At 35.2% G+C, this 72,089-nt stretch overlaps 3 pseudogenes; 1 reads left to right on the top strand and 2 right to left on the bottom strand.

Moving 5' to 3' along the window:
- Positions 1-19,461: 19,461 nt before the first annotated feature.
- LOC120216914 lies at positions 19,462-22,274 on the bottom strand (annotated as a pseudogene).
- A 21,068-nt stretch (positions 22,275-43,342) lies between these two features.
- On the top strand, positions 43,343-46,020 carry LOC120216912 (annotated as a pseudogene).
- Positions 46,021-46,866: 846 nt separating this feature from the next.
- On the bottom strand, positions 46,867-63,041 carry LOC120217006 (annotated as a pseudogene).
- Positions 63,042-72,089: the final 9,048 nt, after the last annotated feature.

The following is a 72,089-nucleotide window of genomic DNA, read 5'->3' as shown; positions in this document are numbered from 1 at the left end:
TGCTTCTTTCTTCTCTTGATTTTTTGTTCATAGAACAAATCTATCTCTTGTCTCGACAAGATTGACATAAGAGGGGAAAAAAAGAAAATTTTAAAGGCTTCAGGTTTTATAATGTGGTAAAAACAAAGAAAATGGTAAATGCACAAAGCTAGTTTACTGGTGGGTATAAATGGGTAGGAAATTAATCATAAGTTCTAGAATGTCGAAATCAATTCAACACACTCAATCAAACAAATGAGCAAGAATGAAAAAGTATGCTCGTTTAGACTCAAATCTCACAAAAAGGTGTATTGTGTATTGAATCAAGAAACATATCAACCAATGGATTTATGAAACATCAAGTAAAAATTTTAAGGAAAAATACTAATCATGTTGTTTTTACTATCATGCACCCTAAATTCGATAAAAGTGTGATCATGAACTTATAAGGTAATTAATGAAACAAAGCAAGATTCAAGATAATAACAAGAGAATTCAACAAATCAACCAAGGTAACTCAATTTCAAGCATGTAAATAAGCGAGCGATAATTCAATGCAAGTGTTCTCTAAGTTCTCTACCCTTCACTTAAAGCATATTGTCTCATTATGTAAAATTAAAGCATAGGATAAGGAATAGAGATACTCCTCGTGCTTAGTGACGACAGCGACGATGACCTCGGCGAGAGGTAGTTGGGCGAAGGTAGGATAAAATCTCGACAGAAGTGGACTCGAGGGAGTTGAGACGATCATTCATATCATTAGGTTGATATTGTATGCTCAGCTACGGATCATCTGTCTACGCCGATGGTGGTGTATGTCTTCGAAGAAAAACACGCTCGTTGCGAGGTATCGTAGTGCCAAGAGGTATAATGAAAAATGCATTGGATATGCCGACAAGTAATTCCATTGTGTCCAAGCATCGAAAATCTAAATTTTTCATAGAAAAAGCATAAGTAAATTGTTCAACGTTAAAAGATAATGGGAAAAGTCTAGATTCGAGATGAGTGCTATAAGGGTCGAGAATCGGTGGTTGGTTAGAGCGCACAGTGTGCTCTAAAACTCGTGCAAATAAAAATTGTAGGTTAACTTTGGTGTCGGTAAGCATGTACTAAAGGAATAACAGTTTGAATTTGCTTAAGCTAGATGTATTGTCGTTATGCCCTGAATAGTTGAATGCAAGGAACCAATGAATGTGTCAAAAAATGCGGGATTGTAGATGTGACATCCTTTCGTTGTTTGTGCATTAAAGATTTGTCCTGGTAAACCAGTCAATACAGAGTAGGCGTAGTAGGTGTTGAAATCCTGTGGAATCTCAAGCAAAGATGTCAAATAACTTTGGTTTGTGACATCTGTCATGAACCCCATGTTAAAATTAAATTTAGAAATTGACATCCTAAAGTAATGTCCAAGCAAGCGGAAAGAAATAACATCTAGGGAATTCACGCTAACAATTCGATGCTGCAAAAAGTTAAATGTGGTATAAAATCCAAGAACCAATTCATAGTACGTTCCACATTTAATTTCTAGCCAATAACATTCAAGTAGTGTGTAACGGATTCTCTCAAGTGCAAAGTATCTAAAGTACATGTAAGAATGTACTTACAAACTTGAAAGTTTCGACGTCGGATATTGTTGAATCAGATTTGTTCATCGTCGTTGAATTTCGAGTACCCTTGCAATTCTTCTTTGGATGGTAAGGTAAGGTAATGTGATGATGATAACAATGTCGATGAGGGTTGATGTTCTTGTGAATATGAAGGATCGACATCGTTGTGTGGCTCTCGGTTCAAGATTGAATTTCGGAGCAACGAATTTTTGACTTATTGTTTTCACCATCTTGAATTTTTTTGCAGCAAAGAATTAAGATGAAAAGAAGAAAGAAAGATGGTGAACTACTAACCGATATCATGAGTGGTGATCGACGATCAGCGATGATGATGGTATCGAGTTTAGTAATCGATGATGGAGGGTTAGTGTAAAAGAGAAAAGAAATCAAGAAAAAAGTTTTGAAGGTTTAAAGAAAATAATTGATGTGTGGGATTAAAAGGAGAAGAGTTTAAGTTTAATTAATTTAAGGGAATTAAAAGAAAAGAAAGGGTTTTGGTTGGTTAAGGATTTTGAAAAGAAAAGAAAGGAATTAAAATAAATAATAATAATAAGAAAATTTTAAAAATTTTAAAAAAATGATTGGATTGTTTTGGCTATAAAGGTGGAAAAATATGTTAAAATTTGTGGTAATCAGGGGGTGGGAGGCAAAAGGGTAATAGTGTGGTAGGGTTTTGCTAACCTACACCATGGGTACTAACGTACGTCACGATGGTGCTTCGTGTGAGATATAGTGAAATTCTTCAAATTTGCTTCAACTTTTAGCTTGATCAAGATATTCGAGGTACCTAAAAAATTCAAACAAAAATAAATAAAATTGAAACAAATAAAATTGAAAATAAATTTAAAGAAAATAAAAAAATTAAATTAAATAGAATTAAATAAAATGTGTTGCCTCCCATTAAACGTTTTATTTAACGTCGTTTCGCTCGATGACATGGTTTAGACTACAAGTTCTTCTAAAATAATCTCATCGATCTCACATGCTTGATTATTCTTGTAGTACGATTTTAATCATTAACCATTTACTTTGAAACAAGCTCTCAAATCATCTTGAATTTCAACTGTGCCATGGGAAAATACTTGAGTCACGATATAAGGTACTGACCACTTAGTTCGTAATTTTCCTACAAATATTTTCAATTTAGAATTAAATAGCAAGACTTTCTGACCAATATTAAAATTCATAAATGAAATTCGACGGTCATGAAAATCCTTAATTTTATCCTTATAAAGCTGAGCATTGTCGTAAACATTGCGACATATTTCTTCAAGTTCTTGAATGTGTAATTTTCATGCTTCTCCAATTGCATCCATCTCCATTTTTCATTCTTTAACTGTCCAGCATGCTTAATGTTCCAATTCAAGTGGTAAGTGGCATGGTTTACCATAGACTATGTGATATGAAGACATGCCAATGAGACCTTTGTAAGTAGTGCAATATGCCCACAATGTATCGTTAAGTTTCAAAGTCCAATCTTTTCTATTTGGTTTCACAAGCTTCTCAAGAAATGATTTAATTTCTCGATTTGAAACTTTTGCTTGTCCATTAGTTTGAGGATGATAGGCCATGGCGATTCGTTAAGTGACTCTATATTTCTTCATTAATGCCTCGATGATCCGATTGACAAAATGTGTCCCTCGATAACTAATTATCGACCTTGGAGTTTTGAACCACGAGAAAATAAAATTCTTTAGAAACTGAGCAGTAGTTTTAGCATTGTTATTGTGATTGTTTTTAGCTTTTACCCATTTCGAGACGTAGTCAACAACTAGAATTATGTAACAATTTCCAAAAGATGAAACGAACGAAACCATGTAGTTAATGCCCCTATACATAAAATATTTCACAAACATGTACCGGATTAAGAGGCATCTCTTTACGACGACTTAAATTACCAGTGAGTTATCATTTTTCACAAGATTTACAGAACACATATGTATCACGAAAAATGTTAGGCCAGTAAAATCCAAATTCAAGAATTTTATGTGCAGGTTTTTTGTCAAAAGTGACCTCTACAAGAATAACCATGACAAAAATTAAGGATAGAATTTACCTCGCTTTTGGGAACACAACGACGAATTACCTGGTTTGAGTAATGTTTCCAAAGATATGGATCTTCCAAAATATAAAATCTAGATTCTCGTTTTATATGGTTGACCTCAGAACGGTTTAGATCAGATGAAAGTACTCTTGTGGCTAAATAATTAACCATATCAACATACCATGGTATACTTGTTTGAACCAAAAATAGGTGCTCCTCAGGGAATTCTTCACTAGATTTTCACAGCCTTTCTTATATTTAATCTGAAGATTAAACTTTTGTAAGAGTAAAATCCATCAGATTAAGCGCAATTTTGCCTCCTTTTTATTCAATAAATATTTCAAAGTTACATGATTATAATAAACAATTATGTTAGTACCAAGGAGATAAGAATAAAATTTATTTAAATAACAAATAATGTTAAAGAGTTCTTTTTCAATAGTTAAATAATTTCATTGACTTACGTCTAGGTAATAACATGGGACTCTTTTTCGATTTTCTGTCCAATCACGACTCCTACGGTCAAGTCGCTTCCGTCACACATGATCTTAAAGGGATAATCCCAATTGAGCGGATGCACTATAGGTACTGAAATAAGTTCTCTCTTTAGGATGTTGAAATCTTTTTTGCATTCATTGTCGAACTTAAAAGGTGTATCCTTTTGTAAAATCTTGCAAAGCGGTTGTGCTATATTGGAAAATTTCTTTATAAACATGCGATAAAAACTTGCATGTCCAAGAAAAGAACAAACTTCTCTCATATTCGTGGGGTATGGGAGTGAGAGGATAATATCAATTTTGTCCTTATCAACCAAAATTACATTAGCATAAACAACATGACCAAGAATTAAACCTTTATCGATCATAAAGTGATATTTTTCATAATTAAGTACAAGGTTATATTCAAGGCATCATTTTAAGACATTGATTAAGTTCAAGAGACACTTATCAAAGGAATTATCGTATACTGTAAAGTCGTCCATGAAAAATTCAATTCATTTCTCTACATAATCAGAAAATATGCTAAGCATGCATCTCTGGAATGTAGCTGGGGCGTTACATAGTCCAAATGGCATTCGTCGATAAGTGAAGGTACATGTAAACATCATTTTCTCTTGATCTTTTAGTGCGTATGGAATCTGAAAGAAACTTGAAAAACCATTTAGTAAAAAATAGTGAGATTAACCAGCTAATTGTTCAATCATCTTATAAATAAAAGGAAGTGGAAAGTGGTCTTTTTGAGTAAGTGAATTCAACTTCATGTAATCGATACAAACTCTCCATCCATTTTGAACTCGAGTATGAACTAGTTCGCCTTCAGAATTTTCAACTACCATCACTTCAGTTTTCTTAGGAACCACATGGACTGAACTTACCCAATTATTGTCGGATATCAGATAGATGATGTCAACGTCTAAAAGTTTTTTAATTTCTTTTTTCACCATCTCCATCATGGGAGAATTTAAATGTCTTTATCCTTCTCAGGATGGTTTTGCACCTTCGTCAATTTTAATCTTATACATGCATGTCGATAGACTAAGCCCTTTGATGTCGGCTATAGTCCAACCTATTGCTTCATTGTGTGCGTGTAAAACCGTCACTAAGTTCTCTTCTTCTTCTTTTGAAAGTTTATTTGAAATAATAACTGGGAGGGTGACGTTTTCTCCTAAAATGCATATTTGAGATGATTTGGTAACTGTTTGAGTTCAATGTATGGTGCCTGCAAAATAGAAGATAAAAGTTTAGATTTAGATAGAGTTAGACACATATCGGATTGAATAGAAAATATATTTTCTAACTCCCTTTTCATTGTAATTTTCTAATTCTTTAGACAAATCATTAGACAAGTCAGTCTCAATACAATCATCCACCAAAGGTTCAATAATATCAACAAAATTAATGCTTCCTACATTATTTGGATACTTCATTGTTTTATAAACATCAAATTTTACAACCTCACCATCGAATTCCATAGTAAGAATTTCACTATGAATATCAGTTTTGGTATGAGTAGTGCTTAAGAATGGGTGGGCAAGAAAGATTTCAAAAGAGGTGTGGTTCGATCATTTTCCATGTCGATGACATAGAAATCAGCTGAAAAAATTAACTTATTTACCTTCACAAGAACGTTTTCAAGAAGACGTTCAGGATAAATGACGTATCTATCAGCGAGCTAAATTGTTACCCTAGTTTCCTTCAAAGGCTTAACTGAAAGTGAGTTGTAAAAAAATAAAGCATAACATTAATTGAAGCACCAAGATCGAACTTAGCATGTTTAATATCTACCTTGCTGATTTTGCAGGGTATAACAAACATACATTAGTCTTTTAATTTCAGTGGAAGCCTACGTTGAAAAACAGTTGAGACATTTTCACCTAAATTCACCTTTTTAATGTCTGTAAGACTCATTTTGTTCGTGCAAAGCTCTTTAAAAAATTTGGCATATTTCAACACTTTTCGGATTACTTCAATAAGCGATATTAATTTCCACCTTTTGGAAAACATCAAGAATATTCTTTTTTCTCCGCTTGTTTATCACGTTTTACTAATCTAGAGGAAAAGAGATGTGGTGTGGTATAAGGAGATATTATAGAAGGAGTTGGCGTTGAATCTTTCTTTTTCCTCTGGGGTTGTGCGTTTACTTCCTCATTTTATTCTTGGGTTTTTTTTCTTTCTTTTTCTTTCTCCTCTTCGTGAACCTCTTCTTGATTCCTCATGGATTTTGGCTATTCTTTTTCTATCTTTATTGGAATCTATAGGAACTTCTTTAGGAATTGACGTGATCACTGTGCCACTCCGAAATGTGATGGCACTAACGTTTTCTCATGGGTTCACCTTGGTTTGAGATGGTAACTTTCCATACGATTCTATGCGTCCCATGTTTTGATCCAGTTGACTCATTTGTTTATCCAAGTCTTGAAGATGTACTTCGATTCTTTTTGAAACTTTTCTTGAGAAAGTACCAACCTCTCAATAATGGATTCCAGAGAAGGTTCTGACGATTGGTATTACTGTTGTTGAAGTGGCATCGGTTGATATATTTGTTGTTGAGGACCCCTTTGGTTATGTGCATAACTGAAATTCGGATGGTTCCTCTACCCTAGATTATAGGTATTTGTGTTAGGATTGTATGATCTCTGGAGAGGTGCCGAAAAATTTTCCATCTGAGTTGACTTGAACGACAAAGTCCTCTTGTAACATCAGACAATAATCCGTGGGATGGTCCGACATTGTGCATATTTCGTAAAGTATAGATGTAGTCATTTTACCTAAAACAAGATATTGAACAATATCAACTAATATATCAATTTTATTCTCCAATGAAATTGTACTTATCTAGTGAACCCATCGAGTGGGTTCACTCATAGAGCCAAATTGTTGAGAGTTAGTAGCCATAGTTGAGATCAAAATTTTGGTTGCGTTCAGAATCATTTTAACAAGTGCATCTTCTCTAGCTGCATTTATCGTCTTTATCTTCAAGGAAAGTAGTCATTCGTAAAAGTATTGAAGAAGTGTTTGCTCCGATATTCCATATCGTGGGCAGCTTACGTAGAGTTTCTTGAATCGTTCCTATTAGTCATATAAGGATTCTCCAATTGCTTGTTGTACTCCTAAGAATTTCCTTCTTAATTCACTCGCTTTTGTTGTAGGGAAGAACCTGTCAAGAAAAAGACAAGTCATATCAGCCTATGTATGAACAGAATTATGATGTAAATAAAATAACCAATCCTTAGCCGAATCAGCTAAAGAAAAAGAAAAGACAGGAAGTTTAATTTGATCATCAAATACTCTATATGGTTTCATGGTAGAGCAAACCAAATGAAACTTAGTAAGATGTTTATGAGGACTTTCGCTGAGCAGTCTATGGTAAGTAGGTAACAGATGAATCAAACCCGTTTTTAGCTCAAACAATGTTTCATCATGAAAGAATGCGATTCATAATGGTTTTTGTTCGGTAGGTATAACATCTAATTCTCGGATTGTTTGTTGATTCATTAGAATCGGTTCTTTAAAGTCTTCTTCGGTGTTAGAAAAGGTCTCGACGTTAGAAGATGTTTCTGATTTAGGTTCTAGATTTGATTTTTTTTGTTCTTCTTCTTGTTGTCTCATTTCTCGTAGTGTATGTGCGCGTATTTTTTGAGCTAATGATTCGATATTAGGTATCCAATCTACTAGTTCGTTTGGATTTTTCCTGGTCATAAATCAAAACAAATTTTAATTAGTAATTTTTTCCTGAATCCCCGATAACGATGCTAATTTGACAAGCGTCGTAATTGCCTAATAATTAATCTTTTTTTCTTAGATAATTATGCTTTAAACGTAATAGAGGGAAGAAAGGTGTCGGTCCACAATGATTCAAAAATTTCTAATTATGATTTGATTTGATCTTAAACCAATAAATTTGTAAAATAAAAGGATGAAAAAGATTGGGGGTTTAGAATAATCAAGTAAACTAAATAAAATAAAATTAAAACAACGAAAGCATGAAAAGTAAATTGTAGAAAAATTAATTATGATGAGAGATAACCTCTAGCTTCATTTTCCTTCAATCCGTCTCGAGCACTGAAATAGATTTTACTTTAGATATTTGTCGGTTACAGTCTACAAGGTCTAACTCTTGTAAATTTCTCTTCTCTATGGTGAAATAATTTTCCAAGGTTAATCCTTGGAATCTAGCCCTTGTTTGGATTAACAACACCTATCGATGTTAACGCCAATGTTGGTTTAGGAACTGGAAAAGCCCCTGCTTTGATTATGGTGTCTCAATGAGAATCGAACTTGATCTTGATTTCTCTTAACGGACAACCGTTAAGTTTATTATTAGAGAATTGAATTTGCTACAAGCCGACTCTCCTCCTCAACTATAGATCATAACGTCGATCAAGCCAATGTGCACTCTTTTGGATTGAAGCTATTGAGATGTTTAAAGAAAAGACTGATTGCCTCTAATTTTTTTTTACCGAAAATCAAGAAATAATATGAAGTTATGAAGCGCTTCTGCAATTCTCACGAGATCGGTTTGAGTCGTAGATTAGCTATAGACTAAGTAAAATTTTAGCCAAGTATGATAGAATTAATACTTGGCGTGTGGAAGAGAGAAAAGGTGAAGAAGAAAATAATTTTATTGAACGAAAAATCTAAAACAAAATAAAAACCAAAATCAGTTCTATATTGAATTATGAACATGTCTTCTCAAGCATCCTAGAGGGTATTTATAGCTTTGAGATAATCATAATGAGAATAAAATACTAACTCTCAAGAAAATTAAAACACTTAATTCTTAATCAATAGTGAACTAAAAATCCTAATAATAAATAATTAAAATCCTAGTAATCTAGAATCATATTTAATTAAATAATAAAATCTAAAATGTCTGAATTTAATTACAACTTTTTTAATTCCTAACGAATTGTGGTTCATCTTGTTTTTCTCATTTGGTCTTGTTGAATGGATTATTTAATTAGACTTGCGCCTAGATTGTTCTTTTAATTAAAGTTGGCGTTGACTACTCCTAAAAAATAGGATAAATCTACTTAAATTCACTCTTTAATTGTTGTTTTCTAAAAAGTAGAGTCTTGCACCGAATCCAACATAAATAGCCCAAATTAATACTATAAAAAGGGTTAATAAAATATTAACCAAATAAAACACTCATCACTCAACCATCGCCGCATGTAGTTACTCTTGAATCTGAGTGTAAGTATATTGTCATGGGGTTGAATGGGTTATCGATTGAGTATCGTCCATTTGTGACGGTCATTACCACCAGCCGTGAATTTGTTTCCCTGGAAGGTGTTGTCTCCATTCTGATTGATACGGAGCTACAACAGAAGAGTTTCAAGTAATTTGATAGGTTGTCCATCAGTGCCAATCTTGTTTACTCTAAGGATACAATTGGTTCATCCTCTCAACGATCCTTGCACTCTGGTGGTTCTCGTGGTGGTCGATCTCAAGGTACTCAAGGTGGTCTTGGTAGGGGTCGCGCTAGTGTGTAGTATCAACTATGTGTCAAGAACGGGCATTTCGTGGATCGTTGCTGGTATCACTTTGACAAATCCTTTCCCGGTGTAACTGCAAGCGGGAACACTTCATCTTACGGCAATCCTCCAGCTCATGTTTGTTCATATAACACTAATGTTATTGCTCCTGATTGTGCTTGTGCTCCTCAAGGGCACTAACATATTGCTGCTACCTGTGTTGTTGCTGGGTCTAAGCCTGGCTCTTGTGGTGTATAGGATGAATCTAGACAATGGTACATTGAATCTGGTGCTATGCATCACTTAGCTACTGAGGCGTCAAATGTTGGTGATGGAATTTATTATCATGGGGTTGGTATGGCCACTGTTGGTGATGACAATGGTTTCCAATAACAAAAGTTGGCCAGTCATCGTTACTTACTAGTTCTCATTTTTTGAATCTTAACAATATGCTTATTGTTCCTAATATGGATAAGAATCTTATCTCGGTTTCGAAGCTTACTAAGGATAATCAAGTCTATATTGAATTTCATACTCAAATTGTGTCATTCGTGATGAGAAGTTCGGTGCAGTGTTGTTGGGCAGAGAAGATGGAGGTCTTTACACTTTTGGTCATCAACCTTTGTCGAATAAAACGAGGCTCATACAGTGACTGGTCCTGCTGACTATACCTTGTGGCATGATCGACTGGGTCACCCAGCACATGATGTTTTACTTCATGTTTGTAGGGATGTAATGTCACTTTTTCAAGTAATTTGAATAAAAAGGAGTTGCACTTGAGTATGGCTTGCCAAATGGGAAAAAGTCACTGTTTACCTTTCTTCAAATCCACTTCTGTGTATTCTCATCCTTTTGACTTGGTATTGTTTTTTAATTTTTGGGACCTGCTCAGTGTGCTTCTAATGGCAATTGATAACTCTAAAAAAGAGTTATCATTTAGATGTCTTTTTACCTAGGTTTAGCTTGAACTCTAGCATTATTAAAAGTATATTACGATTATTTTTTACCTTTTTTATATCATTTCATGATGAGACTAAGTTGGTGATTGTTGGCTTAATTTTTATGTTTTGTGCTGGAATTGGGTACATTGATGACGGGGACATTGATTAAAGTTGTAGGTGATGTTGTGTTGCAATATTGTGCTAGAATGATGAGCAGTTTTACAACATCTGGTGACTCATCAGGTGAAGAATGGGGAACCTTTTAGAATGTATAGCTGGAAGAGGGTTGCTGTCAAGGTTCTAGAATCACCTTAATTGTGGAAGAAAATCATTGGTTGAGGGTCCACTCTCTCAACTTATAAATAGGAGCGCTCCTTTCACCATTTGATCATCAAATCTTTCATCTCCTATATTTTCTCACCTCTTTTAGCCACGATGGCATCCTAGTCCATTCACTGGGGAGTGCAATAGCAGCAACAGAGCATCCATGTAGCAACGATGATCGATTGGGGTTTAACTTTACTGTCATATTTCGAACTTGAGAAAGGGAGAAACGTTATTGTAATGTTGAATGATTATTTTACTGTTTTATTGGGTATCAAACATAAAGTGTTCAATTAAATGTTTCGAAGATGATTTTTGTTTTTTTGAACTATGTTTATGAGTTGCGTTCTTTTATATGATGTTTATTAGAGATAATAGCATCGTATGCATGTTGTTTTGATTATTTTTAGAGATGAAATTAATTGAGATTGAATGCTAACTTTGTTACAGTATTATTGATTAGGAGAGTAACAAATTCTTATAGAGATATAGGATGCCACTATTATGCTTTGTTAATTATGAACCTAAGAAGTTTTAATGAGAGTTAGAAATTAATAGGTTAATTAATCATTGCACGACTCATGAATTATAGTACTACAACATAATCATCTTACTAGCAGCCTAGTATAACATCATCTTAGGTTCATGGGTATGAATGCTCCTTTGTTTGTCATAGCATTCTCCTTCTTCTATAATATTGCTATTCTTCTTTTTACTCTGTTTGTTAATCACCAAATCCATCTTTTCTATACATTTGAACTCTACTGTAATCAATTTTTCTCCCTGTAGGATTTGATATATGTAACAATTTTGTTACTACTTTATTACTTATTTAACAGTTTATGCTTGCACTTTGATGTAGCATTTAGGCAACACCAACTATCGATACTATGTATCGTTTATGGATGCCCATTCCCGTCATATGTGGCTTTATTTAGTCAAATCCAAGGATAAAGCAATCGCTGCTTTCAAATGATTTCAACAACTGATTCGAACCCAGTTTACCTAAGATATCAAGGTGTTACAAACTAACTGTGCGGTGAGTATCAGAGTCTCTCTTCGCTCTTATCTCAGGTGGGTGTTCAGCATCGTTTAACCTGCCCTTACACGACCTAGTAGAATGGGATGGCCGAACGAAAGCATCGCCATTTCATAGAGGTTGTTTTAATGTTGTTAGCTTGTGCTTCGCTGCCAATGCGATTATGGTTTTATGTTGTGGAAATGGCTGCACATCTAATCAACATATTACCCACTCAAGTGCTATGTGGGACGTCACCATTTGAACAACTCTATGTTGCTAAGCCTGACTTGAGTCATTTGTGAGTGTTTGGGTGCAGATGTTTCTTGCATCTCAGACCCGTTCATGCAAAGAAACTCAAATCTTGTTATCAACCGTGTGTTGGGAAATAAATGAGAACGAGTAATTTTCTTATAATCAGATTAGTGAGAATGCGAAATAAAAGCGGAAAAATAATATCCGAAATTGATAACGGAGTTCAGCCAATTTTGCCTACGTCTCCAGACTGCTACAGATATTTTATTAAAGATAGAAAATTTACAAGTGTTTACAAAACACTCATAACTCACAAGAAAGCTCTCTAATATAGGGAGAAAGAAATATGATTTGGGATGATTTTGAAGCTAAATGAGCTAGGGTATTTATAGTTGAAGCTTAAGGACTTAATCTTGTAAATACCCTAAAGTCTAGGGATTAATTATGAGATTTTACCATTTTATTTTCAACAATTTTTGCCCATTTTTTGTGCACCCTAAATTTGACAAATCCATTTGCAATTTTCGGTGGAAACTATCAACAATTGTTGGCTGAATTCTGACTTGATTTTCAACCCCCAATTTTGACTTTTACTTCCAACAATTTTCCACTTGAAGATTGATTTTAATCTTTCTTCACACCTCGATTGATGCAGTAGCATTTATGCTCTTGTTACTATATCATGCCAACTGAAGCTGAACACAACTTCAGTTTGTCCGTAGTCACTGTCATGTAAACCCACTTGTTATTGGGCAGTTTCTCCGTGGTTTCCTTGTCCCTCAACGTCTTGGCTCTCTTCGACTCTTGTCCACTAATCTTTGAAGGATTGTTCCTCAGTTGAACATCCTCGGCAAGCCCCTGCTTCGACCTTTATCTTAAGATGGTATCTGAAGCCATGTTCTCTACACGAACATGATCGACAATCTCCTTGGACACAGGCAACTCTTCTTGCACTTGGCTTCTACTCGCTTTGGCAGAAATGAACCTTATTGAGCCAAGTCTCAATGCCTCTTCGATCCTGGGTTCGTCCTCTTCTCTGGACAACTCGATCCTGGACTTATCCATCACCTTGGATGACTCGACTCCCCTCGGGTAGTCTCGAAACACTTATGTCATATTAAGTCTGTGCACCCTCGTTTGCTCGACTCTTACCCTCGGCTTAGCATCTTTGGAACTTGAACTTGTGCCAAGACTGCACATATCTTCACCAGGTCCACCATCTGGTTCATCATTGAGTGGACTTTCTCTGCCACTCGAGGAACAACCTTCCTCATCTTCTGACTGGCCTTCATTGCGAAATCTCTTGCCGCTACCCTCGACTTTTGGCTTTGCTTTGGAAGTCTTGTTCTCCTTGACTCCAAATTCCTTGATGGACTCGGCGGTTGTGAAGGATTTAGAAAATTCTTGACTTCCCTTCGCTCCAACAATTTCTTTGCCCACGGCTTCAATCCGAACATGAAGGTGAAAAATCCATCTTCTTCAGTCAGACTTGGGACTTTGAGGATAAGTCTTATGAATCTGCTCACATACTCCTTAAGTGTCACTTTATGCCTGAGACGCCTAAACTTGGACCATGCCTCCATCCTGGCATACTATTAGCGAACTTGCTCACTTTGCACCCTCGGCTTGATGGCTTTATCATTCGTTATCACACCGAGTCCTTTTCTGTGCTCGACTGCTTTGACACCTGCAGTCTCGCCACACCTCGCTCTTGGATTGACTACTTGAGAACTTGTAGTCGTACCATCCTTTCCCATCGATTTGGCTACTTTGGAACATGTAGCCTCATCAAGGCTTGCCCCTAACTTGATTGCTTGAACACCCACAATCGTATCGGGCTTCCTTCTGGGTTCGACGCCTCAACATCAACAGCCCTGCCTTGTCTCGATCTTTGCTTGGCCGCATTGATCCCCTCAATCGAACCAAGTCTTTTTCCTGGCTTGGCAGCTTTAACACTTATGGTCGTGCCAATTTTCGCTACCTCTTATTCTCTCATCCTCTTTATGAGGGTTGTAAGGCGACGTTTCTCGGGACATCCTCTAATCAAATGAGGACCATCACAGAAGTAGCACTTAAGCTTTTCCTTGCTCGCCTTCTTCTTTGCACCGGTCTTAGCCTTGTCATTCTTTCCCGATGGCATTCATTGGCTACGAACAGTCGATGGCTCGCCTTGGCCACTCGAAGAGCTTTCTCTACCATCTCCCCGCTGCACCTTTCCTCGATCTCCCCCACCATTGCCACTATACCTGGACATGGGCATAGACGATACATCATTGCTTGGCTTGATATCTGCACGCTCAGTCAGCTTTCTGACTATAGCTATAGCTTCCGAAAGTCTCTAGGCATCACCTTGCTCTCCCCCGAGCATCGCCCCTGGTCTAAGTCCTTCCAAGAAGGTCTTGAACGCATCCTATTCACTCATTTCTGCCTTGCATATAAGCAACTCTCTCTTGAGCTCATCAACTTCGTTTCTCAAAGCCATCGCTCCCACTCGAATATGGCTTCATTTGGATTATTTCTGACAATTTTCGTGAACCACCGTGTATTAGAACACCTCCGTCGACAAACTCGTATCACCGACAAAATTTCACTATTTATGTGAATAGTAACCTCGCATAAAAATTGACAAAATTCACAACGAAAAGCTCATGATACAAATTGTTGGGAAATAAACGAGAACGAGTAATTTCCCTATAACCAGATTAGTGAGAATGCGAAATAAAAGCGGAAAAATAATACCCGAAATTGATAACGGAGTTAAGCTAATTTTGCCTATGTCTCCGGACTACTGCAGATCTTTTACTAAAGAGAGAAAATTTACAAGTGTTTACAAAACACTCATAACTCACAAGAAAGCTCTCTAATATAGGGATAAAGAAATATGATTTGGGATGATTTTGAAGCTAAATGAGCTAGGGTATTTATAGTTGAAGCTTAAGGACTTAATCTTGTAAATATCCTAAACTCCAGGGATTAATTATGAGATTTTACCCTTTCATTTTTAACAATTTCTGCCCATTTTCGATGCCCCTAAATTAGACAAATCCACTTGCAATTTTCGATGGAAACTATCAACAATTGTTGGCTGAATTTTGACTTGATTTCCAACCCCCAATTTTGACTTTTACTTCCAACACCGTGTGTGTTTTTAGGGTACAACATGCAACATCGAGGGTATACATGCATGGCCCCGAATGGTATGGTTTTTGTTTCTCGTCACGTTGTGTTCGATGAGCGTGTTTTTCAGTTTGGAAGCGTTCCTGCCACTTCAGTCCCTAGCGATGGTGTGTCTACTACTAAGTCGTCTAATCTAGTTATTGTTCCCGATGCTGCTCAATTGTGTGGAACTTCCATTTAGACTGCTTTTCCTTGGTTACATGATGATCGTAATTCATGTTCCTCATCTTTTATTCCTTCTAACTCTAACGGTGCACCTATGAACACAACTCCATTGGTTTCTCATGAGTCTCCAGCTCCAATACTTGTGCCTGAAGCGACACCTCTCATAGGGTCTGCATCAAGTGTTCCCTCGGGCTTGGTCATATATTAACATGAGTCACCCTCAATTCCAGTAGCTGTTCAAAATCAACATCTCAAGCTTACTAGAAGTAAACATGAAACCTTTGAGCCAAAAGCGTTAACCATCGATGTGTCTGGTGAAGCTGATGTCGACGTTCCAGTCTCTGTTTCTCAAGCCCTTGAGCAACTGCAGTGGAAAGATGTTGTACTAGCTGAATATCATGCCCTTGTTGAGAACAACACATGGTCATTAGAGTCTCTTCCAGCTGGATGTATGGTACTGGGTTGTAAATGGCTCTTCAAGATAAAACACAATACGGATGGCATGGTGGCTAGGCATAAAGCCCGTTTGGTGACTAAGGGTTTTTCTCAGATAATTAGTCCCCATTTTTGCGATACATTCAGCCCCATAGTCAAAGCAGCTACTGTGAACGTTGTAATCTTGTTAACAGTCTCTAATGGTTGGTCTCTTCGCCAAATTGATATAAAAAATGCCATTTTAAACAGAGAATTGCACGAGGAGGTTTTCATGCATCAATCACCTGGTTTCGTGCAGCATGCAGCTGACGGATCTCCTCTTATGTGTCGTCTTCACAAATCGTTGTATGGTCTTCGCCAAGTACCACGAATGTGGTATTCTAAGTTGTGTTAGTTTCTTCTAAGTGTGGGGTTCAAGCACACATCTATTGATGCCTCGTTGTTTATACAAAACAACGATGATAGGTTGACGTATGTATTGATTTACATCGATGTTATTATTGCCACTGGCCACTCAATTCAAGCAGTCGAGAAAGTGGTTCAAGCTCTCGAGACAAAATTTTGCTCAAGGATTTAGGGAAGCTCGCTTATTTCCTTGGTATTGAGGTGAGGCGGTCACCGGGCAAACTGGTGCTCAATCAACGTAAGTTCATGACTGAGTTACTTGAAAGAACTAGTATGAGCCATGCCAAGCCAGTTCCAACGCCAATGATAGTCGCACCCAAGCTGGTCCAAGATGTTGGTGCTCCGTTGGATGATGCCCAGTTGTATAGAAGTGTGGATCGGGCTCTCATTTACCTCAGTCACACCAGGCCAGATATCGTCTTCAGCATTGGACGAGTAACTCGGTACATGCATTGTCCCTGTCAACTTCACTGGATGGCAGTTAAACGCATATTGTGTTACTTGAAAGAGACGTTAGACTTTGGTATTTCGATCTTCTAGTCAACCACTCAACATAGTAGCCTTTGCTGATGTTGACTGGGCAGGAAATCCTGATGATAGATGCTTGATCTCCGGGTCGTGTGTGTTTTTCGGTGATAATCCAGTCTCATGATGGTCTCGGAAACAGAAATCCATCTCCAGTTCCACCATAGAGGTCGAGTATGGTAGCATTGTTGATACGGTTTTGGAGTTTGTTTGGTTAAAAGTGTGTTGTTAGACATCTATTTCTCAAAATAAACTTGCAGTAGTCTAGAGTGACAACACTAGCGTTGTCTCCATGAGTATTAATCATGTCTTCCATGCACGATTGAAGCATGTTGAGTTTGATGTCCATTTTGTTAGAAAAAAGGTCGCTGATAATACCTTGAAAGGCAATTATGTTCCATCTCATTCTCAAACTGTTGATGGTCTCACAAAGCCGTTGGCTAAATCGAGATTTCCAATCTTTCACCAAAAATTTCAGGTTGTCGAAGAGAAGAACAATTCAAGGAGTAAAGAGCATGTTGACATATATGGTGATTAGTGGTGAGCTGGATGCTGATGTCACCTGATTTCACCTTCCGTAAGATTGTTAGTAGTGAACATTCCATAATCGAATATTTGTTAGGTTTGTATTTCATCATTTCCTCGTGTAAAAAGCAATATTTTTAAAACTGGACTGGACATTGAACCAGTGAAAGTACTGGTTCACTGGTTCAACCGCGGTTGAACTGGATTTTATATAAAATAATTTTTTTTTAATTTTACATAATATTCAAAGCAATATTAATATATATGTAATACTTTTTTTAAGTTTACAATATTAAAATGTATAAAAATATCACAAGTCATAACATATATAAATTAAAAACCATAAAATCAAGTGAAACAAAATAATTCAAATCAACTACAACATAATATTTAAGGTAAAACATATTAAATAATAAATATAATTATATAACTATAACCAAAAAAATAAATTTGGGGCTTAAAAAATCATAACAAATGATGTCATTTGATTTAATTTAAAAAAAATCACACATGGCTAAGAAACATAGAAGAGCATCCCAAAAGTTTAAAGAGAAAAAATATGAGAACAAAACAATCCCACATGGCTAAGAAACATAGAAGAGCATCCCAACTTACTTCTATAAATAATAGAGGTAATTTGACATTCAAAATCATAGAGCCTTTTGGTGAGCACAGAGTGAACTATTCTTTCGCTTCAATTGAGCTTAAATTTTAGGCTTCAATTGAACTTCTAAATTTTTTTTGAGTTCAAACCTTTTCGAGTTCAATTTTTAATATTATATTTCAAGTTCGAGTTGAACTTGATAATTTTTAGCTCGTGAGTTTTTGAGTCGAATTGAGCTTACTTTTAAAGTTTTCGAGTTCGAGCCGAGCTCAGCAATACTCGAATTTGACTTGGCTTGTTGAACAAACGACGTCGTTTGGTTTAATTTTTTTTTTAAAGAAAAAAAGTGAACTGGCGGTTCAAACCGGTTTTGCCGGTTCACCCCGGTTTTACCGATTTTCAGCCGGTTCATTGCCTGCCTGGTTTTGTGAGGTAACCGGACCGGACAGGCTACCTGTTCATGGTTCAACCGGTTGAACCGGCCGGTCCGGTCCGGTTTTGATAACCATGGTAAAAAGCCCCTATAAAAGCATTCCATCGTCATCAGTGAAATACATTGAAGTTCAATGTTTTAAACCCTATTTTATTCAATCTTTAAAATCTCATTGTCTAACAATTTGCAGCCGCCTCCATATGATTTCCAGCTTCGTTGCCATCAAGCACGCGGGACAAACGAGTATTATAGCCATTTGAAATCATTTCTAGTTGATTGGCAGCCTCCTCCATCGACCCTATCTCCCATTCCCAACAATGAAAACCATATTTTATCTTGCAACGGAGCAGGAGGATACAACCTTGACACTGAAGAGCAGACCGCCGAGGTTTTGTGCATGTTTTTCTCCCCTTTTTATGCCCATCAGAAAATGTAAGAGAACACAATCTATTAAGTCATTTTAAAGGAGAGTCCCTGTTTGATGCTGCCCTTCCATTTTTCTTCTGAACATCGAATGCTTAGTTTTATTGTTAAGAGGAACCATTGGAACAATTCTTACGAGGAAATGATTCTTTAGTAAAATTCAAACTCCACAAATGAATTTCATTCATGGTATCAATCTCTCACCATTTGCAAACAATTAAGATACCAGGTTGCTCGAGACCTAATGTAGCTACAGGTAATCAAAAACTGTCTGTCGAGATCATTATCTCTAGCGAGAATTATGTTAATGGTTACATTTTCCTCTTTCTTTGGGTAACTTTATGGTTACATTTTTCATTTCACAATTAGGTTAAAAAAAGCCAAGGATTTTATAACCTACAAAGTGCATTAATGCCAAAATATTGATGCTTGAGATTAAACATTGATCCATGCCATTAATTTTGCGAAAGGTTCAAGCACAAAATAAGACCCTTCTACTCAATCCCCTGGTTCAGAAAACTTCTCAAACGAATTGGAAATTTATGTTTATGATCAAATCCAAGTACTAAACTAAAGAATGAAAAACTGTAGTGTGCATCATTAGGAAATATAAGGAAAACATGCTAAGACAACAAAAAAATTGAACACAAGAAAATAGGTCATAAGACTAACATAACAGATTCAATTATACTTTAAACAGAAGAGAACATAGAATAACAGTTGTCTGAAAACATCTTATGAACAAATTGACCATGCCATAGGTCACAAATCTTGGTGCTACTACCATGAGTTGAAAGCAGGTCACTCTAGCAGCAACCAGCAAGCCTTTCCTACCTCGCAAGTCCAATCTTAAAAGAATACTCTTTCATCCAATCAACTCTACTAAGATATCGAACAAGAAAAAAAATTATTTGTCAAAAGCAAAATAGAAACATGAAGAAAGCAATTAAGATATGCACCACCATAGACATCTAATATGCTAGAGATAGAAATAGGCAGTTTATCAAAGATCAGTCCAACTTAAAAATTTCTCAAAATTCAACATTTTCTTACCTCTGCCTGAGGATCATCTGCTTTTGATTGCTCACCTGGAATATCAAATAACAAATTTGCAAAAAGGAGGTTATCATATGCGAGAGACAAATAGAAATTACTAGTATAATCAAGAAGGTAATTAGTATTTTAGTAGGAGATCATGCTCCTTGAAACCAACCATAAATACATAAATCCAGTCGGACAAAAAGTAAATCATATCAATAAGAATGTTGTCATACATATATATTCACTTATTAAACAGATACACACACAAAGAATTTACCTCCTTCCTCTGGAAGATCTGAGGTCCATAAGATGAGACTGTCCCTGAGAAGCTTGCATAATAAGGGTGCTATCCTTGTAAGATTCTTCGTTAAGGCTATCAAGCTCTGCAATAGCCTCGTCAAATGCTTGATTAGCCAGATGACAAGTCCTGTTCAGATATTGTATCACATTAGAATGACACTAGCTGCTAAAGTGGAACTCATATCATAGCTTCATGCTTCATCTATAATTACTAAATTAGTAAACGACAAATATAACCAAGGAAATTATTTCTGAAACTACCACAAAATGAAAGGAAATATTAACATTGTTATCATTCTCCTCTCAAATGAAAACAAATTTCAAGTAATCTACTTGTAGGTGTGCATAACTGCATTATGAGAGAGAGACACACATTCTAATTTCTAACCTCTCAGGAGAATTAAATTTCTCATAGTACAAAATGGAGAAGTTCAAAGCCAAGCCAAGTCTAATGTGGTGGGTTGGACGCAAATCTTAACTTGCAGTGGAGGTGGCAGCCTACAATATAAATAACAATAAATACTGCCCAACTTCTGGTACAAAATCAAAATAGAATACGAGGGTTGATGAATGAAAAATAAAAAACAGAGTAAAATATTATTTTTTGGGGGAGGGGTGGTTGTTTCACACACCTCAAAAGCCTTAAGTGACTGATCAGAAGCTTCTTTACTATCATTTCCTGCCTTAAATTTTGTCAAATAACGAAAATAATCTCCTTTCTTGTAAAAGAAAGGGCAAAAAATAAGGATATATTCATACTTACACCTCCTATAAAACATAAAGGTAAGATGATCCTCACATCTTATAGTAGAAAACAGTTGATTACCCTGTCGATGAAGATGGAATGAGGCGCTTATCAATGACAGAGTGTATATCATTGCATATCTTTGCAAGTTCATCTTCAACCCTCTGTCTGTACTCCTTTATCCTCTTCACATTTTGTTCATTACCCTTGGCCTCCTCTTTCTGTTCAATTGAAGACAATATCCGTCAAGATGCCCTTCTTGCTCCGATCACATTCTTATATCTCACATATAACAGATTCCTCTCCTCCAGAGTAAGCTTAACATCCAACCTAGCAACACTCTTCATTGCCTCAATCATCTCTGAAATAGTAAGTTGTTTTACAGTTCAAAAGGATTCCAAATGCGCTGAAGTTACGACAAATTAGAAAAGGAGCCCTACAATTTTTTTTTCTTTATAAAAGGCAAAGCTTCAACATCTCTTCACGGAGAATGTTTATATAAATATATGCGTATGCTAATTTGTCTTTTGTTTCTTCAAAAATTGTTATAATGCACAAGTTAATAACAAAGAAAACCCCGTTTTCATTAAAATATGAGCAATAACTTAGAAAACAAAAACAATTCAAACATAATAATTTCGCATGAAATTAAAAATCAAGCATTTCAATTCTCAATAGTTTTTTTAACTTTAATTAGTGAAAAATACTAGCAACTGCACTACCAAATCGGACTTCTTTATGCATAGATAAGCTAGTATTCATCTACTGCTACATTTTTTTTCTTTTAAATTGTAACTAAAGAAAATACAAACACTTTACTTTCCCTCTCAAGTCTCAACTTCATCACCCATTTTCAGTATATTATCATCGAATCAGAATCAAAGCCTTAACTATACTCTAAACTACAGATCAAGCAAGAAACCAAGTAACAAAGACAAAACGAAACAAAACAAAACAAGACAATCAATCAAATCAGAGATAAATAAAGGATAAATAAAGTCACAAATAAATAGAGAGATCCACCAAAATATTTACCGTCATATCTTTCAGCTTGCTCGGTGAGTGTTTCCAAATAAACTTGTTGCTCTCTTTCCTTCTCCATCGCGTCGCTTCTTTGCTTCTGAGTCTTCGATCTTTTAGATTTTGCGGCTTGAAAAAGATTGAGGAAATGAAGGGAAACTGGCTTTTAAGGAATGTCGTACTTTGTTATCTGGCTGTTGGGTGTGGTTTGATGGGGAAGGGTGAATCGACGGTCTAGATTGAGTTCTCTGAGAGGGAACTGTTGAAAAAAAGGTCAACGAAAAACCCTTGGAAAGCTGAAAAATGTTTGGTGCGGGAGAGAGTTCAATCAATGCGGTGCATGTTAGGGATTTAGGAGAAGTTTTGATCGTTGGGTTGTTAAGGTTGTGGATCAAGTCCACATTTCATAATTCGGAGGTCTTTAAGTTGTTTTTAATTTGGTGTTGAGGGCAGTCTACTATCTTATCTCTCCTTGTCCCATTACATATGGGAATAAGGAACAACCACTAAGGGACCACCATTAATTGTGAATCCGACGACTTTTTCAGATTCTTTGGATTACCACCATTTAGTTAGGAGTGGCAACGGGACGGATACGAGACGGATTCGGGACAGGTTTTGCTCCCTCGTTTCCGTCCCCGAAATGAATCACCATTCTTGTTCTTGTCCCGTTTCTCGTCGGACTTTTATCGGGATGTCACTTCGGGGATTTTTTTATCCCGTCCCCGAACCCAACCCGAAATATTGTACCTGAACCCGACCCGATTCCGAGAAAAATCGAGTCGCCATAGTTTTCATAAAAAATAGAAAAAAAATATCACAAAAAACTGAAAAATTAGTATACACGATTTACAATTCAAACTACAGTCACAAATTTAAACACAGTTCTAAATAATTGTCTAAACTCCAAAATAAAACGCATACATAATTAAATACAAACATGTTCCGATATTCAAATTATACAACGAATAATCGAAGACTGAAGCAGTGAAGCTTACCTGTCTACGGCTACGTAGGAATAGCAAATACAAAGGGGAAAGTGGGAACTGAAAACCTAGGTTAAATGTTTTGTTTGTATTATATATAATTAATATAAAACTATAAAATATTATATATATATATATAATCGGGGCGGGACGGGACGGGAATACCTTACCCCGAACCCGAATCCGAAAAAATCTCTGAATTTTACCTCGATACCCGACCCAATCCGATATTATTTAAACCCGACCCGACCCGAATTTAGACGGATCTCGGGTTTTCCCGTCGGATTTGGATGGTTCTGTCATTTCTGCATTTAGTCCTTTCCACAAATTTTACTCTTTATTATTTTTTTTGGCTAAGCGACACATTTAATTATTAATTAATTTATTTAAAATGATTTTTGACAATTTGATTTGCATGAATACGGATGCTGCTGCTGGTTTTCTCATGCTCATTTAGATCAAAGAAAAAAGATGTACAATGATATGCAAAACGATATCGTATCGGAACAGTAAGCTCTGTCTGACCCATGCAAGTACAGGTTAAGAATAATGCGATAAAGAGGGATAAGGATAAATCTCATTAATAATATATCTAATAAAAAAATAATGTTTTAGGTAATACTTTATCATATATATTATCAAGTTCGAAATAATAATAAAGCACTCAATAATAAAACTGTTAGAAATAATAATATTTTAGTTCATTTTTTATCAATTTTATTAAAAAAATAATAACAAAACCAATAACATCTTTCTTTAACCGTATATTAATGATATCCTACTATAAATCTTCTGGTAACACAAAAAGCGCAATGAATACAATAATGCATATGGAAAGCATACACCAATAAATAGTGAGAGTGCCAATCATTCTCTCGTGACTTCTGAAAACTAAACCGATGGGTACACCAAGTTGCCAACGTTGATAAACCTGCAATATTCGAATCCAAACCTGGTCGGTTTTAACTCAGGCTACCTCATTTGTAACAAAATCTCTTTTCGTCGGCTCAATCATGGGTTTTAGTTAAATATCGTGGGTTCAATTGTATGAACCAAATATTTTCTATGAAAAAATTATTGTTATTCTTTGAGGACATGGATTCGAACATCATAGATGTTTGGGGTGTGAGTATTCAATATTAAAAGGTTAGAGTTTTTTTTATCAGATATTACTTATACTTATCCCAAATTAAACAAAAATTAAAAAATATATATTCAAACTAAAGAAAGGAAACCCTAGGATTTATATGCTTAATGCATATAACTTTTAATTTTTTTTATAAAATATAACTTTTTAAATATAAATTGAAATAAATGATGTTTGTATTGTTCTAATAAGACATAGTCCCCATAAATCATTCGAATCAGGAAAAATCATTCGTTCACTTATTTTTTTACTGAGTTTGTAAATATTAAAAGTGTGAGTTTCAATCTCAGTATTTCATATTCAAATTTTATTTTGGGTAAATTATATTTTAAGTTAATTGATTAATTGAATTAGTTTGAGTTGGGTTACTAATCATTGATTTATTGCTTATAAAGTTTCTTTTTATCTATTGGAACAAATTTAATGATTATTTCTTAGTGTACTGTATGTACAAATCAGTCCAAGATGACCACGAGTTTTAAAGTTATTTTATTTCTAGATTTAAGATTGTAGTTGAGATACCTAGCCGCTTTATCTTTTTTTTTTCTTTACAACTTAAATTTCTATAGATCAAATTAATTTTTTCTTCTTTGATTTTGTATTGCTAACGATAGTACTGATTTTGATACTAATTGTCGACCGTTAGTTGTTTTTTCTCTTTGTTTTTTTTTAGTTTTTTAGTAAGAATAATTATGTCATTGTGACATGTTTATCTATGCTTTTATGACATATTTTTCTCTATTTTTTGGTATTTTTTTTATTTTTTATCGTTGTTTTTGTTTATCTTTTTCTCAGGATTGGATTTGACATCACTACGACTAATCAAGTTGGTGCTTATTTGTTATCATGTTGATATTCTCTGCTTTTGACCATTAGATTAATTTAGATACGCGTTTTGTGCTCGTGGATAGTTTTCTCATGTCTCTTGACATTTACGGTTATGCTTGTAAATTTTCATTGTAATTCTAAATATTTTATATTTTTAATAAAACTAGCGGATTTCTATTAAAAAAATTATTTTATTTCTTGGGTGGGTTATAGAATGTTAGACTTGCAATTAAGTTTAATATGTGGCTTCTTTGGCCCAATAGAGCCATTGGAATAATAATTTAGGATTTTATCCATCATCTAATATTATTTAGGGATTTACGACATTTGCTATAGTGTCAGACGAACTCCTCATCTCGAGATGACGAGTTCCACGTAATGTTATTTTTTAATGGATTTGAATGATTGGGTACCATGTGAGCCAATAATTTATTGTTTTTATTGGGATTTATCACGTTGAGACGACGAGTCAGTTAAAAAATAACTTTTTATTATTGAAAAAAATAAAAATATATTTTTTTTTAAAAAAAAGAGGGTAACTCATCACCTCAAGGTGTCGAGTTCCTTCAAATTCAAAAAAGTAATCATTGGTCAATGGGCAGTTGTGCAACTTCACTTTGAAGGTGACGAGTTCCGTCGAATGTTTTTATTATAGTCGTTGGAATTGGGCTATAAATAGATGTTTTGGGTTTTGATTTTTCATCGAACCCTAAATCTAAAAAAATATAAAAAATCTTACTTTCTGTGAAAATCTCGAAAAATGGCTTCCAAGCAGAAATGTTGCGCCTCAACAACGTTCATATTTCATCGATCGAACTTAGGCCGGAAGAAGAACATAGTATTCGTCATCACGGGATGACTGTGAGAGATTCGCATCTGCGAATGTTGATATATATTCAGCAATCTGATCTTTTCCAACCATATTTGTATGTGGCTTCAAGGTGTACCCGGCATTGATTCAGGCTCTGATCGAACGTTGGTGGCCGAGACGCACATCTTCTATTTTTTGAGTGGTGAAGCGACGATTACTTTGGAAGACGTAGCTTACGAACTCAGTGTTCATGTGAATTGAGCCCCCTTGTGAGGCAGAACAATTACGAGCCCAAGACGTTGGTCTGTGAAGTTTTGGGAAAGGTGCCACCATCCGAGTGCATCGATGGCTATCAGGTACGGATGGCATGGTTGGAGTTCGAATTCCAAGTGACCAACGATTCTATCGAGGAAAAGGTTATTTTTTTGTCCCGAACATATCTTCTCCAACTGATCAGAGGGATATTATTACTGGATAAATATGTTAATTTGGCACAAACTCTGTATCTTCGAATATTAAATGACTTCGCTGAGTGTTGAAATACCAATTGGGCTCGAGGATTTTAGCCTTTCTATACTGGGAGCTTTGCAATGTTGCAATTGTCGAGTGAGGTCGAAAAGCCGATGTAACAGACTATCTAATATTGCTACAATCGTGGGCATGGTATCGGTTCTCATTTTTTATGCTGATTAGAACAACCCCAGTCGATTTTCCTCTTGCAGGAAGGTAATTTTTTAACTTTGTTTTTAAATTTGAATTAAATTTTATTTGTTTTTAATCTTTTTCTATTTTTAAATATTTTAGATGATGCCATAGAATAATGAGAAGGAGTTTTTGGGTGCTACTGCAAAAGATATACGGATAAGGATCGACATCGTCAATTGATATGAGGTATACATTTGTTCTTTTATTATTTTTTCGGGTCCATTTTTAAATTTTATATATATTAACTTTGATATTTAATATTTATAGTTTTCTTGGCTTTTGTATGCTGACGATGAGATCAGGGGTCTAATTTATGGTGTGTCGTGACGCTGTTATTACATTTTGTGATTGTTAAGTGGTACACCGATGATAGAGTACTGCGACAGTATGTGTCGCATTAGCCAATTCCTATGAAAATCGTTGAGATGGACGTGCTCTATAGAATTGATATGTGTGGGAAACATACCAAAATTTGGCCCGCGAAGCATGCTTACTTCATCGAGCTATGGAATCGACGACACATGTCGCTCCCCCCGTGGTACTATATTACACCAATGGACCTAGATTTCGATCATTCTCCTTATCTCCGAAATTACGAAGCAAATGGGAAACCATATCTCATGACACCACAAGATAGGGGAGAATGGGAACAACATCAAGCCAGATTCCCTAAGTCCAAGAAGAAATCATCATTGTCTTATTCTTCTGCTTTAATATATGCAGCTGAAGATTACTATAACGCATCTCAGGCTAGTTTCGATTTCTATCCTGCATATCATACTTCAACCGAGACTCAGTCGATTTGAGTTGGAGGTTCATTGTATGAAATGCAACACACTCAAACATCTTCGACAGAACATGTGGCTGAGGGTGAATGGATCATATCGTATATGATCATCAACATAGTCGCCAAGTCAATTCAGTAACTGCAATGATGGTGTCAAATACCATAAGCCCATCATCGTATTTCGAAGGTGGATCTTAAAGTGTGTTAAGTAAACATCCTCTATAAGATGAAGACGACGATGACGATTAAGGTCGATGACCCCGACGTACTCGACGAGCGTTGCGCCATTATCATTTGATCACTCCTCGACATCGTCAAGAACTTAGAAAATATAAATAAAAAATTTATTAGTTTGTAAAAAATGTTATTTCAATAAAAATATTATTATTTTTTAATTCATTTATTTTTTAAATTAATCGAGCGAACTCGTCACTTCGACATGACGAGTTCCATTCTGACCGTTGCACAACTGCCCGTTGACCAATAGTTATTTTTTTGAATTCAAAGTAACTCATCACCTCCCTCTCTTTTTTAATTTCTATTTATTAAAAGAATTCAATAATAAAAATTATTTTTTAACCGGACTCGTTGTCTCGACATGAAGAGTTCTAATAAAATTAATAAATTATTGACTCACATGAGACCCACTCATCTGGGCCCATTAAAAAATATTTTTTGGAACTCGTCACCTCGGTGACCAGTTCACCCGACATTGTAATGAATGCAGTAGATCCTTAAATAATATTGGATGATGGGTAAAACCCTAAATTAATTTTCCAATGGCCCTATTAAACCCTTTAATGTGTAGACGTTAATTTTTTTCGGAATCCAAGCCCAAAACCACCACGGGCCAGTCCAGTCCAATTCACACTAACTCTCACAAGATACGGTTCAACCCCCGAAACACTAATATATTAATAGGTTGTAATTGGATATAGATTATGAATTTAAGGTGCTTGATTTGATTTCAGGTTCTGAGTCTATTGGGTTGGTTCGGATGAGATTAGCTGATGACAGGATATATAAAATAAAAAAATTTACAACTCGATGAGTAACTATAAATACCATTAACGATGTACATCATTAATTTAATTTATAAAAAAAGTTTAAAAATTTAAGAGACTCAACGTATAATTATAAATTAGTTAAAAATTTAAAAGTAAATTATTTAAAATTAAAGGTAAACTATACTAGTGACAACCTAATTATTGCCCCTTTTCATTTTGACCATTATTTTGAAATTTTGTCATCAAGTCACTAAACTATTTAAATGTATTCAATTAAGCCACTTGTCGTTAATATTTAACGAAGAAGCTGATGTGACAGTTAAAATATTTGGTATAATTACACATTTGGTCATTATTACTTATATATTCTATCAATTTAGTCCTAATTTTTATAAATTAAAATAAATTTAACTATCAAATCAAATGGTGTCATGTGTCACTGGTGCCAAGTGTAAAAAAGTAAGGCTCAATCATTGAGTCAAACTTAACTGCATATATTATATATGTTGTATATTAGTGTAAACTTAAATTCTTAATATTTTATGTATCTTAACTTAAATTCACATATTGAATTAATTTTACATCTTAATATTAAAAATATTTTTATCTTAACTTATTAATTATATTTTATTCTTTTGATAATCGAAAAATATATTTTATTTTTATTTTATTTTAAAATATATATTTTAATCTTATTTTAAATTAAAAAATATAATTATTCTTATCTTAACTTAAATATTTATATTTCATTATGATAATATTTTAAATTTAAGATAAAAATATAATATGTTTTTTGTAGTTAAGATAAAAATAAAATATATTTCTGTAGTTAAAATAAAAATATTTTTTTAAGTTAAGATAAGAATAAAAGATGTGTTTTAAGTTAAAATAAGAATTAATTATGTTTAATAATTTAAGGTAAGAATATAATATATTTAATAATATAAGTTAAGAATATAACTTATGTAATAAATTAAGATAAGAATAAAATATATTTTTTGAAAAGTTCTACAAGGCTTAACGAGCACCGATGATCATCACTAACGATAAGTACTATTAATTTAATTTATAAAACTTTAAAATAATAAAGTACTTAACGAATAATTATAAATTAGTTAAGATTCTAAAAGTAAATTATTTAAAATAAAATATTAATTATATTATTTTTATAATCTTATTTTAAATAATAATTAAATCAAATATTAACCCCTAAATTATTTTTTCTTTCTTTGAAGTCGTGTCACCGTTTAAAAATAAAATATTAATTATATTATTTTATAATCTTATTTTAAATAACAATTAGATCAAATATTAATCCCTAAATTAAAAACCCTAAATTCTTTTCCTTGCTATGAAGCCGTGGTCGTTGTTGTCGTTGTTTTTGTCATCGTTTGTATCTTTTGGCCAACGTTAACCATGTAAACATGCATGAGCTTGGCTTAATAGTTTAAAATTAAATTATAATCGATCGATACAATACATAAATAAAAACGTGTTACAAATATAATTTGTAAAGACAAATATCATGTACGGCAATAGCGATGACGGTGACAGTGGCGGCGGTAGTGACTCCATAGCAAGAAAAAAGAATTTAGGGTTTTTAGTTTATGGGTTAATATTTTATCTAATTATTATTTAAAATAAGATTATAAAAATAATGTAATTAATAGTTCATTTTACATAATTTACATTTAGATTTTTAAATAATTTATAATTATACGTTGAGTAATTTATAATTTTAAAGTTTTATAAATTAAATTAATAGTGCTCATCGCTAATTGGTGTTTATTAGTGCTCGTCGAGCGTGGCAAACTCATTCATGTTTTTTAAGCTAAGGTAAAGACTAAAATATATTTTTAAGTTAAAATAAGAATAAAATATATTTTTAGGTTAAGACAAGAATAAAATATATTTGATTAGTTAATATAAAAATAAAATATATTTTTAATGTTAATATGTAAAATTAATTTAATATGTGAATTTAAGTTAAGATATATAAAATACTAAGAATTTAAGTCACTAATATACAACAAAATAATATACGTAGTCAAATTTAAACCAAGTAACTACTTTGGTTCTATGGTTGAGCCTTGTTTCTTCAACCCAGGAACTCCATGTTCAATTCCCTAGGGTATTTCTTTAAGTGTCCAAAATTTTCTTTCCTTTAGAGTGTGACATGTGTCATCTTCTAATTGGTGAGAAAAATATATTAAATTAAAAATAGATTAAAATAAATTTAATCGTCTAATATGATGGTAACACTTGCCATTACACTTGACACTAGTGACACATGGCACCATTTAATTTAAGGATTAAGTTTATTTTAATTTATTAAAATTAGGACCAAGTTGATAGAATATATAAGTAATAGTGACCAAATGTGTTATTATACCAAATATGTTAACTGCCACATAAAATTTCCGTTAAATATTAATAACAAGTGACTTAATTAATTTATTTAAATAGTTGAGTGATCTGATTGACAAAATTTTAAAAATGGCGGCCAAAATGAAAAGAGACAATAGTTAGGTGGTTACTTTTATAGTTTACCCTTTATTTTAAATAATTTACCTTTTAAATCTTTAATTAATTTATAACTATACATCGAATTATTTAGAATTTTAAATTTTTATAAATTAAACTAATGATGTTCATCATTAATGATGATGCTCATTAATACTCTTCAAGTGTGACATACTCATCTTATATAAATATTACAACTTCAAGATTACTTGGTTGAGTACTTCTAATGGTTGATTTTAATGTATATCGATTATAATTGTATATTATAACTGAAACTTGTCAAATAAATTTTTTAAAGAATACTTGTTTATTAACACTTAAGATTAAATGATATATTAACTCATAAATGATGGATTATAGCTATAGATTAGATGAATGTAAAGTTTGTAAACTACGAAAATCCTAATCTAATTCTGATAAAGTAAGGTATCGGCGTGTTATATTTAGCTAGTGTGACAAAATACTTTCCGATCATTGTAATTTGACTATAAATGTACACTTTGAGAGTATCAAAGGTTCAAATGGAAAAGAAAAAAAAACCTCATTAACATCCGATTCATTTTGCACCTAACTCGATTAATTTATATCTTTCTTTTTCCTAGAAAATACTGGAGATCGATATATATTGTTCAAACTGTTCTGGTGGGGGGATGTAAGGGAGTAGCTAAGAAGTAAGATCCATATCATATAGCATGTGCATGTCATAGTCGTGCATTCAAAACTCTCACTTTCCTGACGACAGGTATTTTTGGATACTTTTTTATTTTTAAATAATGTTTTTTTATTATGTTTTGTTGGTTTTACGAGGGATTGAGAAGAATCGTGGTTGATTGCGTGAAATGAGCAGTCGTGCCAAACGCAATGATGATTGAATTATTGATATTCCTTTATGCTGATTTTGCGGTTCACAAAATTTAGGGTAATTTTTTAGATATCACACAAGAGAATATGAAAATAATAAATATTCCAGCATTTTTATCGAAAAATCACCATAATATTAAAATATTACCTATCTAACATTCGTTGACCAAAAATACTCGAACTAACATCCAAATATTAAAAACCCACCTAAGGTGTGTCGGGTGCACCACGACTTAGGGTAAGGTGCATTTGGTGCACCGCGCCTCCCATAAGGCGCATTTGGTGCACCACACCTCCCATAAGGCGCGTTTGGTGCACCGCCTTCGATTGCCATCGTATCCCATCCATCTCTATCCCCTACCACCCCTACCTCAATTAATTGTCTAAAAAATCAGAAGTTCTCATTGTAGGGGAAGTGATTTCCCCCTTTTTAAGAGAATATCTGCTATGTCATAGTGTCTCATCCCATCAAATATATAGCGTTTATGGGAACAGTTCCCCAATTGCTGACATATAAAAATCTCAATTTACATAATTGTCTGAGAGGCTCGTTCAAAGGGAAGTGTTTTCCCTTTTTCCATAGAGTCTCTGCCATGTCATTGTTTCATCCCATCAAACATAATTAATGAAAATAATTTCCTGAACTCTCAAACTCTCTTAAATTCTCAAGCTCGCAAACTTTCAAAATGGCTTCTATTTCAGCTGTTGTTTATTATGATGGAGAAATTCGAGAAGATGAATTCAGAGTTGTTTTCCAATAAGATCATTATATCCTCACTACCTTCAAGGAAACATCACTATTGAGGAATTAGTAACAAAAATATCAAGAAAGGCTCGTGTTGGAAATACTAGAAGATTGTTTGAACTTCAGTATAGATTTTCGACTGAAATTTTCCTTTAACATATACAACATTCGACCTCTCCACTGATGAAGATGTTGATATGATGGTTGATACTTCCAATCAAAATCCAAACTCTATTACAGAAATGTATGACATGTTTGTTGAAGTTCATGCAGTTTGTGGTATGTCATTATTCTCCCACTATGGGTTACCTCAACCAGTTCATCAAGTTGACAGTCAAACTTAAATAATTTGTAATGATTTCACATCATTAATGAAAAATCCACCTCCTTCTACCATTCCATCAAGTTCAATAGGGTGACATTCATCTGCCAACTTCTTTGATGTCAATATAGATATGTCTTCCAGTTCCAATGGGAGACATTCATCTGCCAACTTCTTCAACCTCAATATGGATATCCTTCCAGTTTCAGGGGGAGATATTCATCTGTCAACTTTTAAAACCTCAATATAGAGATGCATTCAACACAACACTCAGTTCATAACCCATATGGTGATATCCCTTCAAGTTCCACAGTAAGACATTCATTTGCAAACTTGTTCGACCTAAACATCGAAATAATATAGGAACCATCATCTCCATCAGAAGAACCTCTTCGTGAGTCAAGAGTGTATGATGTTGTGACTGGATTATTCGTTGAACTTGAATCATCGTAATTCAACATGGACTATGATAATGATAAGGATGAAGTTCCCATAAATACGTTTCAATATGAACCTTCAGTACACATGTCTGAAGCTGACTATGACGCTATGTACGGGCCAGAAATTTTGAACATGCCTAATGTTGGAGAATATGATAGGCATTTACTAGTCAAATATGGTGATTTATATCGTGGAATGGAGTTCACATATAAAGATGAAGTAATTATGGAAATAAAGAATTACAATATTCGTAATTCAATTCACTCTAGAGTCGATAGATCTACAATCGAAAAGAATGTATGTTATTGTATTGAACGTGATAACGGTTGTAACTGGATGGTTCGTGTTTCAAAGAGAAAGAGAAAGAATGACATATGAGAACTAACAAAATACAAAGATCCTCATACATGTTGTGCACGAGGGATCAACCAGGACAATCGAAACTTGGACTCCAACGTGATTTTCTAAGCCATCATGCGCATGGTCAAAACAAGATCTCACATAGTTATTGCAGTGTGTTGATTTCTACAATACAATCTCAATATGGGGTACATTGTCTCATACAAAAAACATGAAAGGCAAAATAGAATGCCATTATAAAACTACACGACGAGTGGGATGCATGTTACAACGAACTACCCAGCTGGTTTAACCTGTTGTGAGGACTGAATCCTGGGACAATAGTTGAGTTTGAAACTTGTCATCCCTACGAGAATGATCGAGTTCTTCGAGATCAATATCGATTCTACCATGTTTTATGGACTTACCCACAATGCATTAATACTGTGAAATACTGAAACTCGTAGTCCAAATTGATGGTATATTCTTGTATGAAAAATACAAGAAAGTTTTATTTTTGGAAGTAGTCTAAGATAGTAATTGTGACATTCTTCATGTTTCCTTTTCCCTTGTTGAAGGATAAGATACAAAGTCTTGGGTTTTTTCTGAGAAATACACGGTTACATGTTGTCACGAGGGAACATATTTGTGTCATTTCATACTGAGGAGTTAGGATCAAAGCAACAATGGACTCTTTGGGTCCGATATGGAAACCTCCATACGTATAACATCGTCTCTGTATCTGACATATTGCTGAAAACTACCACGAAAAATACAAGAATAATTATGAACGCCAATTAATTATAAACATGTGTATGTTACTTTTTCCAATTTTGGTTCTCAGTCATTTTCATCTAATCTATTTCTACATCACACTAACTAGTACATATGGTGGCTTAGGTTACGAACTCTTACCTAGAAGGTCCAAGGATATGCTTCAAGAATTACGAGGAAAAAATGAGTATGGATACAATTACATCAGTGAAATCAATAAAGAAAAGTAGACAAATGCATACTATGGTGGATATCGATATGGACATATAATAACCAACTTTGCCAAGGCTATTGATTCAACCTTAAAGGGGGCGCGTCATTTACCAGTAATTGTTTTGGCTAAAATGACGTATTTTTGTTTGGGTCAGCTTTTTGAGAACCTCGGGGGTCAAGCTCTTACATGGATGAAAAAATGATCATGTTTATCACCCGATTAATAGCAAATCTATAGCAAAAAGTTGCAGCATTAAACAAAATGTCAGTGATAAACTTTTTTTGCACCTAGAAATTATTTCTTGTCACATAATTGTCACGACCTCTTTAAGGGATTGAATAGAGCTCTTTGAGAGTTAATCTACGAGAGATGTGGTGTGACTATGAGTTTTTTCAAGCTCTGAAGTATCCATGCTATCATGTCATAGTAGCTTGCTCATATTCGCATCAAGATTATAAGCATTACATGGATCCTGTATACAGACTTTCAGAAGTATTCAAGGTATATGAATATGGGTTTCCCCTCATAGGTAATGAAAAATTCTCAAATGAGGTTCAGACTTGGTTTCCAATTGTTCCAGATCCAAATTTATTAAGGGATTCAGGTCATCCAAAATCCACTCGAATTCATTGTGATATGGATATTCGAGAGACATTAAAAGAACACAAAAGATATGGACATTGTAGAAACTTAGGCCATAATAGGAAAAATGTCTATCTCTTTTATCATCACGTAATCGATGAACACTACTAATGTACTTCTATTTTCTAATGTTTCAAATTATGTTATTTCATTTTCTTTCAGTACCAATTAATTTGATTTGAGCTTATTTATACCAGAAGATACCCCTTAACGTAAACATTACACATAATAAAAAGCTTACTTATTATAAAGACAAAATATATGAAAATATTATAATAAATGAAAATATCATCAACATTATCTATCGATGCCTCCTTGAATGTGTTTCGTATGGTGGTGGTTGTTTACTTCGATGAAGGTTTATTCTAGGATACTGTTCTTCCTTTTCACTCTCATCATCGTCGTCGTCATCTTGATCATCATCATCTTGATCGTCATCGTCATCATCATTGTTATCGTCATCATCATCATTACTCTCAGCTACATTTTCTTGATAAGCAATGGACGACTATGCAGGACTCTGTAGAATAAGGATCCTGGAGGAGTATGACTAACCATCCCACCACTCGTTGAGAATTGCAAAAACTGTAAAAAAAAACCAGAAATTGATGTATGCGATCCATACTGCAATTCAAACTGTGAAGTAAATGTTGGATCCATAGGCATAGTCGTATAATATCCGCTAGGGATGTTATAAAACCTTGTGGGCTCTTTACGTAGCCATGCGATGGAGGCATCAAAATCGGCGGATATGACATCTGAACCAGCTGCAGTGGCATCTAAAAGTGGGGCGGTGACATCTGAACCGGCGGGCTAGGAATATAAGAAAGTGTCGATAGTTACTTCTGTGATGGTTCTGGTGGCATAGTTGAGGACGACCCGGATGCGTCTGCTCTTAATCCATAAGTGGGGGACAATGATGTTGTGACAGTGGATGTTTTTCTCGATGACAATGAATTATCCCCTTATGCTCCTCTAAAAGTAAGAATGACTTCTCATTTGCATTAAACCATTCAATATAACCATTTGAAACCATGATACCAATTTCTAATATATACTCTTGAGGGGGCAAGCGTTGATGTTCGTTCTTCCACATCACTAACCAATCTCTATACTTCACTAACCAATTAACATCTTTTTTGCCCCGTTTATCGATGTTATGCATATTGTTGAGATTTATTGGTGCTTCAGGAATATATTGTGTGCAACCAAACTGATAAAGCACAGAGTCAGTTGGATGCCACTCAACAATAACATAACAAATAAGAGGCACAACCGCCATCCATACATTCAATTTCCCACTTAAGTCAAATGGGATGCAAGCCCTCATTTCGTCGTTCAAATAAGGTAACCATTTGAACTAAAAGAAAAATATATATTTCTTATCAAAATTTAAATGAAATTCAAATTATATAAAGATAATTAAATTAAAAAAAATTAAAATTAAAAAACGTACCTCTACACCAACTTTATGTTAATGAGTAATCGGATATCTTCTAATTCTTGTTGGATATTACGGTGATCTTTTCTATTTGATGACCACATATTTAATATAAAAAATATATATATCATTCTATAATAATAAAAAATAATATTTAAAAATAAATTTAGCATTGAAAATTACCTTGATAGTAACAGAAAGACAATTGACTCATTCATGATCAAAACCAAAAAAAAGCATGCGATACAATACCCACGATTGGAGAAGCATGAGACAAACACCAATAACAATTTTACTATATTTTGTAAATCAACACGTTTCTCTAAATAAAAATGCCAACACTGCAGAGCCCCAACTCAATGTGTCAACTATTTGAAAATCTATGAAATGCCGCAATCACATACAATGGACCTGGTTATGAAACTTGTCGGGCGTCAATATCCCTCCAATAATTTGTAATACGTATGCTCAAGAAAATGTTTTTGTCTCATCATCAGAACAATTTTCATGCAACTTTTAAAATTTCTTTGCAACCTTGCTAACGTTATTCGACCACCGTTGAAAGTCGTCGGGTCATCACTAAGATACTCTTTGCACATATTCTCCCAGTCATTATCTAGCTCCATCTACCGATAGCCTCAACTTCATTGAAACATCCTCCAGGGTAATGGTGCACTTCCCACATGGCATATGGAACGTATATGTCTCTAGCCTCCACCTCTCAATTAGTGCAGAAATAAGGGTGAGTTCAAGTTTACAACCTCCTTCAATTTTTTCTATGTAACCAAATCCAGCCATAGATAAATACTACCAGATACGCCTCGGTGTATTCATCTTGTTATTATAGATAAAAAGTTCTAATATTCATTCAATTTTCTAATAAATAAATTCTAACCATTAAAATTTGAACTAATATTTCAAAAATTATTTAAATAAAACTATAATAAATGAATTCTAACAATTTAAATAATATATGATCAATTTCCTAATATTTAAAAATTTAAAAAGAATATAGTTTCATATTCTGACTGTATCGACAAAATGACTCGAAATATGATCATCATCTAATCACAACATCCCACCTTCCATTTCTTTTAACTGCAGATAATAAATATAAATTAAACAAGTTTACAATTAAATTATAAATTAATAAAAAAATATGTAATAAATTAATAATAAATTTATTAAATAAAAAATAACAATATACCTTATTGGCTAAAACTTAATGGGAAGATGATATAATTTTGGGTGTGATTTGTATGAGACAAAGGGGTGGTTTATATAGGGGATGAGACGATGGGAAATGGTCGAGCAGGAACTGGGGGGAGGTGTGCCACGTCAGATGCGCCTTTGGGGGGGAGACACGCTACGTAGGACTCACCTTTATGGGGTGCAGGGGAGGCACGCCACGTAGTACGCGTCTTAGGTGGGTTTTTTAAATGAATTTTTTAAAATGAGTGTTAGTTTGGACATATTTTTTATTGGGTGATAATTCGAAAATATTTTAATATTAAAGTGATTTTTAGATAAAAAAGCCAAATATTAAAAAAGAATAAACTAGAGTTAAGGAAAGTAATGCTGGGGGTGTTTTGCATCAGAAATTTAGTGATTGGAATTCTTGTTGCAATTACAGTTATTCAATTAATGGTTGTATTGGTTGCTTTGGCATAGTAGTTTGAGTTGCACAATACTTTCTGTATTTGATCAGAGTATCTCTATGAAAGGTACTTTCGGGGGGTGATTTTATTATCTCTGTAATTTATGGTTCTAATGATGGCTGCACTCGGAGGCAACTTTGGCATCAATTGAGCTTTGTGGGATGTACAATAAGGAATCTTCCTTGGCTAATTAAAGGAGACTTCAATATCATTATAAATGCTGAGGAAAGCTCGACTGCTGTAAGCATGGCAACTAGCGCAGACCTCTGATTTTTAGAATTATGTGGAGGATTTGGGAGTATTTGATCACCCCTTTTCTGGCCCTTTTTTCACTTGGTCAAATAAGCAACATGACACTTATTTGGCACGAAAACTGGACCGTGTGCTAGTAAACTCAACTGGCTTGAAGATTTTTCTGAATAAGAGGTTGAATTCCAAGCTCCTGGGGAGTCCTCAGACCATTGTTCAGCTCTGGTTTGGCTTCACAAGGAAGCACCTACAACAAAGCCTAAGCCATTCAAATTTTTTTAACTTTTGGACAAAGCATTTAGAGTTCATATCTATTGTGGAGAAATCATGGCAGGCTTCGGCAGTGGGAAATCCAGCTCAAATTCTCTTCCACAAACTCAAAAGACTAAAGGGCTGGCTTAGAGAACTTAACAGAGAGTGTTTCAATGACATCTCTAACTGTGTAAGGCAGAAGAGAGAGTAATTGATTAACATCCAGCTAGCAAACCTAAGTTCTGTTCATACTGACAATAACATCATTTCTGAACTGGAAGTTGGCAAGGAACTGCAAATCCTTGAAGAAGTTGAATTGCTTTTCTACAAGCAAAAAGCCAAAGTGAATTGGATCAATGAGGGGGATCAGGGGGTCTCATTTCTTTCACTCTATGGTGGCATGCAAGAGAAAAAAATAACACAACAACTCCTTCATACTTCCTGCTTTTAACACTACAGTCGTTGTCCTTGTGCCAAAAGTCCCTAACCTCAATATGGTCAAAGACTTTAGGCCTATTTTCTGCTGCACTGTGATCTATAAGATAGTCACAAGGATTTTAGTTAGGCGTCTTTCTGCTGTATTCCCTAGTATGATTTAAAAAAATCAAACTGCTTTTGTACAAGGGAAAAACATTGTAGATTAACACACTATTTGCTTAAGAGCTTGTTAGGGGCTATAATAGAAAGAACATATCCCCTAGGTGTTCCATGAAAATCAATCTCCAAAAGGCTTTTGACTCATTGAATTGGGAATTTATTGTTGTAGCGTTGTATGTTTTAGGCTTGCCTGAAAATTTGTTGGTTGGATTTGGGCATGCTTCACTAAGCCTAGTTATTCTATTGTGCTGAATGGTTGCTTAGTTGGATTCTTCAAGGGTGCTAGGGGAGTAAGGCAATGTGACCCCCTATCTCTATACCTTTTCGTCCTTGTCATGAATGTCTTGTCTAGCTTGTTGAATGTGGCAGCTCAAAAAGGGATTTTCAATTTTCACCCCAAGTGTAGGAAAATTGGCCTAACCCATCTCTGCTTTGCTGACGATTTACTTATTTTTTGTAAGAGATTTATTGAATCCATTATTGGTGTTCAATCTATTTTGGATATATTCTACTCTCTTTCGGGTTTGAAACTGAATGCTAGCAAATGTGAGTTATATGTAGCTAGCTGGGATGTCTAATACATTATGTGATGATATAATAGAAATCACTGGCAGAGAAGGTTGTCAATGCCTCATTGAAAATAGAAGGGCCAAGCTGAATCTGTGGGTTAATAGACACCTGAGCTTTGCTGGCAGGTTACAATTGGTACGCGTTGTATTATTTAGCATCACAAACTATTGGTGCAGGCAGGTCATGCTGCCTCTAGTGGTGATAAAAAAATCGAGCAACTTTGCTCTCGTTTCTTCTGGAAAGGAACTGACGTGTCTGCAAAGGGAGCCTGAGTTAGTTTAAGGCAAATTTATCTGTTAAAATATGAAGGAGGCCTGGGTGTATTTGATTTAGGTGGTTGGAATAAGGCATGCTTTGCGAAGCTGATCAGAAGCTTATTGGCAGAGGATGGATCTCTATGGGTGGCTTGAATCCATTCTTATGTGATAAAGGGTTCTGATTTCTGGCAGATGAGCACCCCTACGAATGCTAGCTGGAGTTTTAAATGCTTACTAAAAATGAGGTATGCTATCTCTCACTTAGTAGCTGGTCCAAGCAGAGAAGAACTTAACACGAGGCAAATCTGGGAAGACATGCATATCACGACTTCGAGGGTCTTGTGGCACCAGTTGGTGTGGTTCCCTGGACGCATTCCAAAACACAACATTATCTTATGGATGGTTGTCTTGGATAGGCTCCTTACTCGTGTTAGACTTATACGGATGGGATTAGCCATAGAGAACGATAAATGCTTACTCTGTAATATTGAATGTGACTCGAAACCATATTTTCTTCGAGTGTGGGTTGGCCAATGCTTTATGGGGGGCTATTATTTCTCTATGTGGTATAAATCGCAGTGTGAGCAGCTGGAACGGTAAGTTGGCATGGGCTATCTATTGTTTTAAAGGTAAATCACTCATTGTGCGAGTGTTAAAGCTTGCTTTGGCCGAATATGCGTATAGCATCTGGAAAGAAAGGAATAACAGGCTGTTTGGAGGAAAAGCTAGATCGATGAGCGATATTCTGGAGGATATTAGAGATTCCATCCAGATTTGGTTGAGTGGATGGTCCTTCGACAGAGTGGACTAGAGGAATGCTACCCTTTGTGTAAGCTGGGGCATACCGTGCATATAACTGTTCCTTTTTCCTGCTTTTATGGTATGTGATAATATAACTGTGGCTAATCCGATGTTAATGTATTAAACTGGTTCCTTGTAGCAGTCTTCTACTTTATTGAGTAATGAAATGGATTATAAAAAGGACATGGAAATAATAATATTAAAAAGGGGTAAAAACGTCATTGAAGACCTAAGCAAGATAAAGACGGATAAAAGATGCATCCACGTGGGCTGAAATTGCACGGTAACGCTGAAGTCTATGATAAACCAATTTTGCTGTCTTCATCATCATCTATCTGGAAGAGAAATTGTTTCGTACTCTGAGAAGGGCAGCTCTGTCGGTAAAAACTGTCAGATATCCTCTCGAAAGAAGTTGTCTAAAAACTGAAGAAAACCCAATCCAATCAGATTTTGCATGAAATTGCGAGTAAAAACCTAACAAAACTTCCACAAAGTTTGTTTTAATCGTCGTAGTGACGAAGTGGATCATGATACTCTTATTTAGTACGAGAGATCTATGTTAGCTTCTTTTAGTTAAAGACACCGATGACCTAACCAAGTCTGCAACGCACAAAGCACAGGCAGGGACTCCCTTCAACCGTTTGTATGTAACATCAATTTCGTACGAAAGTACTGTTAAATCTGTTATCATTATATTTCTTTTCAGATTATGTTCCCACATGAAATATGCGAACAACCAATCCGATGATTGACATAATTTCGATAAATGTTATTTTAGTAAAAAAAAAAAGAAAGATCGTGCGTACACCACAGTAAAAAGAAATTAGCTAAAAGTAGAGGATAAACTACACTGGTAGTTGATGAAGTTTTAGGATGATACTTTACTTTTGGTCACTCAACTTTTAAAAATTGTGCTATAATCACTAAAGTTTTAATTTACTTTCATTACCGTCATTGTTGTTAAAAATATATCGACACATTGAGTTGTTCTTCCAAAAAAAATCTTAATTTTCTAAATTGATAGTCATCACATAGGTTGAATTTTGATGAACGAAACGTCGTCGATCAATCCTAATGGTGGAATGACTTCTTTTTTGGATAAAAAATAACATAATTGAGTTTCAAGTTGGTCCAATAGTTAATAGTGACATATCAAAAAAGTTTTACCTTTGAATTTTTATTAGACTATCATATCTTTTTATTTTTTTCTGCCATTCTTCAATTTTTTTATCGAAAAGATCATCAAACTACTCATATTATTTTCATCTTTCTTTCCTTCTATTCAAACTCATTAGAAAATCTTTCAATCTCCACAAATCAAATCTAAAATTAAAAGCTGAACTATACAATCTATGCTTGTTAACCATCAAATTAACGTAAAACTTAACTATGTTAATATTATTGTCAAATAAATCTTTTTCACCATTTGGACTAATCGACGATCACTCTGTTCATAAAAAAAATTAACCTTTTTTGTAATTGCAAATTTGAAAACTTAGATATTTTTTGGAATAATGCTTTAGCATGTCATATAAATTTCTGAAATACACTTAATTATAGTGACTATAATGAAAAAAATAAGTGGTTGTAATATAAGTTTTAAAAGTTTAGAGAGTGAAGTTTTTGGAAAAAGAGAGCAAAGTTAAAGTACTCTAAAAGGAGAATAACTAATATTGTAGTTACCCAAAGTATAATGTTAACATTAATTATTTATGGGAAGTATTAGAAAATAAGGTGCATGAGGGCCTAGTGGAATTTATGGTAATATTTTTCGAAAGGTAGGTCGAGATTCCATTCCATAGACACGTGTCACCGAACACCGTGTTTCATGCGCTTATGTTGTTTTACTATTATTTTACTTTTGCTGTGGAAACTCTAGCTAATTCCAGTCTAGCCATTTACGCCCTCCAGTTCACCACCTCTACCTCGTTCCTCTATAAGAAGTTGGAATCTTTTTTGTTGATATCGACAGAGACCTTTTTGATCAACAATCTGGCGGAGTTTAGCTTCAACAGGTTTTCTACCTTGTTTTGTTCTTATGTTCCTTTTAAGTAACTTGTAAATTATCGGTGACGAAAACTTTATGAGCATTCCAGATCCAAGTATTCTATTAAGACACACAGAGAGAGAAATGAGAATTTGGAGAAGAGAAAAGATTCTTTTCTCTATCGCTTTTTGGGGCATTTCATATTTCCTCAAATAAGTGTAAAAAAATTAGCTTTACATTAAAGGTGCTTTGGGGTTTTCTTAACCACCTTCTTGCTTTGTTCTTAAACAGGAGAGTTTTAAAAGATGGATTCAGTGAAGCTTCCTAAGAGAAGCTGAGCTTTCAGCTCTGGCCGACAATCTAGTTAGACCTTCTCGAGCTTGAGAAGGCATCGGCCCTTTCATTTCCGATGACCGTTCACTATCCGATTGCACTCGGTCCTTGGCTTGGTGCCTTCCTGTTGATTACGGCTAACGTTTGAATAATCATTCTTCGATGTGATCTTTGCAAACTCGACTTCCGTTTTCAAAGCTCAATTAGAATCGGTTAGAGATGTGAGCATCAATAGTCTATACGTTCAAGAGGAGGAAGAAGGAAAATAAACATTCAGGCTTCTTTGAGATTTTGACCAAGTCCTAAATAAAATGGAGAAATTCAATTGTTTCAAATTATTGACCGCGAAGAAAAAGAAAGATAAGGTGAGAAAGGGGTTAAAAAAAGTTTACATAATGCTTCAAATTTGTGTATGTAATGATTTCCTGCTTCGTCTGATCTTCTTGAATCTGTTTACCTGCAGGGGGGTGATTCATCATCAAAAGCTAATGAACAAAAGAAAGGTAGAACACTCCAGATTAAACTTGAACAAGCGGTACAGCCTATCGAGGGAGACGAATTGAAATCAACAACTTTTACGGTCCCTTTACCTGTTGGCTTTAAGGAGGATTGCAATGTCCAAGGTAATCAACCATGAGAGCCCTGTTGGATGTGAAGCAGTAGAAAAAGCATATGAAGGGGAATATGAGCATGAAGAAAATGCCTCAATTAAGAGAGAGTTTTCTGACTTCGATCTCCAAGCCCATGTAGCTAACTCAAGTGAAGGATTTGATTTTGGAACCAAAAGGGTGGCTTCTTCTGATTCATTTGAAACTGAAGCAAAGGAAGAATTTATGTACTCAGCGGCTAAAGATATTGAAAAGGTTGTTGATATTGTCCAAAGTGGACATATTAGTGATCCTGGGATGAGGAGGGTTGAGTTCTGGGCTTCACCGAAGCTTATGCGCTCATGTTCGGATTTGGGAACAAGGGGTGTGCTAAGAAAGGTAGCTAATCAGCTGCCTCCATCTAAGTCATTTGAAGAATTGCAGGAGTTATCTGCAAGAGAAATGGACAATTTTAATCTCGGAAGCCCTGCTTCTATGATGACTCGTTACAGTGCAGACCGAGTGATGTTGAAAAAACATTCATCCAGTCAAGTCCTACCTTCCAGAAGCAGAAGGTTATGGTGGAAATTGTTACTCTGGAGCCACCGGAACTCTCACAATTGGATTACAAGACCGCAACCTCTTCCTATCACGGCTACTTTGAACCAGCAAGGAGGGTACTCGTCAGATACAATTGAGCTACATCAAGCAATGAAATCAAGCAAGATGGAATCACCAGGATACTTTACAAGGGAGTCTTTGAACAAAGACTTCACTGGAAACTGTGATGACAACCAGAGCTGGAATGGTTTTCATAATGGAGTTTCTGGTTTATGGCCTCAGAACCAATGGGTTGCATTCCCCACTCCATCATCATCCTTCACAAGAGTCGATCAGTGGGTGAGGGATCTAGAAACCCAAAGCTCACAGCCTGCTGATGATGTAAATGATGAAGAGGGCATCACATTTCCACCTTCTCCGGACACTGACAAATCACCAGCAAGAAACACAGCCCACTTGACTCGCCATTCGGATATCAATCTGTCTGAGGAGATTTTACATGCAAATAGTGTCATTCAAACTCTCAATTCTTCCTCAACCGTTGCACACATATCAGGAATAGGTTTGAAAGCCATTCCAATCATCTCAGGTTTCTCCAGCCTTCGGTCTGTCAATTTGTCAAACAACTTTATAAGTAAGCTCTCGAAAAAGCTTGATGATCGTTTAAGATAACTAATTCACAGTTTGCACTCTGATATATGATCATGATTATCATTCTTGCTTTCTTGGCAGCCCATATTACTCCCGGATCATTGGCAAAAGGCATTCATATACTCAACTTGTCAAGAAACAAGATCAGCACCATTGAAGGCCTTAGAGAATTAACTCGACTGCGAGTTGTTGACCTTAGTTATAACCGCATTGCTCGAATTGGACATGGTAACTAATTCGTGAATGATCGAACATCTTTCATGGAAACATTCTCCTTAAACAACTTGCATGCAATTCTAAAAATATTGTCTCCTTTGTGATGCCAGGGTTGTCAAACTGCACATTGATCAAAGAACTGTACCTTGCTGGGAATAAGATAAGTGATGTGGAAGGGCTGCATAGGCTCTTGAAGTTAACAGTCTTAGACCTGAGCTTCAACAAGATAACAACAACAAAGGCACTGGGCCAGCTTGTTGCAAACTACAACTCATTGCAAGCATTGAATCTGTTGGGAAATCCAGTTCAGAGCAACATTAGCGATGACCAGCTGCGAAAGGCGGTTTCTAGTTTACTCCCTAAGCTTACATACCTGAAAAAGCAACCCATTAAACAACAAAGAGCAAGGGAAATGCTCACTGATAGTGTTGCCAAAGCTGTACAAGGAAGTGGCAGTTTGAGCTTTAGAAGAAAAGCATCAAAAAGAGCAACCCAAGGCAGTTCAACATCCTCCAGAGTGCATAGAAACAATGTGGGAATAGGGCAGAAGAAGAAGAAGAAATCGAACAGCCGAAGTTTTCATCACTTATCTCTGAAGTCACCTGCACAGGCTTCTTCATCCCGTTAGATATTTTACCCGTAATTTACCTGGAAATTCATGGGAACCTTTTTCTTTATTTTGCTTTGTGAGTGTGACCCTAAAGACTTCTTGCTATGCAGACATCTCTATTGTTATGTAGGAGTTGTTTTCTTTTTGGTAATTTGATTTGAGTTTGTGTGGTTTAATCAACTGTTGGTGCATGAAAACTTGATTCTGTGGATTGCAAATTTTTTTTTTTTTGGAGTATGGATTACATAATCAAAATCTTTCATTGTTGCTAAAATTTAACATAAGATGTTTGCATGAGCTTACAGAAAACGAATATAACTCCATCAAAACTCATCCTTGGTTATGATCCAGAATAGGTGTTGATTCGACAGTTGGGAGCGAGAGGAACACCTGAACTCCATTCGGGCGTCATCAGTGGATGTGTTTAGGGTTAGGGTTTAAGGGTTCAAATGACTTCTGAAATCGATTCTGATCAATCACACCATGCACTATATTGTTTTGGTAGAAAAACATAACACGGATTATAAATTTCCATCATAAATGCACTTACAAGCAATTCTTTCTTTCTCAATGCCGCACAGCTAAAAGCTTAATCTGTAAACCTTTTTCACAACCTCAAATCATGTACTTGTATAGTAATAATGACACAAAGACATGTGAATCTTTCTCACTTGCATGTAGCCCCCGATTTGATTAATTACAGTCTTTCGTTTTTGTTTTCATCTACTATATTTGCTGCTTTCTTCTTTCTTTCTTTCTTTCTTTCTTTCTTGTTTTCCTTTACTAGAGTGTTCGTGTAGATTATTGGTTATAATGACAAGAAAAGTGTTTGGCATGTATTAACACGGCAACCATTAAACTTAATCCATTGATCAGGAATGGAGAAAAGGTAGGAGATAATAAATAAAATGATATCTTTGGTTTCGTACCACAGGACGAAGCAACCTGTCTATGAAGATGCCTCCAGCTTCATATATAGAGCATATTGAACAACATTCCAACAAAGGAAAAGATGTTATAGCTAGAGGAGAGAATCACCGATTGTGTAATACACCAATATAGCCCATGTCCATTTGTGGGGACTAAGTTCATGGCCCAGGCAGACTTCCCTGCTTTCAGTAATGCAGGCATTAAAACCACCGTAGCAAGCATTCATGTCTAACACATTCCTGAGCATGGTGTAAGGTGGAGAAGGATCATCGTCACCAACTCTCTTGGGATGATCTGCGGATATCAGGATTGACAAAAGAGACCAGTAATTACATACAGCTGTTTTAGAGTGTGCGGTGTCCTGTCCTCATTGAGTTGTTCTAGGTGTAGACCTGATAAATCATACAAGTCAAAGGGACTGTCAGAAATTCTGGCATCATTGCTTGATGGAATCTACTTGTAACATTAACATTGCAACACCGAATTACCAAATGGTGCGAGTTGATTCTTTTTCAAATTCCTTATAACCAGATTAGTAGAATGAAAAATAAAAGCGGAAAAATAATACCCGAAATTGATAACGGAGTTCAGCCAATTATGTCTACGTCTCCGGACTGCTGCAGATATTTTACTAGAAAGAAAATTTACAGGTGTTTACAAAACACTCACTACTCACAAGAAAGTTCTCTAGTATTGGGAGAAAGAAATGATTTTGAAGCTAAACGAGCTAGGGTATTTATAGTTGAAGCTTAGGGACTAATCTTTGAAAATATCCTAAAGTCCGATGACTAAAGTGTAATTAACCCATTTAAATTTTCAACAAAATTATATCAAACTTTGAACCAAGCATAATCGGTGTCAAACTTTGTTGAAACAAGCATACTCGGCGGTGCCAAACTTTGATTTTAATTTGGTGCATTGCTTGACTTTCAACAATCTCCCACTTGAAGACTGATTTTAATCTGTCTTCACACCTCGATCAATGCAACAATATTTATGGCTTTGTTACTCCAGCATGTCAACTGAAGTTCAACACAACTTCAGTTTTTCCGTAGTCACCGTCTTTGTCAACATGTCTGCCGGATTTTTAGCTCCACTAATCTTTTCAAGTTTCAAAATCCCATCTTCCAGAAGAGACCGAATAAAATGATATCGCAATTGTATGTGCTTCGTCCTGGAATGAAAAGATGGATTCTTTGCTAGATGGATAACACTTTGACTGTCGCAGTACAAGACATTGTTTTCTTGTTTCTTGCCTAACTCTTCCAAAACACTTTAGAGCCAAACCATCTCTTTGATGGCTTCCGTAACAGCGACATATTCTGCTTCAGTTGTAGAGAGAGCAACTATCTTCTGTAGTTGAGAAACCCAACTCACTGCGGTTCCTCCTAGAGTATAGACATACCCTGTAGTGCTCATTCTGATGTCAACATTTCCGGCTAAGTCAACATCTATATAGCCTGTCAGTATCGTATCTCCACCTTTGAAATAAAGTGCTTTGTTTATAGTACCTCGCAGATATCTTAGGATCCATTTGACAGCTTCCCAGTGTATCTTGCTTGGATTATTCATGTACATGCTAACAGCTCCCACTGCATGAGCAATTTCTGGTCTGGTACAAACCATGACATACATTAGACTTCCAATTGCTGAGGCATACGGTACCTTCACCATGTGTGCACGTTCTTCCTCCTTCTTTGGTGACTGTTCTTTATACAGTCTAAAATGAATACCTAAAGGTGTACTTACTGGTTTAGCATCTTGCATGTTGAACCTGGAGAGTACTTTGTTGATGTACTCAGCCTGTGATAACATCAAAGTCCCCGACTTTGTGTCTCTCTTAATCCTCATCCCAAGAATCTGCTTTGCAGTGCCCAGATCCTTAATAGCAAACTGCTTCGATAATTCTTGCTTCAAGTGTATAATCTCTTGCATGTTTGAGTCTGCAATGATCATGTCATCAACGTACAATAATAAAATAATGAAGCTGTTGTCGAACCTCTTGATGTAGCAACAATGATCTGCTTGACATCTGGTAAAACCACTGCTACTCATGAAACTATCGAACTTCTTGTACCACTGTCTAGGAGCTTATTTTAAACCATACAAGCTCTTCTTCAACTTGCATACCGGGTTTTTCTTGCCTGCCTCTATGAAGCCTTTTGGCTACCTTATATATATTTCTTCCTCCAAATCACCATGAAGGAAAGCTATCTTTACATCTAACTGCTCAAGATGTAGATTTTCTGCAGCTACAATTTTCAACACCAGTCTGATTGTAGACAGTTTCACGACTGGAGAGAACATTTTATTGTAGTCAATACCTTCTTTTTGCTAAAAACCTTTGACAACCAATCTCGCTTTGTAGCGTTTGCTCCCATCTTGCTTTTCCTTGATCCTGTAAATCCACTTGTTGTGGAGCGCTTTCTTGCCTGGTGGTAATTCAGCTAATTCCCACGTCTGATTTGACATAAGCGAGTCCATCTCATCTTTCATGGAAGACTCCCACTTGATTGAATCCTCCACTTGTATTGCTTTATCATAGCACTCTGATTCACCATTGTCAGTCAGCAACAAGTAGTGTAAAGAAGGCGAATAACGCTAGGTTGGTTTAGGAATTCTGGAGGAGCGTCTTAGTTCCGGTGTGCCTGGTTCTTCTTGAACTGCTTCAGGACTGATCTGAACATCATTTTCAGAAATCTCCTCGAACTCAGCAAATTCCTTTGTTTTAGCTTTGATATTGGAGCTACTTGATTCTACAGTTGACCTGTCTTTGTACATCACATTCTCATTGAAAATGACATCTTTGCTTCTGATGATCTTCCGATTTTCATAATCCCAAAACCGGTAACCGAACTCATCACCACCATAACCAACAAAGACACATTTGTTGGACTTGGCATCAAGTTTACTTCTTTCAGCAGAATCTATGTGTACATAAGAAATACAACCAAACACTCTTAAGTGTGAAAGATTTATTTATTCCTTGCTTCAAACTTCATATGGTATTCTGCTATCCAAAGGAACTGAGGGCCCACGTTGATCAGTTAAGCTGCAGTGTTGATAGCTTCAGCCCATAGAAATTTGAACAGTCCGCATGTATCCTCATACTTCTGGCACGTTCATTTAGAGTTCTATTCATGCGCTCTGCTACGTCATTCTGCTGCGGTGTCATGGGAACTTTTGTGTCTATCTTTATCCCATTATTTGCATAGAAATCTGTGAATCTTCTATTTTGTACTCTCTTCCATTATCAGACCTCAACCGCTTGACTTTCAAACTAGTCTCATTTTCCACCATGGCTTTCTATTTTCTGAAGGTATCAAAGACTTCTGATTTCTTCTTCAGAAAATAAACCCATACCTTCCTCGTAGAATCATCGATGAAGGTAACATAATATAATGAGCCTGCAAGAGATGGAACTGGAGATGGTCCCCATACATCAATGTTTTCATCCCTTTGTCGCTCATATGGCCAAGCCTTTGGTGCCATAGGTTTGATTTTCCATCAGCATCTGCTGCTGCAATGCTATTCTCTAAATTTGACGTTACATAGAGAGTACCAGTCTTCTTACCACGAGCAATGACAATTGCTCCTTTGGTAATCTTTCATTCACAGCCTGAAAAGGTTGTACTATAACCTTATCCATCAAGTTGTCATACAGAAATCAAATTTCTTTTAAGGCCAGGAATATGTCTCACTCCTTTCAGCTTCCAGGTGGTCTGGTTTGGCATCTTTAATCGGATGTCTCCTTTTCCGACGATATTCAAGGTTTCATCATCAACTAGATGAACCTTCCCAAAATCATCACTGACATAGTTCTCCATGATTTCTCGGCATGGGGTGGACTGGAAAGATGCCCCTAATCCAAGATCCATGATTCAATCGGAATGCTGACGCTTAAAATCATGGCATCACCTGTCTCTCTGTCATGTTGGCAGATTCCTGTGCGTCAGTATCTTTCTTCAGTGCTTGGCAGTCTCTTTTAAAGTGACCTTTATTACCACAATTATAACAGGTAAAATCTTTTTTCCTATTCTTGATTTTCCCCTTCTGGTTTTGGATCTGCCACGATTTGAATTTCTTTATGAAGTTCTCCCTAGACTCTGTGTGCAAGGCTGGGGAGGTTAATGCTTTACCCGATTCTCTCCGTCGAATTTCTTCACTCAATACCAAATCCTGAACATCGTCGAATTTTAATTTGATGTTTTCCGACGAGCTGTTGACTGCTGTAACAGTAACATTCTAACTGTCTGGTAGAGATGATAAGAGAATTAAAGCTTGAACTTCATCATTGAATTCAATTTCCACTGAACTCAACTAGGTTGTGATTGTGTTGAGTTCATTTAGGTGTTGTTCCACAGATGCCCCTTCCGCTATCCACAAATTGAATAATTGCCTCATCAAATGAACTTTGTTTGAGGCTGATGGCTTCTCATACATACTGGAGAAAGCCGCCATAAGACCCGCCGTGGTCTTTTCCTTTGCTATGTTGAAAGTAACATTGCGGGATAACGTCAGTCGGATAACTCCGAGGGCTTGTCTGTCGAGAAGAGCCCAGTCTTCATTCTTCATGCCCTCTGGTTGCTTTCGTGAGAGAGGTTGATATATATTTTTCTGGTACAGAAAATCTTCAATCTGTATCTTCCAAAAGCCAAAGTCCGCAACATCGAACTTCTCAATTTTCACATTCCCTTCGTCTGCAGCCATCACTCCCACTCGAATCTGGCTTCGTTTGGATCGTTTCTGACAATTCTTGCGAACCACCGTGTATTAGAACACCTCCGTCGACAAATTCGTATCACCGACAAAATTTTTACTATTCACGTGAATAGTAATGAATAGTAACCTCGCAAAAAATTGACAAAGTTCACAACCAAAAGCTCTGATTACCAATTGTTGGGAAATAAACTGAGTACGAGTAATTTCCTTATAACTAGATTAGTGAGAATGCGAAATAAAAGCGGAAAAATAATACCCGAAATTGGTAACGGAGTTCAGCCAATTATGCCTACGTCTCCGGATTGCTGCAGATCTTTTGCTAGAGAGAAAATTTACAGGTATTTACAAAACACTCACTACTCACAAGAAAGCTCTCTAGTATTGGGAGAAAGAAATTATTTTGAGATTTTGGGATGATTTTGAGGCTAAATGAGCTAGGGTATTTATAGTTGAAGCTTAGGGACTAATCTTTGAAAATACCCTAAAGTCCAATGACTAAAGTGTAATTAACCCATTTAAATTTTCAACAAAATTATACCAAACTTTGAACCAAGCATAATCGGTGCCGAACTTTGTTGAAACAAGCACACTCGGCGGTGCCAAACTTTGATTTTAATTTAGTGCATTGCTTCACTTTCAACAGATAATATGGAGATTCAACATCTTCCCCTTTGCTACATGTAGAAGGACCAGAAGCTTCCTCAACACATGCATGAATAATAACAACATCAAGACCACATGGTACAGTTGAGTATTAAGGACCTCTTGACCAGTAATTTTAACATTTGCAATCCCTATGACATTTTCTCCCAGTTGGCCACCTAAGATAAATTTTATGGTCCACAGGTGGAACAACTAAACTTTACTTCAAATACAACATTGTGAAATGTTAACCATTGCCTGCTGCTTGGGCACGGGATCAGATGCAAAACCATTCTTAGTGACAAGAACCTTGTCCACGTTAGGACATTAAAACAGGCAAATTGAAGAAGTGAATATTGCACGGTGTCTGATCCCAATTGAGCGAAAGAAACGTAAAGGATAAAGCCCATCCAATTTCAAAGCAACGTACAGGCGCAAGCATGACGCGGAGTAGCGTACCAGCATTGCCTAAAAGGGAGAATAAAATTTAATGGTCGAGAGAGGTGAACTCTCGACCTCAGGATAACTCAGAAGCTATGGGACCTACGCGCTAGCCAACTGCGCCACCACTCCTTATGTTGAGAGGGCACGGATTTAATTACTTATCAATTTGACAGTTCTAATCGCAAGTCCTTTGGCCATGTTTTGCTAGGTTTTGAATTTTTCGGTAGTTGTCAGATTAAACGTCTATACAACATTTTATCAATTATTTTAAATCAAAATCTTAGTACGGTTTAATTATAATTTGATACGTCGGTTTGATGCCTTTTAGTCCACACAAAGTATCCACCAGGCTTTAGAATTGTATCAGCTGCAATCAAGAAAATGCCCTCTGTAGCACACATTTTGGCATAAAAGTTTAACTACAACCAGCTTAAACGCAAGATATTGGCAGAATTCACTTTCAGGAGCCGATACATGATAACAAAGTTCTCTAAAACAGTCATTAGAGAACTTTTACATACATAATATTTAACCTAATTTTTTTTGTCCTGACACAAATGATTCTAGCCCTGGCCCCTATCTATGTCCCAACACAAATTTACTCTTCAACATGAGAAATTATAACATATCAGGGTTGTTGGAGGAGGATAAATTGATGTAAAAAGAAGCAAATTGTACACTAGCAAAGTTCAAACTGTTAGTTGATACCTTTTCTCATCCCGGTGATCAATACTGCAGAATGAACAATGCAGCATATCAAATGAAAAGAGACGGATATGGGCCATATAGCAATTGTTTTGAATTAAAAGTACCAAATATGTGCAGGAAGACCCCTTTTAAGAGTGGGTTGAACTTGGTTGCCTGATGACTTATAGTTCGCAATACACATGGTTAAGAGCTGTATGGAAAAGAGACGAGCTCCAAGGCTACCATAATCACATCCTATATCCAAGCCTTCTGAAACATTAACCGCTTTTGATAATGCAAAAGAATCTAAATGGAATGATGTCAATCTAGTTGATAGTGGCTATTAAGAAGGCTTTAAAGTCAGGTTTATATTTCAGAAAGTTGCAATGAGCAAGCAAAAGGTACCGTTAACAATTTTGCTCATACAGCCATGTAAGAGGTAATAATAACTTCAAAAAGTTGGTCAACCATGAAGCTTAAACAGAAATAACCTAACTAGAGTTAAATAGACGAATGGGTAAAGAATGGAATAGTAGGAGCTCAGCATGTATGTTCCATGGAAAATTTCAGCTTACCCCTGCTTGTATGAAGTTAGATTCAGTTCTCAGTCCAATCATTTCAGCAATATGATGAGAATAATCTTCCACACCATCAAATATGAGTGACGCTGAACGGAAAGAAATCTGTTGTTCCTCCAGCTACAGCATTCTGCAATAGCATGAAGTCAATTAGATGCGAAAGGTCGCTGACGTGAAAGTGAAACATCCACTCACCACTTGGTTAAACTGCCAGAGGAAAATACCTCTTGACCTGTAATTTTAACATTTGCAGCGCAAATGACATCTTCTCCCAGTTGGACACCTAAGAGGAATTTTATGGTCCACAGGTGGAACAACTAAACAACTTTGCCTTGACCCATGTCCACATTGTCGGTCATACTCATTACCAATAACCCAAAGCATGATTCTCTGAAACATTAAAGCAAGGAATATAATTAGTAGGCTATTCAGGACAGTTCAACCTTAAAAGGACCAAGAGAAAGCTCTCCATATCCCACAAATCAGAAACAAGCTGCTCTTGAAGTTGCCTATAACCACGAAATATATGACCTCTACATGACGTTGAAATGGAATTTATTCACCAAAATGATCCAGCATGAACATGAATCACAACTAAACTTAACTTCAAACACAGCATTGTTAACCATTGCCGGCTGCAAAACAATTCATAGTGACAAGAAGGGGTGCAAATGAACCGAGCTTGAATGAACAAGGTTATGTTCGTGTTCGTTTATTTATTTTTGAAGGTGTTCGTGTTCGGTTCGTGTTGATTTAAATTTTCAATATCGTATTCATGTTCTTTTTTTATTTTATTTTTAAAGATGCTCGTGTTCGTTTATTTATTGTTCACGAACATGTTCATTTAATGTTCGCGAACGTGTTCGTTTATATGTTCATGAACATGATTGTTTAGCGTTGTTTTAGTGTTTGTGTAATGCCCCGAAACATGGGTTAGTAGTTTGGGTCAACCCGAAGCCCAAAGTTGAGCCATTGGACCTTATATTATAGTTGGACCACGTTTGTTGTTTGTGGACTTGAGTTAGAGACCAAAGAGAGTTGTTGTTTGGGATGAGTAAATTATGAAATAAAAGTAAAGGAACTAAAAGTGTCGTTTACCCATAATTATTTTGAAAGCTGGAAAACTCCTTCATAATATTTGATTTTACGTGAACTAACCCCCTTACAAGCTCACCAAATACTCTTCCTATCTTGTCATCTTTCCCTCTTCTTCATTCTTTCCTAAAGTGAGGAATTTTTAGAAATCCAAGCTTAGTTGAGTGAATCCAAGGTAAGATTTCAACTTCTTATTCTTCAAGATTCAATATAAGCTCAATTTCATTAGTTTTTATGCATAGAACCAAAATGAGTCTTGAGAGATTTGTAGGAATCTATGAATTCTAGCTAAGTTTTGAGTTATAGAGAGTTGGTTTAGATGTCATTCAACCCCTAGATGGATTGGTAATCTATTTTCTCATTTTTTTAGTGAAGGAGATAGGAGAAAGCTCAAGAACTAAGGGAAAAAAAGTTGAATCTCGAGTGAGTTGAGAAAGTTTCTAGCCATCCAAAGAGCAAGGTAACACCTTTATAACTCTTTTATACTCTTAGTGAGTCAATTGGAAGTTAAAGATAGTTTAAATGTTTGAGTTGAGAATCAAAAGTATTTTCATGGTGAAATTATTGTTTTAGAGTTATAAATGTGTTTAAAGTGTCTATTATGACCCTTGTTGATCAAATAAAACTTTAAGCATGTTTGGGGACCTCATTAAGGTCTTTGGGATTGAAAAATAGATTTTTTTTTTGTACCTATTTTATGACTTCTGTAGGTAGAGCATCGATACTATATGGATAATATCGATACTTGTTCTTTGTTTTGGGCAAATTCGTGAGTTTCTAGGCAAGAGTATCGATACTCTTTCAAGAGTGTCAAAACTTTGGGCTATAGTTTCGAAACTCCCATAAAGTTTCAAAACTGGGCAAAACAGAACGTTTAAAAAGTATCGGTATTTATATAAAGTATCGAAAATTTTGCAAAAGTATCGATAGTCTTGGGCTAGTATCGATAGTCATTCTGTTTTGGGCAAAAATGTCAGTTTTTAAGGGAATTAGACTCGAGGTACCCCAACACTTCTTTCTATCATCAAATAAGAATATAAGTGAGAATATTAATGATATTAATATTACACTTAGAAACAAGATCAATTAGGATGACATAAAAATAGTCTTGGATGATGCTTGGGAAACGATCATGACACCCGAGTTCCTTTAAAAAATGCTAGCATTATCGAAAGTATAGATTCAATCCAGATATATCTTTAGGTAGTGCGCGAGGCACTTAAAGCTAACTAGCTTGGGCGCAAGGTCTGACTCTCAAGGAGTGCGCTAGTCGAGGGGGTTGACCGATGTAGAGATTCCGAGCAACCAACCTCGATAGACTAGAGAGGTGTGTGAGCTTCGAGAAGCAGAACCCTCAGTCGCACCATGATGTGTACCATAGAGTAGAGAGTGCAATATATGAGTATCTCACTATTGCAGTTATCAGTTAACTTGAGCTTGACATGAACACTTTTAGTATGACTTAGTTGTTAGTGTGACACTGGACTAGTTAGCTCAGTGTTTGAAAATTGTTTCCTTACGTAGGTTAGTTGAGGAGCAGTCCAAAGACTTTTTGACAACAGTGATCTAGGCTTAGATAGTGCAGAGTACATTTCGAATTCATCTTTAGAGGGCATGTATAATTGTAAATCCCGATTTGTATATTTTGTATGAGTCATTACTCATTTAAAACTATGGTCTATATGATTTAAATATTATTTTGGGAGCTCCTAATGTAAACTATTTTATTTAAATTGTAGTTGATTTATTTTAGCATGAGTGGTTACAATTGGTATGAGACCTACGCAGTAGCCAACTATGCCACCACCCCATATGTTCAGAGTCCTCTAATCTTACTATTTTTCAGTCTGTTAATTGCAGGTCTTTTGGACATGTTTTGTTCGGTTTTTATTTTGATCGGTAGTTGTCAAATTAACTTCTACAAACATTTTATCAATAATTTTAAAGGTAGAGTATACAAATGGTTCCTCAACTATTAGATATTGTGTTGTTGAGTTTTCTGACTATTAAAAATTATAAAATGGTCTTTTTGATTATAGTGAATTACTTTGTTGAGTTTCTAGACTATTAAAAGTTACGAAATTGTCACCTGACTATTCATTATGTTTTAAAGTCGTCCTTTTCCGTTAAAAAATTAATAGTCGTCTGAGCTGGACGTTAACATGTTGCATGATATATGATAGCCCTTTGAGATAATGAGATCAAACTTCATCATATCTCAGTTAGCAAGTTAATGTCCAACTCATATTGTCGTTAATTTTTAATGAAAAAATGATGAGTTTGGAACATAATAAATAGTCGGGTGATCATTTTGTAAATTTTAATAGTTAATGAGCTCAACAAAGCAACTCCCCATAGTTAGAGGATTATTTTGTAACTTTTAATAGTTATGAGACTTAATAAAATAATATCATATAATCAAGGGACCATTTTTATACTTTACCCTAATTTTAAATCAATATATCAGCACGGTTTAATTAACATATAAGAATAAACAATACTAATGTCCAAAACTCAGCAGATGTGGAATTTAGGTCCAGCCTCAAAACTCAGCAACCCATCATTCGGCTTGAAGTTACCCAATTTTTCAAATTGATTTATGGATTCACACAAAGCCCACCCGTAAACTTGACATGGTCCATATGAGAATAAAGAATATTTTCTTTGTCCAGTCAAGAGTGGACAGAAGGTTTCACTGTGAGATTATAATATATATCTTCGTGTTTTAAAAAAGAAAATTCATTGCTTGTATTTCTTTTATTCGGTATTGGTGTTTAGGCCAAGCAGTCCCGGTGGAAGATGGGCAGGTTTGCCGGTATAAGGATAAAGAACATTTATCCATCTTATTATTTGTATTGTGCTCTTGTAAAATTATGAAATCAGACTTTAAAGTAGAGACCCATAGTTTGGTGATTTATTATGGTTCAAAATGTTAGATTTTTTATTCAGATCCATTATTTAACCCCCAAGAAGAGTAGGCAGTTTAGAGTTTCCATTTTGGGTCTCTTTATTTAGGGTCTTTGAATGTTTCACCTTCAAATCTAAATCTCATATGACAATTGTTTGAATCTTGTAACACAGCATTTACTAGAGAGTTAAAAGCAGCTGCTGAAACAGCTCCTATATGTCCAACGATAGGTCACCTATAAGTCAAAGATTTTTTAACCCTAGCCTACCCTTCTGATTTCCTCATACGTGGCTTCCATGGATCTAGTAAGACAACTGTACAAAGGTTTGTTTTAGAACCGATTGCAATAAAAACATCTCGACGCTAATCTAAAAAATATATATAATTTGGATATCGGATGCTGAAACAGTGGTTCATCACAAGGTCAAAAGAAGGGCAACTCCGAGTTCAATCTGATTTGGTAGTGGATATTAATTTTTGTAAGAAACAAGGACGTGGGTTTTGGAGTGAGAGATGCAACTTTAAATGGCCATTGATTGGCATGTTTTGATGGGATGGAAATCATGCAACCAGTGGAGGTGGGTCTCAACCCAGTCATCAAAGCTATACAATGAAAAGGAAAAGAACAATAAAATGGAAAGAAGAAGGTAGATGAAGTCCAGCTCGTTGTTCTCAAAGAGTGATACGACCCCCACGTGGAGGAAATAGCCAGCCAGTTCACGTACTTGCACAGTTTTCATAAAAAAAAAAACAACTCAAGAGTTTCCTTATAGCTGTCTCGTCGTCCCTAACGCTTGCACTTCCGATATCCTAACTTAGATTAACTCACCCCCTGTTTATTATATTATTTGTAATCTTTTTTACATAAATTTTACTAATATTTTTATTTTTATTTTTATTGCCATAACAACTTTCTTTGTCTCCGCCCATCAACCCCACACAAAGGCCTAGTTTTGTTTGGCAACAAATCATAAAAAACTCGATGGAGTGTGTAATAAACCATAGCTAGCTTTACAACAAAGGATATAAGAAACACACATTTCCTTCAAGAGAAAATGGCGAGACTTGGTGTTTTTCGCTGGCCCTTGTGGACAATATAATGGTCATATACACAAATACATGTAATTAAAATGCCTTTAATCCCTGTCTTCTTTGTTTATATAATATGATTGACCAAATTAAAGGAGAATGATTTTGGGTTTTCAAAAGTGGCACCTGCCCAACCAACGACTCCCTGGTTGGCCATGATTTTGTATCGCCGTTGAGTGGTTAATTTTGTACGTGCTCCCAACTGTTATATTCTTCTTGTGCGAAAGTTGGCTTTTTGCGGATATCAGGTTGTGGTTATAGGAGGTTTGGAACATGGATTCATGTGGAAATGTGCAAGTATCTCTCTTTCTTTTTTTGCATATTTGCATGTACTTGTCAAACCAAAAACAAAAAATCTTAAAATTGCAACTTTAGTTTAGTATCTTTACCATATTACTTTCTGTAAGGTTGTCAGATATGCGGCAACCTTTAACTTATTTTGATGAATAAGGGAAAATGACCGACGAAGAGCAGAAGGGGAGGCATGTAAAGAGAACAATAACCCAACTTGATACAATTATTGCGTCGTTCGTGGAGTCGTGCTTTCTAGTCTTGTAAATTTGTTTTCCTTTTCTTTTTTTATATATTTAAAATAGAGTATTAATTGTGTTTAGTGTGGTTGATGCGTTTAGACTTTAGTCGGCATTAAGAAGACCATCGAGCCAAATTGGATGTAGCATCTAATTCCACCATAAACGAATTATGATTTTCCTTTACCTAAATTAAATCATGTAAGGCTCTTCACAATCATACATACATATATCGTGTACATAATACTCAACTGTTGAGAGTTCGAAAAATCTTTCAATATATATATATATATATTGATATATTTGTTTTATTAAAATGGCTCAATCGTAAAATAAATCTTCAATATATGTCCTCTATTCACTTTTATTTTTATTATCTGTGTTTTTACTCTAATATTTTTACTATTTTTCTCCATCCAAAGTAATGATAACATGACACATTTTAATGGTATCACATGAAAAAGAGAGAGAAACAACCAAAAAAATTCTAAATATTTAAATATATATTATTTCTTATTTTTAAAAATGAAAAATACAAAAATTTGTTAAAATCTAAAATAGTTTTAACATTATATATGCATACATTTTTACATCATTTATAATAATCATATAATTGATGGGATAGAAAGTGAAAACAATAATAATGCTTAGAAAACAATTCTTAACCAAAAAGCACTTGTTTATTTTTATATTTGAGTATACATTATCTTTTCAATTACATCTTAATTTTTTCACTTTCGTCATGGCTAACATTACTAAATTTGATACAATTATAAAAGCCAACATAAATTAATTTAATTAATTAAATATTATTAAACATGGATGAAAATAAAGATTTGAATTTTATCAATAATCTTATTTATTTTATAAAGAATACCAAATAAATTTCTGCCATGTCATGTAATTATATTTTTAAAAAATATTGAATGGTAATATTTTTAAAATTTTGAAGAAAAATCAAATATTTCAATCAAATGATTTGGTTATACAAATCAACTATCAAATTAACAGATTTTAATTTTCACCATTTTTAGAAAATAAAAAAATCGCTGATGGACTTGGAATATTAAAAAATTTTAAGAAAGAAGTAGGATCAATCGGTTGGACTATAAACATCATGAGAGTCTCAATGGTCCTTTCAATAGATTATTTGATTTCTAAATGTTCTTCCAGCTTATACAAGCCTGGTTCGTTTATATAATAATGGAAGTAGGCCTGCAAATAATGTTTTTATTATAATAATTATAAGTATTCCTTTTAATATTATACCCCTCCAAAATCAATTAGTAATATAATGCTGTTCAAAGACAATACACATCAATCACATCGAATAATTTCTGTATGTAAATAATTTTTTTAATATTATTGTTATTATAAAAATTATTTGTATATTGTCACGGGACTAGACTTCTGCTAGTCGATTCGTGTGGCACTTAGACGATTTCCAGGTCGAAATGGCGCCTAAGTCAGCCTTAATCACATCCTTGTGAGTCTCTGGCTCACTAAGCAACGAACAAACCCGATAGGGTTAGGCAACAATGCAGAAGCAAAACACCACTGGGGCTAATCCAAGCCACCAAGGTTGAACGGATCTTAGAAGCATGAGCACTGTGGGGACTTCCTAAGTCACCACGACTTGAATCACGTCGGAACTTCGAAGGAACTCGAAGAGGAACCACTCTCGAGGCTATCTTAGCCTTCAAGTTCGGTAACACAATCCAAAAAGGCTTCAATACAAGTCGACAAGGCGAGAGAGCTGGAAACAAAGAAACTCATAGAGAAAGTAAGAGTAAATGCCTGAGTTTATTACTCTGAAGGAATGAAATTGATGAAATGATTACAAATGAGGGGAGGAGCTCTCTATTTATAGTTGAGGCCTTCAAGATCCGACGATCTATATAAAAATACATCGATGACTTATAATGAATCATACCTTATCAATAACTCTATCTCTAAGGAATTTGAATTTAAAAACAACTTTATATATAATTAAGTGTTTATCCCCTTAATTATTAAATAATATTATCCTTTATGAAACTTTCCAAGGAACGAGCCAGGTCTAATGGTTCTGGGCAAGCCCAACACTCCGTATGATTCTCTTATAGTAATTTGCGTACACATGTCTCGGTCCAAATCCATGAGCCTTGACAGAATTACCCCATAGAACGTCTAACACCCTCGTCGCTTCTCTCGGACTCCTCGGACTTGATCCTTCACGGACTCGTAAGCATTCTCCAAGAATTGGGCCAACTCATCATGCCCAACAAGCCCAAGTCTGCGCACATAAAACCCCTCTCATGAACATTTGCGCCAATTTCCCATGAACCTAAAACTTTAGTCCGTGACATCCTCCCCCCTCTTGATCCAGCGACGCCCTCGTCGCTAGGTGAGAACACTTGGTCTTGATCACCTTGGACGCTCTAACAAAACACCTTGGCTTGCTTGCCTTGGTTAACACCGACATGTCTTATCACAATCTAACACACCGTGGTATACATCTCGAGCGTAGGAAATCCATCATACCCGTTTGTATTCACCCAAACAAGGATACTTTTGATCAAGCAGAAAAGACTTGGATACTTCGGCAACATACAACACTATAACTCAGATTCGTTAACTACACTCGCTTGTCCCTAAGAACTTTGAAAGTTTCAGATATTCATTCCAACCTTTAATAATTCCGTAAAAAGATGGTTAGGTCCTAGATCTACACTCATCAACAATGGCAAATCAAACACAACACTTGGAACGTGTTTGAGATGTCCTTCAACCTCCCTCAACACATTTACCCTATGTGTTAGCCCTTCTTAGTCTATGAAGTCTAGCACTCCATACACCAACACTTCTATCCTAAATTTTGATACTTTTACTCGCATCAACACTTCCTCCCTTAAAGTCCGGTGTGACTCTTACCCTCTTACATGGGTGGCAAGCTCTCGCCCATCATGTCCCTCGAAGGCTTGGTTTCTATAAACTAATTCTCCGTTGTCTATTTGATGATAGTCCCCAAAACAATATTTCTCTCCCTCAGAAAATCATCAACAACCTGAATGGTCGTCACAGTCTTAGTTTCTCCCCTATTGTCTCGAAACAAAGGCACAATACATTGCCGTCGGGAGTCTAAGATGCACACGACATCGATAAACGGAAAGACAAAAACCTTCATACAGTCAAGGAAATCCAACCCAATGAGAAAATCGAAGTCATCCAATGGGATCACCCTAAAGTCCTCCTTGCTGCTCCAGTCACCATTCTACGACTTTATCTTCCTTGCAACTCCAATAATTGGAATCTCTTCAGAATTGACAGTCTTGATCGCCCACTTCGATGGCTCGAGTTTCAAACCAAGATTGTCAGTAGCATTCTTCGACATGAACAGATCGGTTACCCCTGTGTCTACTAAGGAAACTCTCAATTGTCTCGCAACATTTATGTTCACATACATCAACCCATTATGCTTTTGACCTCCACTTGCCTTGGCAGAACTCAAAATCATTGAGCCATGTCTTATATCCTTTTTGACCCTGTCTTCACTTATGTTTTTGGGTAACTCGATCTTGGGCTTGTCCATTTTCTCAGACCACTCAACTTTATCCAGACAAGCTTGCAACTTGATAGGCGCTTTATTTAGTTATTATTTTGACTTTAAATTGCTCCTTAATTGTTAGTTTTTGTGGCTGATTTGTTCATTTTGATTTATTTTATGTGCAGGACATTAGATTATGGAAATTGCACTAAAACGATAGAATTATCCACTCTTTTTTATTTTCGGAATCAAGCCTAGATTAGTGGCCATGACTCTGGGCATGACGCATCTGACAAGGCAATGAGTCAACACCTTCTAAAAAGTCCGGTCAGCGCTTCTAGAAGGACAAATGGATCAGTCGCACGATTCTACAATTCGAATTTAAGTTAAACTCATGTTTTTAGAATTTTAGTTTAAATAATTTAAGTATTTTCATTAGGAAATATCTCTTTATTTTAGGAATTATATTTTCCTTACTTTTAGGATTTTAAAGGCTATAAATACCTCTCATGGTAAGCCTAGAAACACATTCATAAATCATTTTTCTTCTTTCCTCTGGTTTTATAAAAGTTTTTCATTTCTTTTTCAAAGTTCTTTATTTTATTTTTATTTTTATTTTCAAAAATGCTAAGTATGATTGTCATACTTAGCTAATTTTTCCATAGCCAAGGGCTGATGCGATGACTTAATTCCTATTGTGAGGATTGAAAACACTAAAATAACTTCGAGTTATTTTCTCAATTTTCTGGAGGAATAAGATTGGTAATCGACCTATCTTTTTAAAATCAAAATGCTTTTTAATCAAAAAGTCGACGTTGGTTCGGAAGTTGTTCTGATTTATAGTTGGGAGGAAGAATCTTCTTGTAGCAAGTTTGACTTCCTGTGAACACACTTAGCGGCGGTCCGCTAAGGGAAATTGAGATCTGGCTTGATTCTCATTAAGGTAACATAGTCCGAGTCGGGTTTTTCCAGATCTATAAAACAGTTTGGCGCTAACGATGATAGTCGTAGTTAGTCTTTATAAAGGACTGATATCCAAAAATAGATTTTGGGTTATCGGTTCGTAAGAGAGAAAAACAAGTTACAGGGGTTGGTCCATGTCGACTGTAATGGGTGAATAATCGAATAAAAAATTTATTCCGATGATCAATAGGAATTTGAGGCAAAAGCTGAAGCCATAGGCTAATTTCACTATAAGTTTCTCTTTATCTCAATACTTTAAATTTATTTATTTAATTATTTTCTTTTATTTAATTTTTATTTTAAAAACAACTTTTAAACTCCACATTTAATCTCATCCAAAATTCTACCTTATCTCATCTTTTTTTAAATCAGAAAGTTCAATTCATCAGAAACACCATAGTCCCTGTGGACCGACCTTGCTTCCTTATTCTATTCTCTCTTAATTTATTTATTTTTAAGAAGCTGGAATTATTTTGACAGTAAAACGACCCCTGTCAAAATGGGTGTTGTTACTGGGGACTTCAGCTAAAGTAATTGATAAAGCTGTTTCTTTTTAATTTATGACCAGAATTAATCCAAGTGATTTGGTAGAATTTGATCCAGAAATCAAAGCACAAGCCAGACGAATTCACGTAAAAACGCTTCGAGAAAAAATGACAACAGGAACAACTGGAGCATTTAGATCCATAAGGAGTATCTTCCTTTGATACAAACGAAGAACTGATAACCGAAGATACACTAGGCACATAGAACACAAAAGAACAATGACAGATTAGACAATTTGACTGTTAGCCGTGGCACTTTCCGTACAACAACCTTTTTGCATCACTTTTCCTCAAGGTATAACTTCATTTACTCTGAAAATGGGCCTTATTCATCTTCTTCCTATATTCCACGGGCCTCCCAATGAAAGAACACATAAACATCTCACAGAGTTTCATATGGTTTGTTCAAGAATGAAACCTCAGAGAGTATATGAAGATCAAATAAAACTACGGGCTTTCCATTTTTCTTTATCTAGTTTAGCTAAAGAATGACTATTTTATTTACCTTCAAATTCTATAACTATTAGGTTGATTTAACTCAGATTTTTATTGATAGGTTTTTCCCAGCAACAAAAGCAAGTGAATTAAGGAGAAACATTATGGGGATAAGACAAAAAGATAGAGAATCACTTTACGATTACTGAGAGCAATTTAAAAAGCTTGTGCAAGTTGTCCACATCATGGATTATCCGAGTAAACACTCCTCCAGTATTTCTATGGGTTACTTCCAGTGGAGATGAAAACTATAGACACTGCTAGTGGAGGAGCTCTTGTGAACAAAACACCAGCTGCAAAAAGGGAATTAATTTCACCAATGGCTGCCAACTCTCAACAATTTGGCACTTCAAGTGAACCCAACCGACGGTTTCACGAGATAAGTACTATTTCCTTAGAAAAAAATCGATAAATTAACTGATGTAGTTAATTCTTTGGTTGCAGGGAAAATTGGATCAGCAAGAGTATGCAGAATATGCACAATGACATATCATCTGATAGACTGATGTCCAATGCTTCATGAGGAAGTTGGCATAGAAGAAAATGTTGTAGGGAACTTTCTAGGACCTCCCCAGAGACCCTATAACCCATATTCCAATACTTATAATCCGGGATGTAGAGACCATCCAAATCTGAGCTATGGATAAAACCCAATGCAGTCAAACCTATCAACAAAGGCCACCTCCACCACCCCATGAACCGCCAAAGTCCTCTTTGGAATCTATCGTTGAGAGGTTGGTATTTCTCAAGAAAAAAATCCAAAATCGCACTGAGGCTTATTTACAAGAAATAAATAAGTAGATTAGTCAACTAGCTAAGGCTGTGGGACGCTTGGAATCACAAGGTAAGCTTCTATCACAAACCGAGGTGAACCCACATGAAAATATTAGCGTCATCACCCTCTGAAGCGGTACAATTATCAAACAACCAGTCCCAGAGGATGTTGGCATAAATCCAAGAATGAGTGAAGAAAATTCGAAATCTCAAGTAAAAGAAGAAGCAGTTGGCGCAGATCCTCCTAAGAAAAAGTGGATTGACGTAAATCCCTAGAGAAAGAAGAAAGAAGTTTCAAAGCCTGATTCGACGCCATCTCCCTATGAAACTCTGCCACTTTTTCCTTCAAGGTTAGTAAAAAGAGACAAACAAGATGAAAAGAAAGAAATTCTGGAGGTATTCCAAAAGGTTGAAATCAACATACCCATCATTGACGTAATCCAAAAAATACCAAGGTATGCTAGATTTCTTAAAGATCTATGTACCACCAAAAAAAGGCTTACGGAATAGAAAAGGTGAATTTGGGGGAGCATGTTGCTGCTGTTTTCCAACGAAAGCTTCCACCAAAGTTGAAAGATCAAGGCATGTTTGTTATACCTTGCAAAATCGGTAAAGTTGGTATTAAGCGTGCAATGTGCAATTTAGAAGCTTCTATAAATATTATACCTTTATATGTGTACAACTTACTTTCTAATGAGCCTTTGAAAGATAAAAGAGTAACAATACAACTGGCGGATCAATCGATAATATATCCTGAAGGACTCTTCGAAGATGTCTTAGTTAAGGTAAATGAGCTTATATTTTTGACAGATTTCTATGTCATTGACATGGAAAATGACAAAAAAAATACTTGTTCAGAGATAATATTTGGTCGTCCCTTCCGTAGCACAACAAACATGAAAATCGATGCAAGAAGTGGAATTCTTACAATGGAGTTTGACGGTGAGATCGTAAAATTTGATGTATACAAAGCAATGCGCCATCTAGATAAAGTTTCTAGTATTAATTTTGTTGATATTATTAAGCCTCCCGTTGATGATTATATGAAATATAATTTTATTGATAATCTATGTAGGGAATTGGAAGAATTTGAAAATGAAATCATGGAGTTCGAGAAAATATTCTCGGTTAATTCTTATTCAGGTTTTACTCCCTTAAATCCTAAAATGTTACATTCTATTTTGCAGGCTCCTCAAATCAATTTGAAGAAGTTGTCAGACCAATTGAAGAACACATTTTGGGAAAAAGAGATACTTTGCCACTAATTATTTCGGACAAGATGAAAAGGATTTGTAAAAAAGCCTACGAAAATGCCAAAATCTATAAGGAAAAAAAAATAAAAGAATTCTACAGTTGTAGAATTTCTCATAAGGAAGTTCTTAGTTAGAAAAAGCTTATGAAGTGGAGAAATTGTTTTTTCTCGAAACCTATAGTCTGAAATAGATCTCGAGCTAACGACGTTAAACAAAAGCGCTAGATGGGAGGCAACCTATTTCGTTTTATTTTCATTTTATTTTTCGTTTTATTTTTAGCATGCTTTATTTCATTTCATTTTAATTTAATTTATTTTATTTCATTTTTATTTTATCAGATGCTTAATTTTATTTTTCTCTAAACAGATTCGAATTTCAATCAAATATACGACCTTGGAGCAATGTTCCACGTGTGGAGGCAGCACCATAATTCAACAATAAGTGGCACAAGTTAGTAAATCCCACCCCCCACATGGTGCATGATAGTAACTCCCACAGATGATTTTATTATATTCTGCTACGACCTCAAAATTTTGGGGGACTATTTTTTCGGTGGGTCCCACCTTACACCAAACTTATTTTTTTAAACTTCCCATGGACCTGCCTATCACTTTTTCAAATACTTTTAAACTTAAAACCCCATGTTTATTCATTTTATAACCGACAAAACCCCATGTTTATCCCTTTTATAATCGACAAAACCCCTTCTCCATCTTAAATACCATTTTTTTTTATTTTATCACTTATCACTTATCCATTTATTTTAATTATTAAATTATCTTATCATTAATTTAAAATTTTCAAACACTTTCCCCCCTTTTTGTTCTTTACTCATATGAATCAACAAAAAGCTAAACCCTATACTTTCTTTACCCAACTGCACAACACCACCCCTTCCTTGCCCTCTCATTTCTTTTTCCTTAACCAACTGATTCAATTTAACCCACCACACACCACCGAACGCCACTTTTCTTGCGCAGGTTATTGTCACTCGTTCACGTTCGTCTTGCACCACCATTAAATCAGGGGAGTATTTTTGTTCCCTCTCTTGTGTTTTTCTATTCATATTGGGACAATGTAGTCTAAGTGAGGGGGTTAAATTTGCTATCAAATTTTTACTTGTTTGTTTGATTGATTGGAATTTAGTAGCTTTGATATTTATATGTATTGGAATCTTTAGTTGCTTATCATGAAATTCACTTTATACCCTTGATTCCTTTTAGATTGTGACCATGTTTGAATCGAATTCAATTTGCATAATGGTGATTGGTATATCTGGTATTTTCTGCTAAGTATTGATATTTCATGCATTTGTTGATGGAGATGAACTTGAATCAATACATATAAGCCTTTTGTTATGAGATTCGAGCCTAACGAGCATACATTTTCTTTTTTTCTCATTGTTTGACTTGAGTGTACCGTACTAGTTATGATATTTTAGAACTTGTAATCACAATGCATATTGAGACTACATGTTGGGCATAATGTTTTAATGTGACAGGGGCACTTAGGATTATACCCATTTTTTCCCAAAAAGCCTACCTATTTATATATCCACTAGTAAACCACCTTTTGAGCCTTTATCATTTTTCTTTATTTTACACCACATAATTAAACCCAAGCCTTTTTTTATCCATCTTTTCTACCCTCATCAAGACAAGTAGATTAGTTGTTTACATTGATGTATGTTCTTTATTTTATTATTTCATTATTTTATTATTTTTGTCATTTTTTTGAAAAAAAGGTTCAAACAGTAGTACAATGCAAAAAACAACAAGAGAAAAAAACAAAAAAGGGAAAAATGAAAAAAATGTGCAAAAGAATGAAAAAATGTTTATGTTTTTATATGTTTATATATTTTCTTTTATTTTCTTTTATGAAGATTAAAAATAATTTGTAAATCTCTTGTCTTTGTACTTAAACCGATTATCATGGCATTTTTCCTATTCTAACCTAAGCCCTATTACACCTTGATTTAAAGACCACTTGATTATTTCATTATGTTAACTTTTAGTAGTTGAGACTTGATTGGATTCCAAGCCTATGGTAATATCTTGATCCCCATGATGGTAATCGCCTCCATATGAACATAGGGAAGTATACCTCATCGAATTGAACTCGATTTATATAAGCCTTTCGCGGGTTAGGATTGAGAGTTTGGCAGCCCAAGAGGGTATCGACAAGGACAATTCGAGTACCTCTTGCCCTAGAGATGAACCCATCATATCGTGAGCCTAGGACTATAGAGCTTGACCTACCCTTAGAAATCTCGTGAGGAGTGTACACAAGGAAACGCTTCTATGAGTCTTTGGTAGAATAATTTGATGTTTTGAATAAATACCTGAGAACTAGATATCATGCAGTTAGGTTTATTTTTCAAACAAGCATGCGAGCTACATATCATGCGGTTAGGATTTTTTGTGAATAACAAAGCATGTGAGTAGAAATCATGTTTGGGTAGGATTGATTATACCATGTATGGGTAGTCAACCTGCGAGGGTAGTCAACCTGCGAGGGTAGGTTTTATTCGATGTTTATAGTACTTACTATCTTGATTTTTATCTTATGTGTACTAACCCATTTTTTTTGTGTTTATTTTATTTTGGTTTTATTTTCTTAAATTTACAACTTCATGTCATCCAAAGGTGTTAATTTTAAGTGATTGACTAAATAGAAGGTTGTTTATAAAGAGATATGGAACTCTTAGCCATGTAGTCAAAACCAAGAGATCTAAGAATGTTCTAAAGATCCATAAGGAAAAACATTTGATGAATGAACAAATGTAAAGCTGGTTGGAGACTTTCTATGAAGGCACCAAAGCGAAGATGTTTTCTCACGAGATGTAGTCAGATAAAAAAAAGACTCTTCGACAACAAGCAATTTAAGGGAATCGAGCGTCATCAAATGTGATAAAATACACCGACAACTTTGGGTGCAATGTTAGATCCCATGAAGAGTACGACTCAAGGAAATGAAGAAATGTAGAATCACAATTTTATTTTGACTACCTAGTGTAATGAAACATTTTGTCTAAATGAAGGTTGTTCTATGGTGGTTACTTACGGAATTAACACCTTTTTCATTTGCATTTTGCATCTACATTTGCATTCGCACTGCTTTAATTTAAGCACTATTATATGCATCAATCTTGGAGTATGGGGTAATTTGTGAAGGACTCTCCGAGAGAAATACTGAAGGTAAATTGAAGCCACCCTGTTCATACCTAGAGAAGAATTAGGAGTCTTGGATATGAATCTTGGGGCATGCCACTAAGAACTATGGGGTACTAAAAAAGCAAGGTTCATAATTTGATCGATTCAGGGGCATGGACCTTTCAATGAGTAATAGGGCATTATAATGCTAATCAAGAAGAAATCTTTTCTTATCCATCATGAAGCTTTATGGCATTTGCATTATTTTGTTTGAACTTTTTTTTATTTCTCTTTTTATTTACTTGAATATTTTGTAAAAAATGATTGGTTATTGAACTTATACCTTATTCTAGGGTTATAAGCAATGAAACAAGTTTTAATCTTGATGTTCTTTGAGTAACAAATGAATTAAAGATTCTTTTAATTTTTCAATAATTATAGATCTTTGTCAAGTGGAAAGATTAGACCTTTCATATCCCACCCAAAGCCAAAATTACAATCACTTGATTTTTTACCTGTACATTACCTCTATTTAAGACTCCAAAGTCATACCTTTACCTTTTTCGAAACACCAAATTTAAACTTTTACATTCTTGGGTAGAGCCGATCTTTTTATAACACTACCGTTCTCCATACATACGACTTCAAAATCACATCATCGTCTTCTCATACACAAAATCCTCATTTTTACGCCAATAAAACCTTAAGGCCTTAAGTGCAAAACTTTCATTTGTCCGTGAAGCTTCTTGCAAGAATAAACAATATATAAGGTAACCTAGATCAAGTTTTTGAAGATAAGCTCAAATAATTGGAGCATACCATATGCAAGAAGAAGAATAAGAAATAAAGGGAATGATTGAAATAATTCTATCATGTATTAATTACATTGTTTTCATGTCAATAAAAGTTAATCATGAATATTTATCCCCCTAAGGATACCTCTTTTTGCAAGGACTTCTGTGTATGAAATGATGAACGTGTTTCTTTCAATATCCATTCACAAAAGGAGAAAAATATATATCCCTTGTTGTCCCCATTTAAGCCTGAATTATTTTTCTTCTAATTCAACCCTAACCAAGGATCACCCTCCACATTGGGGGCAAAGTGAAGGAAATCTTCTCGCATGAGTGAAGACCATCAATCCAGGTTTTATTATAGGTACAAGCCCTTATGAAATCAAGTGAGAAATAAAAAGACACCGTAAGATAGACCAAGTAAAAGTGCTCGAAGATCAAATCAAGTTGAGAACAACAAAAGATGTTTGAATATAAGAAATAATTTTTACTCAAATAAAAATGTAAAATTCTTCAAATAAAGAGGAAAATAAGGTGCTCAAAGAAATTGAAGTCATAAAATCATCCAATAAATTCATATTCAAGAAAAAAAAAGAGAAAAGATAGAAAAAGGAAAAAAAAGAAAGAAAAATGAGAAAAGAAAAAGAAGAAGAATAAGAAGAAGAAGAAGAAGAAGAAAAAAGGAGAACATATCAAGTACTTCAAGATGAATGAATCATTGAGCCTCAAGCCACAAGATTGATCAAGTACAAATGGTTCAAAGATCCAGATTCAACAAGAAGAGTGAGAAATACCAAAGATATAGGAAAATGGAGATAAACTCTAGGGTGAAACCTAAAAATAGGCAGTCTAGAGGGATCCAGAGAAAAGAATGAAAATATAATACAAGTGGCAAAAAGATTCAAATCTGATATGGCAAGATTTAATACATCAGAACGAATTTATAATTGGTTCAATCACCCTTAAACACTTGTTTGGTCCTATTTATCCATTTCTTTCGTAACATTAAACAATTGCCTACATTACGTGCCTAAAAGGTCCATTCTAATCATACATAGAGTTCTAAGCAAAGAGTCTGATAATCGTCGTTTTGCTATCAAAATAATTTCAGCTTCTT

This window comes from Hibiscus syriacus, unplaced genomic scaffold, assembly GCF_006381635.1.
Source record: "Hibiscus syriacus cultivar Baekdansim isolate YM2019G1 unplaced genomic scaffold, ASM638163v2 tig00110174_pilon, whole genome shotgun sequence".
In the NCBI taxonomy this organism is placed as follows: Eukaryota; Viridiplantae; Streptophyta; class Magnoliopsida; order Malvales; family Malvaceae; genus Hibiscus; species Hibiscus syriacus.
This window is presented reverse-complemented; position numbering and strand designations above follow the sequence as displayed.